General features: G+C 46.7%; 1 protein-coding gene and 1 long non-coding RNA gene across 2 annotated transcripts; one reads left to right on the plus strand and one right to left on the minus strand.

Moving 5' to 3' along the window:
* Positions 1 to 2,925: 2,925 nt before the first annotated feature.
* Positions 2,926 to 43,831, plus strand: HABP4 (hyaluronan binding protein 4). Its single transcript, XM_010358145.2, has 8 exons — positions 2,926 to 3,434; positions 8,613 to 8,775; positions 16,828 to 16,968; positions 17,201 to 17,269; positions 22,778 to 22,861; positions 37,150 to 37,321; positions 40,604 to 40,789; positions 42,501 to 43,831. Exons 1-8 carry the CDS (start codon positions 3,083 to 3,085, stop codon positions 42,555 to 42,557), a joined length of 1,224 nt encoding a protein of 407 aa, XP_010356447.2. The 5' UTR covers positions 2,926 to 3,082; the 3' UTR covers positions 42,558 to 43,831.
* An 11,549-nt stretch (positions 43,832 to 55,380) lies between these two features.
* On the minus strand, positions 55,381 to 68,892 carry LOC115894021. The gene is made up of 2 exons (XR_004054077.1): positions 68,220 to 68,892; positions 55,381 to 56,554 (listed from the first exon to the last, which is right to left on the minus strand). It is a non-coding gene; the product is annotated as an uncharacterized LOC115894021 (long non-coding RNA).
* Positions 68,893 to 71,211: the final 2,319 nt, after the last annotated feature.

Genomic DNA, 71,211 nt, shown 5'->3' on the forward strand with positions numbered 1-71,211 from the left:
TTCAAGGTAATTTACATCTTGTATACAGTTAAGTGTCACTGCATTTCCATTGGTGGTAACTCCAGATGCCCAGTGGGAAGACGACAGGCCCTTCTCTCACATGGTCATGATTCCTTGGTATTGTGGTTTGGTGAGCAGTTTAAAGATACCAAAGGGCCAGGCGCGGTGGCTCAAGCCTGTAATCCCAGCACTTTGGGAGGCCGAGACGGGCGGATCACGAGGTCAGGAGATCGAGACCATCCTGGCTAACACGGTGAAACCCCGTCTCTACTAAAAAATGCAAAAAACTAGCCGGCGAGGTGGCGGGCGCCTGTAGTCCCAGCTACTCTGGAGGCTGAGGCAGGAGAATGGCGTAAACCCGGGAGGCGGAGCTTGCAGTGAGCTGAGATCCGGCCACTGCACTCCAGCCTGGGCTACAGAGCGAGACTCCGTCTCAAAATAAATAAATAAATAAATAAATAAATAAATAAATAAATAAGATACCAAAGATAACTTTAGCTTGAAGCAGGGCTTCTCAAAGTGTGGTCTCTGGTGCATGGCGTGATTCTGGTTCATTGAGATAAATTTACGATTTTTACAAAAAAAATTACTATTTTTACTAAATTTTACACGAAATGTACTATTTTTACAATTTTAAAGTGTATAACTCAGTGACATTTACTAAATTTACAATTTTGTGCAACCACCTCCACTCTCTTGTTCCAGAACACTTCATCACCCCACAGGAAACTCCCAGGCCCATTAAGCAGTTACTTTCCAACACTCCCGACCCCCACGCCTGGCAACCACCAATCTGCTTTCTGTCTCTATAGAGTCTGGGCATTTCATATAAATGGAATCATACAACGTGTGGCCCTTATTGTCTGTCTTTCACTTAGCACTACGTTTTCAAGGTTCATCCATGTTGTAACAAGTATCAATACCTTTTTATGACCAAATAATACTTTTTTGTACCACATTTTATTTATCCATTCATCGGGTGACATATATTTTAGTTGTTTCTGCCTTTTGGCTATTGTGAGTAGTGCTGCTGTGAATATGCATATACACGTTTTGGTTTGAACACTTGCTGTTAATTCTTTTGGGTAGAAAGTATAGGCATTAATCTTTGCTTACTCAAAAGGAGGTGACCAAATATCTTAAATTCTTCAATCATTCAACAAATATTTACTGAAAACCTACTCTATAGCTGTCTATAACTCCGAGCACTGGGAATACATACTGCAATGAATAAGACAGGTATCATCCCTGTCCTCCTTGGGAATAACACAGAATTCAGTAAGTGAGTAAAATACAGACTTTGCCACGTTTAGGATTAGGAATTCCTTTTCTATTTGCTATTAAAGGAAAGTAAAAACTGGTCACAGAGCACCTGGCAAGATGCTCTAACTGGATGCTTTCGGATGAAACAAGCAAACACAACTAAGCGCAATCAATCTGTTAGCTTACATCATAAGCCTCAAGCGGGGAGGTTCCCAAGTGGGTCCAGTCGGCAGCGCAACATCATCAAGGATCTAGGGTTTCTCCATCCTGCTCTGCCATCCTCATGGCCACACTAAGGAACAGCCAACCCCAGGCATCATATCTTCTGACGGAACAAGGACCAGGGAACGGAAGTGGGGCAGATCTCTTCTCAATCCCTTCTTAGGTGCAAGAAAAACTTCCCCAGAATACTTCTCCTCAGACCTGTTCTGCCTGATTTGCCGCACAGCCTATTCCTAAGCCAATTATTGGCAAGGAATTGGAATCAGGTGCAATGAATTATGTACGATTAATCAAGTTGGAGGCTGGAAGGGGCCTGCTTCCCCTGCGGAATATGATGCCCGAACATAATACAGGCTCTGGAAAAATGTAAGAGGGAAAGAATGGCTGTAGGACAGGCAGCCAAGCGTAGCTCCACTGGTGCCTATGCAAGATTTCCTGGAGGAAGTCCAGTCCAGCGTTCTCTAAGCTCCAGGTCTCAACTGAATATCTCAAAACAAATATCCAAACCTCAACGTGTCCAAAACTGAATTCATGATTCTCGTTAAAGTAGTGTCTTCCAGTGGTGACTAATACTACCATTCAGATGCTGGAGCCAGGAAAATAAGAGTCACCATATCTTCTTCCTCATCACCACATCTAGCACATCACCAAGTCTTTGAACCCCTCTACTGTCTTCACCTCCACCGCCACCATCCTAATCCCACTCACTATCAACTCTTCCCTGGAGCTTTGCAACAGTCACGTTTGGCTTCCCAGCATCCATTTGTATTTCCCTCCAAACTATTAGTTCACAGTGCAGGGAGGGTGGCCTTTTCAAACCCAAATCCGCTCATGCTCAAAACTTGCTTCCCACGGCTCTTAGAGACCGCTTTGAGCTTGAACAGACTGTGCACATCCCACCTCAAGACTGCTGCACTTGCTGTTCCTCCTCCGACCCCTTGTCACCCCTCTCCCTCGGCTTAACTGTCACTTCCCAATTAGGTCAGGTCCCTTTGCTGCAGCCCGTGGAGAGCTCTGCGCCTGTCCTTCAGGGCACTTTTTCTCCATCTACAGACTCAGATCTGTGACAACACGGAGCTAGTAGTTCCTACAACATCATGCCTGGCACACGGTAAGTGCGCAATATGCAGCTGTTGCACGGCTAAATGTATACATAAGCTTCAAAGCAGAGTGGCCGATAGCAAATACAGACGCAGTCACGGGAGAAAGCACACACCGCCGAGACACCACCGCCACTCCGCGCCGCCCGGACCAGCCGGTAGCTCCGCCCCTGGGCCCCGCCCTCCCTGCTGAGCGGAGGGGGCGGGGCTCAGAGGTCGCGTGACGTGACAGCAGCTGGTCGGTGATTGGGTCTCCAGGCGCGCCGTCTCGGAAAGGGGGCGTACCCGCGCGCGCTGATTGGCTGTCTGGCGCGGTGGGGCGGACGGCGGCGGCGCCGCGGGGGCGGGCGGCCGGAGGGGCCGGACCGGGTAGGGCCCGGAGGGCGGCGGCGGCGGCGGCGGCGGCGGCGGAGCGGGCGGCATGGGTCCTCGCCGCCGGCTTGGCTGAGACGCGCTCGCGTGGGCTGCCCTCCCGGGCCCGCAGTGGTCGCGGCGGCATGAAGGGCGCCCTGGGGAGTCCCGTGGCCGCCGCCGGCGCCGCGATGCAGGAGAGTTTCGGCTGCGTGGTGGCCAACCGCTTCCATCAGCTGCTGGACGACGAGTCGGACCCGTTCGACATCCTGCGCGAGGCCGAGCGCCGGCGCCAGCAGCAGCTGCAGCGCAAGAGGCGCGACGAGGCGGCGGCGGCGGCGGCCGGGGCCGGTCCCCGCGGCGGCAGGAGCCCGGCCGGGGCCTCGGGCCACAGAGCCGGCGCGGGCGGCCGGAGGGAGTCGCAGAAGGAGCGCAAGAGCCTCCCGGCGCCCGTCGCTCAGCGGCCCGACAGCCCCGGGGGCGGCCTGCAGGCGCCGGGTACGCGGGGACAGCGGGGTAGCGGGCCACGGCTGGCCCTGCTGTAAGACGGGTCCCGGGGGCCGGCTCCAGGAGGGGGACCCGGGAGAGTTGAGGGTCCTGGTGGCCGCCGAAGGTAGGAGGAGAGGGGCAGGGGTCACACCCCTTCCAACCCTCGCCAGCCCGTGCGGGGCTCCGGGGGAAACGCTGGCTTGGGGCGGGGTGGGGCCCCCAACCCCGGCTCTGAGCCTCTACGGCAAGTTGGACGAAGTTGAGGGAGGTTGCGGGCGTGGCGTGTGGGGCGAACGCGGAGGTCGCTACTCCGGGACCCCCACATCCAGACCTGGCGGGGACCTTCTCCGTCCTCCAGCCCCACCTCTGCAGGATTGAGGTCGGAGCCACCCGAGAGCGCGGTGGGGAGGAGGAGGGCGCCCGGTCCCGGGGCTGGGGGCCTCTGTGATGCGGGAGGCCTGGGCGACCGCGGGGCGGCCTGTGACGTCGGGGCCCGGGCGCGGGTCCTCGGCGCTGGCCGGCCTGGCGCCTTCGCCCCTTCCCCGTCCGGTAGCTTCCAGCAGGCAGCGGGCATCGTATTTCAGTACTTCTTGTGGTGTTGATGGGATGTGCAGCTTATAAATAGCTCAAGGCTGCTTTAAGCAAAGCGTTTTTAACCTTTCCAGCAAGAATATTCGGAGTTCCCCACTCCCTGTTTAGCGAGAAAAACCAGTGCATAGCGTGGTGTCCTACTGCCTGCGGACGGGGAGGGTGCTTCATTCTCTCACCTGAACTGCGTCAGTGGCAGAGCCAGCAACACTCCACCTGTGTTTCCTCTGTTTTCTTGAAATGAGGCAGCGGTCCCAAGGTTTGCAGAGTGTTAGGAGTGAGACGTGTGGATTGACCATTCCTGCCAACGTTTGGCAGAGTGCAGCGTGGCTTGCTGGTTTGTTCCTTGCTTGATAAAGATTGTGCATCGCAGCCCAGAGGAAACGTCTCAGGTTCAAGTATTGGGGCTTTGATGCGCAGCTGGGTAGTGTTTACCTTTATTTGTGAAAAGTTAAATCCAGAGTCATTGTGAGAATCAATTCACTACAATAAAGATGTTGAAAATGATTTTAAAAAAATGTTATTGACTATCTCACGACCCTTTGATAGGCCAGTAAATTTCTGAGCCTGTCTAAACAGACTGGAGATACATTGTGCATTTTATATCCTGTTTTTTATATTTTTCTCTTAAACTTATTTACATGAATATAATAAAAGAATTGAGGAACGCTAAGCTTTTCTTCACCCTTTATTTTTTCACAAATGAAAATGCTGGGCGCGGTGGCTCACGCCTGTAATCCCAGCACTTTGGGAGGCCAAGATGGGCGGATCACGAGGTCAGGATCGAGACTGTCCTGGCTAACATGGTGAAACCCTGTTTCTACTAAAAATACAAAAAATTAGCCGGGCGAGGTGGCGGCGCCTGTAGTCCCAGCTGCTCGGGAGGCTGAGGCAGGAGAATGGCGTGAACCCGGGAGGCGGAGCTTGCAGTGAGCTGAGATCCGGCCACTGCACTCCAGCCTGGGCGACAGAGCGAGACTCCGTCTCAAAAAAAAAAAAAAAAATGAAAATACGTATTCTGTTCTTCAGAAAAACGTGAGACGAGTTAGTGCTGTTAATACATTGATTTTTAGCCTTTTAAAAATTGTCATGCATTTTTGTGTTAAAATTTTAAGCAATTCCAAAATGTATGAGGTTAAGTGAAAATCCTCTTATTTTTCCTACTGTTAACACTTTGCATTTATATACATAAATGCACAGAGCTATTTCTTTTCTTTCTAAACTTAAGTGATATAAACTGGGTTGCAACCTGTTTCCTGCGCTTAATATTGTCATGTAGTACACTCATAACTTTTTTTTCTGTCAGTTGTTCAGTCTAAGTGATCTGGCTTTTGAAATCAACTAAAGGTATTTAGTTGATTTTGTAGTTAGAATAGAAATTTTATCATTCAAGTTCTTTTTCAAGTATGTGTTATTTCAGGAGCAAACAGCTCATTAATTTCCATTTATGTAGTTACTGTACTAAATTTATCTATAATGGGTGTCAAAGAGCTATTCGCTCAAGGTTTTATAGCCCTAGTTGATATGAAGCACTGTAGTTTTCTAACATTCAAAATTTTTAATTTAGTTAGAATGTTGTAAGTGAATGCTTAGCATAGACAAAAATAAAACATGTTTGACATATCATAGAAATGTTAATCCTGAAACAATGTGGAAGTCACAAGCTTTTCCTATGGAAAAGGGTTGTGTTTTGTTTGTTTGTTTGTTTGTTTGTTTTGTTTTTTTGAGACAGAGTCTTGTTCTGTCACCCAGGCTGGAGTGCAGTGGCATGATCTTGGCTCACTGCAACCATCTCCTGGGTTCAAGCGATTCTCCTGCCTCAGCCTCCTGAGCAGCTGGGACTGCAGGCGTGGGCCACCATGCCCAGCTAATTTTTGTATATTTTTTACTAGAGGCAGGGGTTCACCATGTATCTCTTGACCTCATGATCTGCCTGCCTTGGCCTCCCAAAGTGCTGGGATTACAGATGTGAGCCACTGTGCCTGGCCTAATTTTTTGTATTTTTAGTAGAGATGGGGTTTCACCATGTTGTCCAGGCTGGTCTTAAACTCCTGACTTCAGGTGATCCGCCTGTCTCAGCCTCCCAAAGTGCAGGTGTGAGCCACGATGCCTGACCAAAAATGTAGATTTTTAATGTCTAACTATCTGTCTAGCAATATATATAAACCCTGGGTGAGCCTTGCTCAATAAGTTCATTCTTAAAGTCATGGGAGGCTGTTTCAGTTTTGGGTTTTCTAGCCTTTCAGAATTATGTTCTTTGAAACAGCTCAACTTTATTTTGTGGGAAATCTCACTGTCAATTTTATTGTATTCTGTTTCTTTACCTGGGCTTGGTTTAGATGGTGATGAATGCATGTGCCAGCCTTTTCTTGGCGAGGTTAGTGAAATGCAGTGCTTGCATTCTCCACTTGGAGCTGCTGATCCAGCACCGAAAAGCCCGATTCGTGGCAGTGTTGATCTTTTAGTACTAAATTGTGGGGAAAAAATTGGATGCTGATTATCTTTGTTTTGGGAGGGTTGGGAGGGAGAATGAGATGTTTGCCCAAAACTGATAATTATTCTAATTATCTTTGTTTTGGGGGGTTTGGGAGGGAAAAAGGAAATGTCTGCTTGATATTGATAATTATTCTAATAAGTAGCCCATTGTATTTAACAGTTTTCAGTTTATACTGTTCGAAAAGACTTTAATATGGTGTACAGTAAATGTCCTATTTTAAGTTTGATGAATTCCAAATTTAATTGACACAATTAAAAAGTAACTTGGAGAAAGGAGAAAGGTGGGATAAGCACCTATAAGTAGTTCTGTAGTTGAGTGGAGATAGTAAAAGATGTTTTTAAAACTATAGGTTGGAAATAGGAAATCTGAAACTGTGTTAACTCTTTTTACACTGACGTAAAAGTATGGAAAAGTTTTGGTACTGTTCACAAATTTTCTGATGACTGTTTTGTCATGATCTATTATAATTTTCAACTTGTTAGATAATTAACTTTCATAGTGGCTTTTTCTACTTTACGTTTTGAACGCCTTTTCCACTTCTGAACTCTTTTTTATTTTTATTTTTTTGAGATGGAGTCTTGCTGTGTCCCCCAGGCTGGAGTGCAGTGGCATGATCTGGGCTCACTGCAAGCTCCACCTCCCGAGTTCAGCCATTCTCCTGTCTCAGCCTCCTGAGTGGCTGGGACTACAGGCACCTGCCGCCACACCCAGCTAATTTTTTGTATTTTTAGTAGAGACGGGGTTTCACCACATTAGCCAGGATGGTCTCAATCTCCTGATCTGTAATCCCAACACTTTGGGAGGCTGAGGCGGGGAGATCACAAGCGCAGTGGCTCTTGCCTGTAATCCTGGCACTTTGGGAAGCCGAAGAGGACGGATCATCTGAGATCGGGAGTTAGAGACCAGCCTGACTAACATGGAGAAACCTCGTTTCTACTAAAAATACATTAGCTGGATGTGGTGGCGCATGCCTGTGATCCCAGCTAATCTCTACCCGGGAGGTTGCGGTGGGCCGAGATTGGGCCATTGCACTCCAACCTGGGCAACAAGAATGAAACTCAGTCTCAAAAAAAAAAAAAAAACCCACGAATAAAACCAGAGTCTCTGGTCCCAGCCCAGTGTCCAAGTGCTGGACTCTGAGTGGACAGAAAGAGATGCCCTCAGGTACTGACTGACTCTTGGGCAAGTTGCCAACTAGCAGTGTTTGGTTCATATTCAGTAAGTTATCATTGCAAGTCTATATATCTCATAGAACAGCAGGAAAATCTGTTTTCAAAGTAAAAATATAAGCACTATAAACTTTAAAAGCAAAAACCTTGGCCAGTTGTGGTGGCTCACGCCTGTAATCCCAGAGCTTCAGGAGGCTGAGGTGGGTGAACTGCTTGAAGCTGGGAGTTCGAGACCAGCCTGGCCAACATGGTGAAACCCTGTCCCTACTAAAAATGCAAAAATTAGCTGGGCATGGTGGTGCATGCCTATAATCCCAGCATCTTGGGAGGCTGAGGCACGAGAATTGCTTGAGCTCAGGAGGCGGAGGTTGCAGTGAGCCTAGATTGCACACTGCACTGCACTCCGGGCTGGGTGACAGAATGAGACTTATTTTAAGTATGTAAATAAATAAATAAATAAAATAGAAAATAAAAACAAAAACCTTAGTAGCCAGTGATAAGCCATAGTTGCCACGTAATGTGCAGTTGGCATTCTGAAAGCATAGTCTGAAATACAGGGTATTCTTTCGTTTTCTAGATGGGGCTTACACACTGTGTTTTTGTAAGACTGCTTTTGTCAACTGTAGCTTATTTAGTAAAATATACCCATGGCAGTCACAGTTATTGGGAGGCGCCTGCAATTACAGGCGAGCTTAGTTTGTCATATACTTTCTAGGATATAGGGAAAGCTTTAATAGTAATATTCTATTAAAAAGTCGTAGACTGTGGGCAGTTGTAGCATCAGCAACTTTTTTCTTTGGAGTTTTCTAAACTTCCTGAATTTTCCTATGACGTTGATTTCTAGAAAAATGAAATTTACAAGTACCTGTAAAGTTTAACACTGTGCTGTTGCAGATGTTGTGTTCCAGCTCTGCTTTGATTTTCTGTTGGTAGGTCAGAAGCGGACTCCTAGAAGAGGCGAGCAGCAAGGATGGAATGACAGCCGTGGGCCCGAGGGGATGCTCGAAAGAGCTGAGCGGAGACCCTACAGAGAGTACCGACCCTACGAGACCGAGAGGCAGGCCGACTTCACAGCTGAGAAGTTTCCAGATGAAAAGTACGTGCTGCAGTCCTCTGCAGGGCGGGTGGGGAACCAGAAAGGTTTTTAGAAAATGCTACTTTCTTTTTTTTTTTCTGAGACAGAGTTTTGCCCTTGTCACCTAGGCTGAAATGCAATGGCTCAATCTCGGCTCACTGCAACGTCCGCTCCCAGGTTCAAGCGATTCTCCTGCCTCAGCCTCCTGAGTAGCTGGGATTACAGACGCCCACCACCACACCTGGCGAATTTTGTATTTTTAGTGGAGACGGGGTTTCTCCGTATTGGTCAGGCTGGTCTTGAACTCCTAACCTCAGGTGATCCGCCCGCCTTGGCCTTCCAAAGTGCTGGGATTACAGGAGTGGGCCACTGTGCCTGGTCCAGAAAATGCTACTTTCTACTGGCTACTGCTTTTTGTGGTATCAGTCCTGGGCATGTTTTACTAATTTATGTGCAATTCATATTACCTTAGATGAGGAGAAGGATCTTCCTTTTTCCTTTACGCCTTGGTTCAGGAAATGATTATACAATTAAAAATGAATTGCTTATTGGTAACTGAAGAGCACTCTTAAAAAGAAATTACACAGGAGTGTGTTGAACTGGTAAAGTTTTGTTTTGAAGCTGTAGATCAGAGATCTAATTTTGGACTAGGGATAGAATCATGGTTTTTGATTTCGCATTACCGATTTCGACTGCTCAATGGATTGAAGTCAGTTCCTGGCTCCAGGTCAGGTCAGTAGGCTGCCGTGGTGAAATTTGAAGAAGACTCTGTTGGGATGTGTAATACCAATTTCTGGCGGGCACGGCTGCTCTCGGAAGTCCTCTAACATGGACGGAAGTCGTGGGCTGGTGGAGTGTTCCGTGGCTGCTGAGTGATGCGGCAGTGTGGTGGCCGCCGCACTCCACCTGAACACAGGGAGGGATTGTGTCTTATGCTTGGCACTAGCAGCGTGGGTACTTGCTGCTTAAAGCCTTTGTTTTAATCATTTAACCTGTTTATGTTAAACAGAAACAACTAGTGAATCACATTTCAAGGAAAATTAAACAGGCTAAGGAAGGGCTAGAATAGTGAGCAGTGAAATGGCAAGGGAGTCATTTGCTAGAATAGTGAGCAGTGAAATGGCAAGGGAGCCATTTGCTAGAATAGTGAGCAGTGAAATGGCAAGGGAGCCATTTGCTAGAATAGTGAGCAGTGAAATGGCAAGGGAGCCATTTGCTAGACTAGTGAGCAGTGAAATGGCAAGGGAGCCATTTGCTAGAATAGTGAGCAGTGAAATGGCAAGGGAGCCATTTGCTAGAATAGTGAGCAGTGAAATGGCAAGGGAGCCATTTGCTAGAATAGTGAGCAGTGAAATGGCAAGGGAGCCATTTGCTAGAATAGTGAGCAGTGAAATGGCAAGGGAGCCATTTGCTAGAATAGTGAGCAGTGAAATGGCAAGGGAGCCATTTGCTAGAATAGTGAGCAGTGAAATGGCAAGGGAGCCATTTGCTAGAATAGTGAGCAGTGAAATGGCAAGGGAGCCATTTGCTAGAATAGTGAGCAGTGAAATGGCAAGGGAGCCATTTGCTAGAATAGTGAGCAGTGAAATGGCAAGGGAGCCATTTGCTAGAATAGTGAGCAGTGAAATGGCAAGGGAGCCATTTGCTAGAATAGTGAGCAGTGAAATGGCAAGGGAGCCATTTGCTAGAATAGTGAGCAGTGAAATGGCAAGGGAGCCATTTGCTAGAATAGTGAGCAGTGAAATGGCAAGGGAGCCATTTTTCCAAACTCTTTCTGCTTCTTGACTGCTAATTCCATTCCATTTTGGATTCTGGCTACAAGTTTTAACCAAAAAGTGTGGCTTTGTAAAACTAGACTATAGGGCCTATTACAAACAAAACAAGCAATAGTCCAGCAGAGAGTAACTTAGCCTGGGTGGGCTGAGCAGGTGATGACTCACGCAGAACTGTTCATCTAGAAGTTACACATTCAAGACATTGAAATGGTCTATCTGCAACCATGTTGGAGGGAGAAATTTACAGAAAGGCTTAATTTTGCCCCTTTTTTGGTGATTATTCCAGATCTGCTGTGTAGTAAGCACAGTCTACTTGCTTCTGCAAAGCTTCCTGGAGCACAGCTGCTGATTTTTGGAAGCATTTGGGTATTTATTTTCCCCTCACTTTAGGGATTCTGTGGAAACAAAGAAATTATAGTTGACTGCACAAACCCATGTTTCCCCCCTTTTTTCGTAGCAAGACTATGTAGTCTTTAAAAAGGATAAGATAGATCTTTATATGTGACATGAAAAGATAACTATTAAGTGAAATAATACATATATGGAAGAGTAAGGTGGGATATGGAATTATGGAGGGTTTTTTTTATTTAAATAAGTTCAGAATTACAGAAGAGTTTTAAGAATTATACACAAAGAATTTCCATCTGCCCTTCAAGACTCCCCACACACTAACTTTTTACCACATTTGCTTTATCATCCATGCCCCACCGTACCACACAGCCTTTTCTTGTTATTTGAGAATACGGTGTAGGAATGTCCCCTTACTCCTAAATACTTTAAATGCATTTCCTAACAACATGATACAATTTTCAAACTCATTAAAATGAATACAATACTGTTATCTAATTGCCTAAATTACTAGTCTACAGACTTTACTCAGATTTCACCAATTGTCCCAGTGATGTCTTTTAACAAAAGAGAAAACATTTCTGGTTCAGGATCCACTCCAGGCAAATGCATTGTGTTTAGTCACCTTTAATTAGGAACAGCTCCTTAGCCTTCCTTTGTCTTTATGAATTTGGCATTTTGAAGAGTGTGGGCCAGTTATTCTATGACATGCCTCAGATTTTGAGTTCTTCTGATGTTTCCTCATGGAAGGAGGTTGCGCACTTTTGGCAGGAATGCTACAGAAGTAATGTGTTCTCAGTGCGTCACAGTACAGATACGTAGGGAATTTTCACTTTCGAGGAAATTTGAATCTTGATATCAGAAAACATTTTCTTAGTTTCTTAAATAATACTCTTAATAAATAAAACATAGAAAGTTTTATGTCTGACAAACTCACAAGCAAAAGAAGGAAAATAACATTTGAGCCAAGCATCTTGCTTTATACACCTGTGATTCACTGTCTTACAACAATCCTAGCAAGTAGACACGATGCTTATTTCACACGTGGGAAGCCTGGAGCCCATGGAGTTATGAATGAGGAGTCCGGTTTGGATACCAAGTTTCATTTTGAAAACATAAAAAGTGGCCAGGCGCGGTGGCTCACGCCTGTAATCCCAGCACTTTGGGAGGCCGAGACGAGCGGTTCATGAGGTCAGGAGATCGAGACCATCCTGGCTAACACGGTGAAACCCCGTCTCTACTAAAAAATACAAAAAACTAGCTGGGCGAAGTGGCAGGCGCCTGTAGTCCCAGCTACTCAGGAGCCTGAGGCAGGAGAAAGGCGTAAACCTGGGAGGTGGAGCTTTCAGTGAGCTGAGATCTGGCCACTGTACTCCAGCCTGGGTGACAGAGCCAGACTCTGTCTCGATAAAAAAAAAAAAAGAGAGAAAACATAAAAAGTTCTGGAGAAGAGTGGCGAAGATAGTTGCACAACAATGTGAAGGTACTTAATGCCACAGAACTGAACACTTAAAAATGATTAAAATGGTCAATGTTATGGTATGTATATTTTACCACAATTTGTTTAAAGCTTGTTAATAATGGGGGAAGGGTCAACATCTGAGGGATTTTTTTTTTCAGAACAGGAATTGATTTTAAATGACCAATAAACTACAGAAAGGAAGAGCCAAAATTCATCTAGACAGAGGCAGACTAATCTCCTAATAGTCTGTGTTCTAAGAGTTCAATTAAGTTCATTTGGAGCCTAAGGAAAAATTCCTACTGCATTAAAAACAGTAGTTTACTGCCAGAATATGTGCTCCACATGATATAGCAGATGTCGGGGGCGGAGACATGCCCGTTAATCCCAGCACCGTTTATGACGTTGCTTCCTTGGGAAGAAAACACGTGCTCTGCCTCAGTAGAACAGAAGTCCATGTCAGCTGGCTGTGACAAGACTACTGCACACATTGCTGAAACTGTGGGTCTGTTTCCTCATTGAAAAATGGAGAGGGCTGAATTTAGATAATCTTTCGAGATTGTGAAGATTATATAATTCCAATAAACGTGTAGGTATCAAAGAAACTCAAGGTGACACCCTTTTTCACTCTCAGATAAGCAGATATCAAATTGTAATTTAGCATATTCAAGCTTGGGGAAAGTGCTATAAGAGATGCTGTCGGTGATGCGGTGGCTCACGCCTGTAATCCCAGCACTTTGAGTAGGCTGAGGCAGGGAGATCACCTGAGGTCAGGAGTTCAAGACCAGCCTGGCCAACATAGTGAAACCCTGCCCCTCTTAAAAATTCAAAAATTAGTGGGGTGCGCCTGTAATCCCAGCTACTCGGGAGACTGAGGCAGGAGAATCGCTTGAACCCGGGAGGCAGAGGTTGCAGTGAGCTGAGATCACACCACTGCACTCTAGCCTGTGTGACATAGCGAGATTCTGTCTCAAAAAAAAAGAATTTATAGGTTGGGCACAGTGGCTCACACCTGGAATCCCAGCACTTTGGGAGACAGAGGCAGGCAGATCACCTGTGCTCAGGAATTCGATTCCAGCCTGGCCAACATGGTGAAACCATGTCTCTACTAAAAATGCAAAATTAACTGGGTGTGGTGGCACACGCCTATAATCCCAGCTAGTCTGGAGGCTGAGGCAGGAGAATTGCTTAAACCCAGGAAGTGGAGGTTGCAGTGAGCCAAGACTGCGCTACGTCACTCCAACCTGTGTAACAGGCGAGACTCTGTCTCTAAAAAAAAAAAAAAAAAAAAAATTTGCCAGGCATGGTGGCACACGACTGTGATCTCAACCACTGAGGAGGCCGAGGCTGCAGTGAGCCAAGATTGCACCACTTCACTCCAGCCTGGGAGACAGAACGAGACTCTGTCTCAAAAAAAAAAAAATTTACTGTTGGCTGGGCACAGTGGCTCATACCCATAATTCTAGCACTTTGGGAGGCCTAAGCAGGCGGATCTCTTGAACCCAGTAATTTTAGACCAGCCTGGGTGACATGGTGAAACCCGCATCTCTACAAAACGTACAAAAATTAGCCGAGTGTGGTGGCGCACGCCTGTAGTCTCAGCTGCTTGGGGACTGACATGGGAGGATTGTTTGAGCCCTGGAGGTCAAGGCTGCAGTGAGCAGTGATTGGGCCACTGTACTCCAGCTTGGACAACAGGGTGAGATACTGTCTTTAAAAAACAAAACAAAACAAAAATTGCTGTTACTTTTCTCTTGTTTGTTTTAGAACTGTACTTTAGATTTCTTTTTTTGAGGCAGGGTGTTGCTCTGTTTCCCAGGCTGGAGTGCAGTGGCAGGATCTCGGCTCACTGCACTCCTGGGCTCAAGTAATCCTCCCACCTCAGCCTCCTGAGTAGCTGAGATTACAGGCATGCTCCACCATGGCTGGCTAATTTTTATATTTTTTAGCAGAGATGGGGTTTTGCCGTGTTGCCCAAGTTGGTCTCGAACTCCTGGGCCCAAGTGATCCAACTGCGTTGGCCTCCCGAAGTGCTGGGATTACAGCCGTGAGCCACCACTCCCAGCCCGCTTTAGATTTTCTTTTCTTTCTTTTTTTTTTTTTTTTTAAGACAAGGTCTCGCTTTGTCGCCCGGGCTGGAGTGCAGTGGCGCCATCTCGGCTCACTGCAACCTCCGCCTCTCGGGTTCAAGTGATTCTCCTGCAGCCCCCCAACTAGCTGGGATTACAGGTGTCCGCCACCAAGCCTGGCTAATTTTTGTATTTTTTAGTAGAGTTGGGGTCTCACCATATTGGCCAGACTGGTCTCAAACTCCTGACCTCAAGTGATCTGCCCGTCTTTGGCCTCCCAAAGTGCTGGGATTGCAGGCGTGAGCCAACAGGTGTGAGCCACCGAGACCAGCCTGCTTTAAATATTTGCTATAGTTTAGAATCAAGAGTCAGGTTTTGCAAAGATTTCTATTTTTGGTTAGAGGAGGTGGGAGACAGAAAAGCCAACTTGGAGAATGTATTGAGGTTGGTGTTTCTTATAAGAGACTGGTATAACATTAATGATCGGTACTTCTGTATTTATTTTTTGAGTGAGGAAGATTGTGAGTTTTGTATTTTTTTACCCACTATTGTATAGCGGCTTCTTTTTTTTTTCCCCCCCGAGATGGAGTCTCACTCTGTCGCCCAGGCTGGAGTGCAGTGGCGCGATCTCGGCTCACTGCAAGCTCCACCTCCCAGGTTCACACCATTCTCCTGCCTCAGCCTCCCAAGGAGCTGAGACTACAGGCACCCGCCACCACGTGCGGCTAATTTTTTGTATTTTTAGTAGAGACGGGGTTTCACCGTGTTGGCCAGGATGGTCTCGATCTGCTGATCTCATGATCCGCCTGCCTCGGCCTTCCAAAGTGCTGGGATTATAGGCGTGAGCCACCGCACCTGGCCTCGCGGCTTCTTAATGTAACACTTTAGCCACAAAAGTAGATTGTAACATACCTCTAGTGCTGGTGTTTGAGCTACTAATGCCACTAGGTTTCTTGATGCCAGGACCTCTATTAAATAAGTAATTTCTTGTGATTTTAAATATTTTTAAAAGCCTTGCCAAATTAGAAAATATTTATCTTATTAAACTAGTGTTACAATGGTGAAAAAGAGCTTAGAGCTTAGTGAAGGAGAGACAAGTCCTCAGAAAGAGTGATGGTGACCAGCAACGGTGCAGGGAGGAGTGGGTGAGCAATCAGGTCCTGGCTCCAGGCTATGATGTGGCAGAGGAAGAAGAGGGAGGGGTGGCTTGGACTCTTGCTCATGTTGTGAGTTGGGGATCACAGGAGGAATAAGGGCTCCATGTTGGGCATGTATGTGCCTGACCTGGGGATGTCCAGGTGGAGATGTCTAGGAAGTAACTGGCTTCATGTCCTGCAATCAGATGAGAGACACAGGGCCAGTTAGCATTCGCATGGAGGCCAGGTGGATGTGGCATGAGCCAAGATCCTGCCACTGCGCTCCAGCCTGGGCAACAGAACACGGCCCTGCCTCAAAAAAAGAAATCTAAAGTAGGGTTCTCATGAAACAGACGAAAGAAAAGTGGAAGGCCAACAAGCATAAGGACAGATGGGTGTCCGTGTAGAGCACCGAGACAAATGGTTAGGCATGAGAGGCAGGCGGAGAACTTTTCTATTCTCTGAATCTTGAATTGGCTGCCTCTGAGAAGTAGAATTGCGTGGCTGAGGAAAAGTGGGAGTTTTGTACCATGTTTGGGTATTACCTATTCTAAAAATAATTTTCTAAGGGCAGGCAGAAAAAGAGAAGCCAGAAAAGTCAGGAAGATTAGTGGCCAGCAGTGTCATATGACACTGGGGTCAAATGACATGAAGACAAAAGTTGCTATTGGGCTTAACAAAGAGGTCTTCAGCTGCCCTTAGCCGTTTATCTGGAGTAATGAGGTGGAAGGCAGGTTAAGGTTTTCACAGTTCCAATACCGGCTGGTTGTGTGTTTAGGAGGGAGATTTGGGAAGGGGCATAATTTGAAGTTTAACCATTTTTCTTATACAAAACATTCCAAATTTAACTTAAAGATTTAGTATTATAACAGGAATGGACTTTAGAGTTTATTTGTCTAACATCCTTATTTTTTGAGTAAGGAAACTAGATCCAGAGAGAGAAAGGAATGCCCCACTCGGATTAGTACTAGGGCCTGTCTAGCACCTGCCTCTCATGGGCTGGCCCCACCACTTAGCCTACTCTGTGCCTCCGTTTCCTCATCTGTAGGCAATAATTGTATATTAAAGATTTGTCTGCGAGCATCCAATTACTATATGCAAAATGCTCAGAACAATGCCGGTATATAGTCTATAGTGTGTGCTCACTAAAGGTTCACTATTAACTTATGATTCGAGCCACCATTCTTTCCAGTATGTTATAACCATGATTTTCTTTTAGAATTTTTTTCCGGAGGAGACCTTAGACCTTTGATTTACCAGTTTTTATTATATCCATTTCTTCCTAGACCAGGTGATAGGTTTGATCGAGACAGACCGCTGAGAGGACGTGGAGGCCCGAGAGGGGGTATGCGCGGCAGAGGCAGAGGTGGCCCCGGGAACAGAGTTTTTGATGCTTTTGACCAGAGAGGAAAGCGAGAATTTGAAAGGTACAGTGGGAATGACAAAATGTAAGTTGCTTTGTAAATGCTATTTTTACTTGAAGATGTTGGCAGCACATGGTATGAATCTATTCTGTGTTAATATTTAGTTAACTTTCTAGTACTGTGCTGTTATTCCTGTGAGAAGCTGATCCTGGGATTTTCATGAACCACTCTTTCTGATGCGGAGACTGACCGGAGACTAGCTTCTGGTTTACGGGACTATTCTTTCTTTCCATAGAGCAGTCAGAACTGAAGACAACATGGGTGGATGTGGAGTTCGAACCTGGGGATCAGGCAAAGATACCAGGTACGGTGTAAGTGTGTGCCCTCTGAGAACCTGCAATTAAGTGGAAATCTCTGATCTTTGCTTTTCTTGAAAATGATGTCTTCCGTGTTGTGCTTTATACCAGTGTATACCCTAAGTAGAGACTGATTTTAGGCTTTTGTTTAGTGAGATAACTTTTTAAAACAGGTTTGCTATGTTGCAGTTAGATTTAAACTGCTTTTAAAATTCTGTAGCCAGGCCGGGCGCGGTGGCTCAAGTCTGTAATCCCAGCACTTTGGGAGGCCGAGATGGGTGGATCATGAGGTCAGGAGATCGAGACCATCCTGGCTAACACGGTGAAACCCCGTCTCTACTAAAAATACAAAAAACTAGCCAGGCGAGGTGGCGGACGCCTGTAGTCCCAGCTACTCGGGAGGCTGAGGCAGGAGAATGGCATGAACCCGGGAGGCAGAGCTTGCAGTGAGCTGAGATCCGGCCACTGCACTCCAGCCTGGGCGACAGAGCAAGACTCCATCTCAAAAAAAAAAAAAAAAAAAAAAAAATTCTGTAGCCAAACAAATTTGTGACAGATGACCATGTATTTGCTCAAACATATGGCACTGTACATTTGCACATGCCTCAAAATGCTTTTTGTTGGCTGCACACAGTGGCTCACGCCTGTAATCCCAGTACTTGGGGAGGCCAAGGCGGGTGGATCACTTGAGGTCGGGCGTTTGAGACCAGCCTGGCGAACATGGTGAAACCCCATTTCTACTAAAAATACAAAAACCAGCTGAGCATGGTGGTGGGTGCCTGTAGTCCCAGCTACCCAGGAGGCTGAGGCGGAAGAGTTGCTTGAACCTGGGAGGTGGAGGTTGCAGTGAGCCGAGATGGCACCAGCTGCTCTCCAGCCCGGGTGACAGAGCATCTGTCACTCAGCATCTCAAAAAAACAAAAAAAAGTTTTTTTGTTTTGTTTAATTTTATTACTTTTTAAAATAGAGACAGGATCTCACTATGTTCCCCACGCTGGTCTCGAACTCCTGGGCTCAGACAGTCCTCCTGCCTCAGCCTCCCAAAGCGCTAGGATTACAGGCGTGAGCCACTACATCCAGCCTGAAATGCTTTTTAAATTCCTGGATATTCTATGTGTTTTTACCTTTCAAAGTTCTTGTGGATCCTTGACACATCTTCATTTTATAAAATCATTTGTAGATTGAAGCTTAGTGACAGGTTTCACCTGAGGCTCAAGTTGGACATTTCTCTGAGGCTTCATGGTGCCTTAGATGTGCGCCAGTTCTGCTAGTTAGATACATGGTTCTGCTCTGTTTTATTTCACAGCTGGAGGGATGATGCCTTCCGGGTGTCTGCAGAAGAAGAGGTAGGGCATGCGGCAGGCGGTGCAGTGTGAGCAGTGCCACAGGGCAGGCTTCCCACTAGCGCAAAGGCTTGAGGGGATCCAGGCTTCCACTTTGAAGAATATAAGCTTTTTTTTTTTTGAGACGGAGTCTTGCTCTGTCACCCAGGCTGGAGTGCAATGGCGTGATCTCGGTTCACTGCAACCTCCACTGCCCAGGTTCAAGCGGTTCTCCTGCCTCAGCCTCCCAGGTAGCTGGGACTACAGGTGCCCGCCACCATGCCCGGCTAATTTTGTATTTTTAGTAAAGACTGGGTTTCGCAACATTGGTTAGGCTGGTCTCGAACTCCTGACCTCAGGTGATCTGCCCGCCTCGGCCTCCCAAAGTGCTGGGATTCCAGGCGTGAGCCGCCGCGCCTGGTCAGAATATAAGCTTTTTACATGAACTTATTTTTCTTAAATTGTTGTCCTTAAAGACAAATGTGTAAACTAATATCAAATGTAACAATGTTGGATTTACTATCATTGCTCATTTGTGTTCTCCTTGAAAAGAAGAGAAACTTGTTGAGTGTTTCTCTATCTGGGGTTCTGCAGGATCTTGATGACAGATCTTTTCATTTTGTTTTATTTTATTTTGATAATATATTTTAAAAAGTAATATAGGCACCTTCTTTCTTTTTCTTTTCTTTCTTTCTTTTTTTTTTTTTGAGACAGAATCTCACTCTGTCACCCAGGCTGGAGTGCAGTGGTGTGATCTCGGTTCACTGCAACTTCCACCTCCCGGGTTCAAGCAATTCTCCTGCCTTAGCTTCCCGAATAGCTGGGATTATAGGTGCCTGCCACTATGCCTGGTTACTTTTTGTATTTTTAGTAGAGATGCAGTTTCACCATGTTGGCCAGGCTGGTCTCAAACTCCTGACCTCAGGTGATCCACCTGCCTCAGCCTCCCAAAGTGCTCAGATTATAGGCGTGAGCTCCCATGCCCGGCTTGGGCACCTTCTTTCTTAATCATCTGATTTACCACCTTATTTAATACTACCACTTCATTTCAGTTTGCCTTTGAACTTAAAATCATTTTGGCTCTAAGTGGTTACTTATCCTGGAGCGCCAGCCTTGGCCTTGTAATGTTAAGAGGTGACCACCTGTGCCCCTGGCAGGCTGGCATGTCTCGTTGTTAAAATGACATGTGCCCCATGGCACTCATTTTGGATTGGTTTGTGAGTTAGAAAGTCAAAGCTCTTTTTTTTTTTCCCTCTTTCTCTAAGTCAGGGTCTGACTCTGTTGTCTATGCTGGAGTATGGTGGCTCAGTCTTGGCTTACCATAACCTTGAAACCCCAGGCTCAGTTGATTCTTCCACCTCAGCTTCCCGAGTAGCTAGGACTACAGGCACACGCCACCACACCCAGCATTTTTTTTTTTTTTTTTTGGAGACAGAGTCTCACTCTGTTGCCCAGGATGGAGTGCAGTGGCATGATCTTGGCTCACTGCAACCTCTCCCTCCCGGGTTCAAGTGATTCTCCTGCCTCAGCTTCCCTAGTAGCTGGGACTACAGGTGCTTGCAACCATGCCCAGCTAATTATTTTTTTTTTGTATTTTTGGTAGAGATGGGGTTTCACCGTGTTAGCCAGGATGGTCTTAATCTCCTGACCTCATGATCCGCCTGCCTCAGCCTCCCAAAGTGCTGGGATTACAGACATGAGCCACCGCGCCCGGCCTTTTTTGTATTTTCAGTAGAGATGCAGGTCTGCTGTGTTTCCCAGGCTGGTGTCAAACTTCTGGGCTCAAGCAGTTCACCTGCCTTGGCTCCCAAAGAGCTAAGACTACAGGCGTTAAGCCACCATACCCAGCTAGTCAAAACCCTTAGGTGGTTAGAATTTGTAATGGAAAGCTTTTCTTAGAATAAGACTAATTTCTTAATAAATAGAGATAAATTTTATTTATTTGTACATTTACTTCGTACATATCTTAATAAATGGAGTAAGAAATTTATTTCTTAATAAATCAGCTTGAGGTCATGAAAATGATGCAGTGCGAAGGAGTTATGTGCTGCTTTAGATTAGTGAGAAGAAAGTGGAGGTGAGCCTAACACAGTAAGTAATGGTTTGTGGCTGGCAAAGCCCAAGTGCCTCACCGTGTATTAAAGGTGTAAGGGCTTTGCAGTAGTTTAGTATTCCTATTTGAAGACACTGACAGCAATAACTGGGTTTAAGGACAAAATGCCTTCAAACTGGCATGACTGTGCCATTTCAGTAATAATGCTTTTCTTCAACAGTTTGACAGCGCTAAAATAGAATTTTTTCTATTTATCTGTGCTGAAATAGAATTTTTCCATCTGCAATAATTTAAAAAGTGTATCAGATATTATTGTTAAAATTGCAATAGACACCCATGAATGCAGTTTTCAATAATGCTGCCTTTCAACTTTTATTGTGAAGAACAAGACAGTTTTATTTGTTCTCAAAGCAACATTTGATGAAAATCTGTTGTCAGAGATTTGATTAAGTGTGAGGTCTGATTAAATTTGAACTAGGTAACAAAGCCTTGAAGTGTGTAACATCATTTTATGGAACATATGTGCACAAATAGGGATTTTCTGCACCAGTACAACTGAAGTCAAATATAGACATGGGCCTTGGGGTTATATCTTTCTTCTGATAAATCCAACATTGGTGATTTACCTTTTTTTTTTGAGACGGAGTCTCACTCTGTTGCCAGGCTGGAGTGCAGTGGCACAATCTCAGCTCCCTGCAACCTCCGCCTCCTGGGTTCAAATGATTTTCCTGCCTCAGCCTCCCAAGTAGCTGGGACTACAGGCACGTGCTACCACGCCCAGCTAAGTTTTGTATTTGTAGTAGAGACGGTGTTTCACCGTGTTGGCCAGGCTGGTCTCAATCCTCTGACCTTGTGATCTGCCCGCCTCGGCCTCCCAAAGTGCTGAGATTACAGGCGTGAGCCACCATGCCCGGCTGATTTACTTTCAACAAAATAGCAGAACCTGCCAAATTAATTGCGGCTAATTTTGAAACTTAATTTTCTTTCAGTTTTGATCATAGGGTTCTATAAGAGCTATAGGCACAATATTTTATATGCATTTATAAAATAATTTAGGTCAACATGGGGGGAGACATCTGTGATTTTTCTCTTCTGTAAAACCAGCTAATTGCTGAAGTTTAAGAAATACTCAGTTTTTTTGTGGTTCATGCCTGTAATCCTAGCACTTAGGGAGGTTGAGGCAGGTGGATCACTGGAGTCCAGGAGTTCAAGACCAGCCTGAGGAACAAAGTGAAATCCCATCTCTACAAAAAATACAAAAACTTAGCCGGATATGGTGGTGTGTGCCTATAGTCCCAGCTACTCCAGAGGCTGAGGTGGGAAGTTCCCTTGAGCCCGGGAGGTCGAGACTACAGTGAGCTGTGATGGTGCCACTGTACTCCCGCCACCATGCCTGGCTAATTTTTGTATTTTTAGTAGACATGGGGTTTCACCATGTTGGCCAGGCTGGTGTCAGACTCCTGGCCTTAAGTGACCCACCCTCCTTGGCCTCCCAACGTGCTAGGATCACAGGCGAGAGCCACCCTGCCGGCCTGGAACCTTCATTTTAAAAAATAAAAGTTAATTATTCACGTTTTGTTTTAAAAACAGTGAGTTTTTAAAAAATTGATTATAGTAGCTTGGAGTTGAGAATTTAATAATTACTTAAATTGAAAAAGTCTTTTTCTGTTATTGTAGTTCAATTTATGGTTACTTTTTTTAAAAAAAAACTTACTTTTAAAGCCCTCAATAGGCCAGGCACGGCAACTCACACCTGTAACCCCAGCACTTTGGGAAGTCGAGGTGGGTGGATCACTTGAGGTCAGGAGTTCAAAACCAGCCTGGCCAACATGGCAAAACCCTGTCTCTACCAAAAACACACAAAAAAATTAGATGGGTGTGGTGGTGGACACCTGTAATCGCAGCTACTCAGGAGGCTGAGGGAAGAGAATCTCTTGAACCTGGGAGGGAGGTTGCAGTGAGCCGAGATTGCACCACTGCACTCCAGCCTGGGTGACAGAATGAGACTCAGTCTCAAACAAACAAACAAACAAACAAAAAACCAAAACAAAACAGAAAACAATGTTTTCTCCATCTCAAACATGCAGAGGCATTGGTGTGAACGTATTTGTGTGACTAGAGAGGGTCTTTCTGTTTTTCAGTGACGTGGAGCCGACTGCACTGATGGAGGAACCCACGGTGGTGGAGGAGGCCCAGGGCGCCCCGGAAGAGGAGTCTCCAGCCAAGTAGGGCACTTCATTCATTCCCTATTGTGGTGTTGGTTCTCTTCTTAATGATTTCCTTCCTTTTTTTTGAGATGGAATCTCGCTCTGTTGCCCAGGCTGTAGTGCAGTGGCACGATCTTGGCTCACTGCAACCTCCACTTCCTGGGTTCAAGCGATTCTCCTGTCTCAGCCTCCTGAGTAGTTGACACTATAGGCGTGTGCCACCACACCCAGCTAATGTTTGCATTTTTAGTAGAGATGGGGTTTCACCATGTTGGCCAGGCTGGTCTCGAACTCCTGACCTCAAGTGATCCACCCTCTTCAGCCTCCCAAAGTGCTGGGATTCCAGGTGAGCCACCACACCTGGCCTTTCTTGATGATTTCTAAGAGCTCTTCACAGACCAGGAATCTCAACCCCTTATCCTATCACGGAGGGCTGACCTTAATGTATTAATGACTGGCGATCAAACTAATTAATAATTAGTTCAAATAACCTAATGAATATCAGTGATAATTGGTGAAAATTAGGCATTGTGTCCTCTGCCTACAAGCTCTTTTCCAGCAGCTTGTTAAACTCCTTGACTTGGAGTAGCCTGACTTGCATATGGACCTCTAGTGCCTCATCCCCTCTGCGCTCTCCCAGTCCACCCTCCCTCTCTCTTCATTATGTAGCTTAGATCCTGGCTCCGTCTCCAGCACCCTCCAAGTTCTGTTTTTCTGCCTTTTTTTTTTTTTTTTTTTGATACTGAGTTTCGCTCTTGTTGCCAGGCTGGCGCGATCTTGGCTCACTGCAACCTCCGCCTCCCGGGTTCAAGCAGTTCTTCTCCTCAGCCTCCTGAGTAGCTGGGATTACAGGCATGCGCCACCACGCCCAGCTAACTTTGTATTTTTAATAGAGATGGGGTTTCTCCATGTTGACCAGGCTGGTCTCGAACTCCCAACCTCTGGTGATCCGCCCGTCTCAGCCTCCCAAAGTGCTGGGATTACAGGCATGGGCCACTGTGCCTGGCCTCCAAGTTCTTAAATAACCATGCACCTTTAACTCTCTGGCCCTTTGCACTTTCTGCTGTAACTTGCTAGCAAAACCCCTCCTGGGTGACTCCACTATCTGCCTTCTCTCTGCCTGTTCCACAAGCTAAGCAATACAAGTCACATCGTGGCCCGGTTAGAACCCCGTAAATTCCCGGTCACCGATATTCTGAAACCAGGCCTTGGCGATCCCCGGTTCTTGGGTTCACTCTTTTTCTCCCACATTCTCTAATGACTGTTTTAATTTCTCCTCAAAACCCTGGCACTGCCTCCCACCGTACCCTTCCCCCATTGTCCTCTTCCATTTTTTGGATGCAGCGTTTCCTTCTATCTCACAGAGTGATTAGGAGCCATCCGGTGGGAACTTCCTCATCCTCCCACTCCCAAAGATACAAGACTGCTACACCTGCACACCTTCTGGGCTCCTTCCCTCATGGTAACCATCGGGGTGCCATCCCCCCCGACCTCTGCACGCTTCGGATCCTCTCTCCTGCTGACTTCATGAAAACTTCACACTGTCAGTCAGCTCCTTCCTTTTTTGGTATATTCATCTCCTTCCTCCCAACCCTAGTCTTCCAGTCAGCATTTAAACATGCTCAGTCTCTCCTGTGTAAGTGTCCTCTGGACCCCACGTTCTCCGTCAGCTGCCTCTTTCAGAGTTGTGTGTGGCCTTCTTCACTTCCTCCCTTCCGCTTTTTCCTCACTTTAGCCAGGCCTGGCTTCCTTCCTCGTTGCCCTTCTGAAACAGTCACCATGTCTCCGGATCTAATGGATGCTGCAGTCTGCGTCTTTCTTGACCTCTCAGAAGCATTTGACTTTATTGATTTCTTCATAAACGTGCTCTCCTGTTGGTTTCTGTGATCACTCTGCTCTTCTGGTTTTCCTTCTGCCTCTCAGCATCTCCTTTGCAGGCTCATCCTTGTCTTTCTGGTTTTTTAAAACGTTAAGTCTTTCAGGGCCCTGCCTTAGGCCTTCTCTTTCTATAGAGTTTCTTTATAGGATCTTAGGCACTTCTGTGGCTTAAATTGTCATTTACATGTTTACTCTGGAATATGTGTCTCTGGCTCCAACCTTCAATGTGGGCACCAGGCCTGTGGGTCCATCTTCCTGCTGGACGCTTCCCCTGGGACATTCCAGATGCTGCTGTGCCCAGCCTGACCGAGACTGGGCTGACTCCCCCCTACACCTCTGGTCCTCATTCGGTGTTTCCATCCAGCTGTACAAACCGGAAACCTACGAGTCATCCTTGGAACTTCTGTCTTCTTGACCCTCCTCTTTCCAAAACCCAGTTCTTCCCTCTGCTCTGGCAATTGTACCCCTAGAAACTGAGCATCACCACTCACCAGCATTGTCTAAGCCATTGTTATCTGGACCACCGCTGGAGCCCCTCACAGGGCTCCCTGTATCCTCACCTTCTACGCCAAAGTGGTGTTCACACTGCATTCGGATTGTCATGCCCTCACCCCTTGCGTAAGACGCCCTGATGTCTTCCTGTCCTTTTTCTGTCCCCTGTCCTGACCTGCAGAGTCCTGTGTGGTCTGGCCCCTGCAAAACCCTCAAGTTCAGATATTGCTGTGCCTTCTCTGGGTTCACCATGAGGTCTTTATTTCATGTTCTCAAACGTACTTTTATCCTGCCCCTGCCCTCACACTTGCCATACAGCTTTCACAACTGCTGTTTCTTTGTTTTCCCAAACCCCCTTTACTCTTTACCTATCTCTTACTCATCCTTCGGCTGCCAAAAGGCAGGGTGTCTAGTGGTTAAGAGCACAGATGTTGAACCGGTGTGATGAGTTGAAATCCCAGCTCTGCCACTTACTAGTTGGGCAAGTTATTTAATTTCTCTTTTTCAGTGGCTCAGTTTTCTTCATCTGTAAAATGGGAATATTAACGTCCCTACATTATAGGGTTTTTGTAAAGATTGTGTGTGCGTGTGTGTGTGTGTGTGTGTGTGTGTCTCCGTGTCCTAGAGTGATGCCTGGCATGTAGCTAGTGCTTTATTAATATCATCTGCTATTATTATTGTTACTCATTGCAAGAGTGAAGGGCCACAGTGATTGATGATTGTGAAAGCTGTTAATTTACGATGCAAAACAATTTCAATGTATTATTCAAAACAAATGTGTTTCATTAAAGAAATAGGATTAACAGTTAATATGAATATTTAGACAGTGAGCTAACTAAGGAACTCAATTAACAGTTTATATGAATGTTGAGAAAGTTAACTGGATACCTTCAGGAGAACATTATATCCTTTTTGAGCCAATAAACATTTATACAAATTCAGGTACTATAAGGCAGAATAATAGAGAGTAAATTATAGTATTGTTCTAATCTATAGAATTGATTGAGATACTCTAGCATTCATAATATTAGACAAAAATATTTAGTCACTCTGAAAGAAAATAAAGCTTGTTGACTTTCTGTCTGCAGTATCCCAGGAGAGCTAGCTGGAAAATCTTTGTCTCTCTTTTCTGCTGACTGCTGCGGGGAAAGTGAGCCTCTATTTGGGATTGCAAGTGCAATGCAGGTGTTGGGTGACCGTGCTGAGACATTCTTTTTTCTGCATTGCCTTGTCAAATTTTAACATTATTACTAAAATTTCTAATAATACAGTTATAATTTTTTGAGACTCTAAAAGTTGGGCTGGTATCTGAGGAGCACATTGAGTGATAGCGATGTTCTCTGGTCTCAGGCCTGTTTGAGTGTTGATTTTGCACTCTGGCTTCTGGCATTTAGCCTGAATGTACTACGTTCAGTGTACCTCTCAGTTCTAGAACGTCTTGGTAGATGAATCTGATGTACTCTCACTTATGTTCAAACACACAACCTAAAGTGTACTTCCATTTTCCTCAGATAGGACGTATGTTACTGATAATTATACGTGCAGTGCCCTTCCATCCTTCCGTCTTCTTCCTTTCATTACAGAAATACTAACTGTTCCTTGTCGCATGGTGTTCTAGTGTTCGACGATACCTGTGATGACTCCTTGTATTTTAAGAATAACTCTAACATTGACCAGGTGCGGTGGCTCACACCTGTAATCCCAGCACTTTGGGAGGCTGAGACGGGCGGATCATGAGGTCAGGAGATCGAGGCCATCCTGGCTAACATGGTGAAACCCCGTCTCTACTAAAAATAGAAAAAATTAGCTGGGGGTGGTGGTGGGCACCTGTAGTCCCAGCTACTCGGGAGGCTGAGGCAGGAGAATGGTGTGAACTCAGAAGGTGGAGCTTGCGGTGAGCCAAGATGGTGCCACTGCACTCCAGCCCGGGCTATAGAGTGAGACTCCGTCTCAAAAAAAGAAAAAGAAAAAAAGAAAAAGAGTAACTCTAACATTTTTAGAGCATTTGCTGTTTGCCAAGAACTGCTGTAAATGCTTCCATGTCTTAATGCATTCAGTTCTTTGCCACTCCATGAAGGAGGAGCTACTGTTATTCTGACACTGGGACAGAGGCTGAATACCTGTCACCTGGCTCACGTGCAGAGCCGGAATGTGAACCGGGCAGATGCACAGACATTCATGCTCCTCTAGCGAGCGGTAGGAACAGCAAAAAGTGCTGTTCAGAACACCTGCTGGTAACTCGGGAGAGGGGAAGGTAAGAGCTGCCGGGATCTCTGAGCATTTCCCGACTCAGGAATATGGAACATCAACTCCCATCCTTCCTGAAAAATACTTTGTTAAAAGAAACTGTGAGGAAGCAGTAATACAAACTGTCTGCAACAAATTATTATTATTATTATTTTTTTATTGAGACGGAGTCTCGCTCTGTCACCCAGGCTGGAGTGCAGTGGCCGGATCTCAGCTCACTGCAAGCTCCGCCTCCCGGGTTCACGCCATTCTCCTGCCTCAGTCTCCCGAGTAGCTGGGACTACAGGCGCCCGCCACCTCGCCCGGCTAGTTTTTTGTATTTTTAGTAGAGACGGGGTTTCACCATATTAGCCAGGATGGTCTCGATCTCCTGACCTCGTGATTCGCCCGTCTCGGCCTCCCAAAGTGCTGGGATTACAGGCTTGAGCCACTGCGCCCGGCCAACAAATTATTTTTTATTGTAATTGGTTTCCTAGAGTATTTGCTGAAACAATGAAGATTTTCTTACTTTTTAGGTTAAATTCACTTGTCCCAGTTAAATATCCAATTAGTAAAGCTTTATTTCTGGAGCCTGCTTTCTTTGATTCGCTGCACGCTTTCATCTATTCAGGTGAAAAGGTATTGCATGGATGGAAATGTGGACATCTGAATCGATGTTTCGATCTTTCCTCTGCGCCCATCATGACTGTTTTCCATGTAGGTGTATTTCTCTGCCCCCTTATTCCCCGCATCTCGGTGGAGCACAGAGGTTGAGTGTAGGCTTTGGAAACGCAATGACAGGATTGGAACTTGCCTCTTCTGTTTGTTTGCTCGCTATGTGGCCTCTCTCGCCTCGGTATTCTTATCTGTAAAATGGGATATTAATTATATCTAACTGTTGATGTCATGAAATAATTCATATAAAGCATTGTGAATAGCACTGGCACATGGTGAGCGTACAGTGTCAGCTAGTCTCATTCGTTTCTAGATAAAGGGAACGGTGGTTAAAGCAGTGTGATTTCTATAATTTCACATGTTGAGACACAAACATATAACTATCCAATGTGTATCTAGCATTAGTCACATTACTATAGATTTGACCACCTTATATCCATAAGTCACTGTCATAGAAAATTCCCTCCCAAAAGTTTTATATAATAAACCAAGGACTGTGAAGGTCTTTGAACTACTCAAAAATGGGGGCGTTAAAACAATAGCAGTTATGAGGCTCTTGGTTGTTAGAAATATACCTGCATGAGCCCTTCCTGGAATCGAAGGATGCGTCTCTTCCTGTGGAATATTGAGTCATTGCGGAAACTGCCAGTAAAACTGTACTCAGAACCAATCAAATGGGAAATGGGGTATGTGTCACAGGATTGTCACCGTGTGTGTTTGCTCATAACCTTTAGTGGGTAGGGAATCGGGTTAAGGAGCTTGTCCTTGGTAATATTATGCTGCTTTCGATGTGGCTTGTTGAAACTGCAGCTGATAAGCAGGGGGGGATATGGGGCATCCATGCCTGTATTCTTGAACGAGGTGCATTCCAGTCAACAGCTTCAGGCTGATACTGCTGAAGGAGGCTGTAACTTGTAACTAATCTGAATTTCACTAGATGCTTTATGTGTCTACACACAATTTCAAGCTTGCATTTAATATATAACTTGTACTTTTTTGATCTAGTTCTTTGTTTAGATATGATGTCCTTTAAGCAAAGTGTGTTAATAACAAGTACTTCTTTGGCCTTAATGTAAAATCTATTCTTTCTAGAATTGAATTTTCTGGAATTTATGAAGTTTATTAGGTCATCTTAAGTATGAAAGAATTACCAAATTTATAGCATTCAGTTCTGTTGATTTTTAAAATTATGTCAAAGTAGGTTAAAGAACATTATGATTCCTTAATATTTATTTTTAGCTCTGTATTAAAAATTTATGTTATGGAAAATTATACAAATTTAGTAGTATAAAGAACTTGTAAGTAAGTTGTTCAGCTTCAACTGTTACCAAATAATGGCCATCCCTGTTTCACGCATATTTCTGTCAACTTCTGCCTCCCCCAGGGTATCATATGCCACTCATAAATGTTTCACAGTGTTATACCTACTACTCTTTTTAAATAACATAACTGGACTACTATTACTCGATTAAAATTTTTTTAATATCCTTGATATCATTAATACCAAGACACTTCTTCAGTTTCCGATTGTCTCAAAACTTTTTTTAGAAAGATAATTCGTTTGAAACAATATTGAAATATACATGTCAATTGGTTAGTCTTTTGTCTGTTTTTAAAACAGCTTTGAGATATAGTTCACATCCAATAAATGGCACATATTTAGCATGTAGTTTTACAAGCTTTGATATATGTGTACACTTGTGAAAGTATCACAATGAGCAAAATCACGAGCACAGCCATCGCCCCACATTTCCTAGCGTTCTTTTGTAGGCCCTCTCTCTTGCCCCATTTCCCCCCGGCAACCAGTGATCTACTTTCTGTCACTACAGATTACTTTGCAGTTGCTGTAATTTTATATGAATGGAATCATGCAGCTCGTATTCTTTTTTGGTCTGTGTTCTTTCTCCGAGCATACTTATGTGTCATTGCGGAGTAGTAGTCTGTTATACAGGTAGACCACCATTTATCTGTTTACCTGGTGGTGATCATTCGGTGGTCTCCAGTTTTTGCTATAAAGCTGCATGAACTTTTTTTTTTTCTTTGAGACAGAGTCTCACTCTGTCACCCTGGCTGGAGTGCAGTGGTGCGATCTTGGCTCACTGCAAGCTCTGCCTCCCAGGTTCAAGTGATTCTCCTGCCTCAGCCTCCCGAGTAGCTGGGATTACAGGCGCCCGCCACTATACCTAGCTAATTTTTTGTATTTTTTGTAGAGACGGAGTTTCACCATGTTGGCCAGGCTGGTCTCGAACTCCCGACCTTGTGATTCGCCCTCCTTGGCCTCCCAAAGTGCTGGGATTACAGGTGTGAGCCACCGTGCCCGGCCTGAACATTTTAATATACAAGTGTTTATATGAATATACACTTCCATTTCTCCTGGGTACACACCTAGGAGTGGAATGGTTGGACCAAATGGTATGCGTATATTTCACTTTGTAAGAAGCTGCTGAACTCTTTTCCAAAAGGGTTGTACTGTTGTTACTTTCTCACCAACAGTAAGTGAGAGTTTACTTCTCCTACATCCTTGCCAGTACGTGGTATGGTCAGTTTTTACAACTTCCAGTCATTTTAATAGGTATATAGCTCATTATGGGTTTTTTTGGTCATCATTTGTTTTTTTCTTTTTTTTTTAGAGACAAGGTCTTGCTCTGTCACCCAGGCTAGAGTACAGTGGTGTGATCACAGCTCACTGTAACCTTGAATTCCTGGGCTCAAATGATCCTCCCACCTCAGCCTCCTGAGTGGCAAGCGCCACCATGCCCAGCTAATTTTTTACTTTTTTGTGGAGATGGGGTCTCGCTTTGGTACCCAGGCTAGTCTCCAACTCCTGGCCTCAAGTGCCGCCTCGGCCTCCTGGAGTGCTGAAATTACAGATGTGGGCCACCGTGTCTAGCCTCATTGTGGTTTTAATTTGCATTTCCCTAATGACTAACAATGTTGAACATTTTTTGCGTGGTATTTCCCATCTGTATTTCTTCTTCAGTAAACCTGCTTTGATAAAGAGCCACTGCCACCAGGTACTTGATTGTTTCCAGGGCATTTGGGTGGACAGAGCTGGGAAATAGACACACACACACATTAGAAGATAAAACATGAGTTCATTCAATATTTCCAATTCAAAGTTGCAATACGGGATTTTTTTTTTTTTTTTTTTTTTTGAGTTGGAGTCTCGCTCTGTCGCCCAGGCTGGAGTGCTGTGGCGCGATCTTGGCTCACTGCAAGCTCCGCCTCCCGGGTTCATGCTATTCTGCCTCAGCCTCCCGAGTATAGCTGGGACTACAGGCCCCTGCCACCACGACCGGCTAATTTTTTGTATTTTTTTTAGTAGAGATAGGGTTTCACCGTGTTAGCCAGGATGGTCTCAATCTCCTGACCTCGTGATCCGCCCACCTCGGCCTTCCAAAGTGCCGGGATTACAAGCGTGAGCCACCGCGCCCGGCCTGCAATACGGGATTTTTACCTAGACTACTTGTTTCTCCTTTTCTTACATACTGAAAATTCTAGTTCTGAGTAACATTGTGCTTTTAATCATTCGTTGCACATAAAACAGTCACAGCATTACCAACACTACCTTCAGTAACACAGTTACTGAAAAGCTATGTCGAGGAGGGAGATGAGTAACCAAATTTGTATTTCAAAATCATTTGAAATAGTTTCTCTTGATGGTTATATCACCAGTTTCATAAACATTTAGGTTACTTTGATTCATTTTACTTTCAAATTTTAGAGATTGAATTTTAATTTAAATCTGTTTTATAATTATGTAAAATATTTACATGTTTCCAAAGTTCAGTCTGAAAAACATGATTTCTTTTTTTTCTTTTTGAAATGGAGTTTCACTCTTGCTCAGGCTGGAGTGTAATGGTGCAATCTCAGTTCACTGCAACCTCTGCCTCCCGGGTTCAAGCGATTCTCCTGCCTCAGCTTCCTGAGTAGCTGGGATTACAGGTGTCTGCCACCATGCCCAGCTAATTTTTGCATTTTTAAGAGAAACGGAATTTCACCATGTTGGCCAGGCCTGTGTCGAATTCCTGACCTCAAGTAATCAACTGGCCTCAGCCTCCCAAAGTGCTGGGATTACAGACATGAGCCACCATGCCCAACCAAAATATGGTATTTTCAAATAGCTTTTATCCCTGTTTTTTTCCTGGCTTACATTCCAATTAAAAAAAAATGGCCCAGTGTGGTGGCTCATGCCTGTAATCCCAGCACTGTGGGAGGCCAAGGTGGGTGAATTGCTTGAGCTTAGTTTGAGACCAGCCTAGGCAACCGGTGAGACCCCTCCCCCACCCCATCTTTACAAAAAATACAAAAATTAGCCGGGTATGGTGGTGCATGCCTGTAGTAGTCCCAGCTACTCTGAGGGCTGAAGTGAGAGGATCCCTTGAGCCCAGGAGGTAGAGGTTGCAGTGAGCAGAGATCACGCCACCGCACTCCAGCCTGGGTGACAGAGTGAGACCCTGTCTCAAAAACAAACAACAAAAAGAACCTCTCTATCTCTGTCTGTGCTAAGCATATGTATTTGTGTGGTCTCCAGGGTACTGCACACCCCTCCTTGCTTGTCTCATTCACTCTGGAAGGTGCTCCATGGCCGTGTGTGGAGGCAGTCCTCATTCCTTTCTTAGCTGCTATGCTATAGTTTTTCACCAAGTTCTTCTGGATCGGTTTGGGTGGCTCCATTGATTTGCTGTTCCAGTGTCTTAGTATCTTTCAATATTTTTGCCAATATATCTTTGAGATCTCTGTTTTGATATTGGTATTTTTCCAGCATTTTATTCTGAAAATTTCAAAACACAGCAAAGTTTAAAGAATTTTATAGCGAACATCTATACTTACCACTACCTAAATGCTACCATTTATATCTTATGTATTCATTTTATGTTCAGTATTCATCATTAATCCACCATGTTTTTTCACATTTCATAATAAATTATAGACATCTATATACTTCCCCTAAATAGTTCAACATACATATCACTAAATAGAATTTAATATTTGTTTACAGTTTCTTCTGATATAAAATGTATATACTGTGAAATGTATAAATCTTTTTTTTTTTTTTTTTTTTTTTTTTTTTTTGAGACGGAGTCTCGCTCTGTCGCCCAGGCTGGAGTGCAGTGGCCAGATCTCAGCTCACTGCAAGCTCCGCCTCCCGGGTTCACGCCATTCTCCTGCCTCAGCCTCCCGGGTAGCTGGGACTACAGGCGCCCGCCAGGTCGCCCGGCTAGTTTTTTGTATTTTTAGTAGAGACGGGGTTTCACCATGTTAGCCAGGATGGTCTTGATCTCCTGACCTCGTGATCCGCCCGTCTCGGCCTCCCAAAGTGCTGGGATTACAGGCTTGAGCCACCGCGCCCGGCCGAAATGTATAAATCTTAAGTGTAATTCACTGTTTTGATAAATGCATGTACTTGTGGAATCCAAACTCCTGTCAATATACAGAACATTATATCAATCACGCCAGAAAGTCCCTTCATATCCCTTCATGTTACCTTTTCTTTGATGTTTTTCTACCATTGGCTTGGTATTGTAAAGTCACTGCAAATTTGTCTATTTTGGATGCACTGTGGTTAGGTTTCTCTACTGACTTTGCTTATATTTTTCATAACATTGATCTGTGTATTTCTATAATAGAACCTTAAATTACATCAGCTCTTCAGTGAAGATACTGATTTGATTCTCTCCCCACTCTCCACCTACTGTTTTTTTTTGTTTGTTTATTTTTGGAGACAGAGTCTCGTTCTGTCATCCAGGCTGGAGTACAGTGGCACCATCTCGGCTCACTGCAACCTCCGCCTCCCGGGTTCAAGTGATTCTCCTGCCTCAGCCTCCTGAGTAGCTGGGATTACAGGCGTGCACCACCACACCCAGCTAACTTTTGTATTTTTAGTAGAGATGGGGTTTCTACATGTTAGGCTGGTCTCGAACACCTGACCTTGTGATCCACCCGCCTTGGCCTCCCAAAGTGTTGGGATTACAGGCGTGAGCCACCGCGCCTGGCCTGTTTTTTTCCTTTAAACATCTTCAAGATATAATTCTCGTACTATAGCACTCAAATCTCTAAGTATATAGGCCAGGTGCGGTTGTTCACACCTGTAATCCCAACACTTTGGGAGGCAGAGGCAGGAGGATCACTTGAGGCCAGGAATTCAACACCAGCCTGGACTACATGGCGAGACCCTGTCTCTACAAAATTGTAAAAATTAGCTGGGCCTGATGGCTTATGCCTGTAGTCCCATCTACTCTCAGGAAGCTGAGGTGGGAGGATCCTTGGACTCAGGAGGTTGAAAGTACGGTGAGCCATCATCATGCCACTGCACTCCAGCCTGGCCAACAGAGTGAAACCCTGTCTCAGACAAATAAATGAATAAACGAATGAATGCATGGATGAATGGTTTGGGGTATGTTACATTATTAATTTTTTAAATTGCAGTAAAAATAAATAACATAAAAATTGCCATTTTTACCATTTTAATATATACAATTTAGTGGAAAATATACAGTTTAGTGGCCTCAGTAACATTCACAGTGTGTGTAACCATCACCACCATCCATCTCTGGAACTTTTTTTTTTTTTTTTTTTTGAGACAGAGTCTCGCTCTGTCGCCCAGGCTGGAGTGCAGTGGTGCGATCTCGGCTCACTGCAGCCCCCGTCTCCCAGGTTCAAGCGATTCTCCTGCCTCAGCCTCCTGAGTAGCTGAGACTACAGGCACCTGGCACCACACCCGGCTAACTTTTTTGGTATTTTTTAATAGAGACAGGGTTTCACCATATTGGCCAGGCTGGTCTCGAACTCCTGACCTCGTGATCCACCCGCCTCGGCCTCCCAAGTGCTGGGATTACAGGCGTGAGTCACCGCGCCCGGCCTAGAACTTTTTCATCACAAACAGAAACTCTGTATCCATTCAGCACTAACTCCCCATTTCCCCTCAGCATGTAGTAACCTCTGTTTTACTTGTGCTTATGAATGTGCCTATTCTAGGTGCCTCATCTAAGTGGAATCGTTCAATGTTCCTTTTGTGCCTGGCTTATTTTAACTATTAGCATCGGGTTTTCAGTTTCATCCATGTTGTAGCATGTGCCAGTCTTCACTTCCTTTTTTTTTGTGTGTGTGTGTATTTTTTGGTGATTTTCAAATCTACAATTTAATCCTTTTAAAGTGGCATTTAGTACATTCAGAGTGTTATGCAACCATCACCATGATCTGGCTCCAGAACGCGGTCATCATCCCCAAAGGAAACCTTGTGCCCATTCAGCCTCACCCCCTGTCCTCCCTCCCTGCAGCCCTGGCCACCACTCATCTGCTTCCTGTCTGTGAACCTGGCTCCTCTGCATAGTTCATGTAAATGGAATCATACACAGAAGTCTTTTCTGCCTGGTTTATTTCACTTGCATCATTTTCTTAAGGTTTGTTCATGTTGTGATGTGTATTAATACTTTGTTTCTTTTTATTGCCAGATAATATTCCAAAAAGTCTGCCAGATTTGGTTTATCCACTCATTAGTTAATAGACATCTCGGTTGTGTTCACTTTTTGGCTCTTATGAATAGCGCTGCGGCAAACACTTGGGTTTAAGTTTGCATGTGGATGTATGTTTTCATTTCTCTTGGGTATAAAACCCAGGAGTGAAATTTCTGGGTCAGAGGCTAACTCAGCTTAGATTTTTGAGGAACCACCAGACTGCTTTCCAAAGTGGCTACACCATTTCACCTTCCCACTGGCAGTGTGGGTTCCGGTTTCTCCATGTCCTCCCCAACGCCTGTCAAATGTCTTTGATTCTAACCCTCCCACTGGGTGTGGAATGATGCAGCTCTGTGGTTCTGACTTGTCTTTCTCTAATAGCTAATGAGGTGCAACATCTTACTGCCTATTTGTATATCTTCTCTGGAAAAATGTTTATTCGGATCCTTGCCTTTTTTGAGGGGAGGGTGTTCATTTGTCTCAATCAAAGACGACTTGTATCTAGAATTCATAAAGCATTCTTTTTTTTTTTTTTTTTATAAGAGACAGTGCCTCACCGTGTTGCCTAGGCTGGAACACAGCGGCCATTCACACATGTGATCATAGCTCACTGCAGCCTGGAACACCTGGCCTCAAGCAGTCCTCCTACCTCAGCCCCCTCAGTAGCTAGGACTATCGGCATGAGCCACCACGCCTGGCTCTTCATAAAGGATTCTTTATATATTCTAGTTACAAGTCCCTTTTGAGATATATTATTTGTAAATATTTTCTCCCATTTTGTGGACTGTCTTTTTACTTTCTTGATGGTGTCCTTTGTCGTACAAAAGTGTCTGCTGATGTTTGACATACGTACTTCTGTTGCTTGTGCTTTTGGTGTCATGTGGAAGAAACCACTGCCCAATCCCGGGTTAGGAAGGTTCTGCCTAGGTTTTCTGCTAAGAGTTTTCTATTTTAGCTCTTGTATTTATGGTGTGAGGTAGGTCTAACTTCTTTCTTTTGGTGTGGATATCCAGTTGTCCCAGCACCATTTGTTGAAAATACTTTTCATTCTCCATTGAATTGTCTTTGGCACCACGGTTGGAAAAAAAATCAATTGACCATAAATGTGAGGGTTTATTTCTGGACTCTGAATTATTTTCTCTCAATCTATATTTCTGTCTTTTGTTTTCTTTTTAAAATTCATTAAAGAGGATATTTACAAAAGTATGCATTTATGAGCCACTGCTTTAAAACTTCTGTTTCTGTTTCCTGTATTTTATTTCAGCTCGTTTTCCGTAATTACCTTGTTTTGTCTGTCATGGAGTGCTGAAGTGTAACGTTAATGTCATCAGGATGGTGATGTTCCCATTTTTCAAAGATTGCTTTGAACACAGGAAGTATTTTCTGTTGGCAGTGATGACATAAATGTTGAAAATGAAATATGGAAGCTTGTGAGTCAGAGATTTTCTTACCTTACTTGCATTTGAAATGCAGTACCACAAAAATATGTAGAATAAATGGTTATAACTTTTTCTTTAATAAAGTAGACATTTTCATACCATTAAAAGTTATTCTTTATGATTATACATCTCTTTATAGAATTCCTGAGTTGGAGGTAGAAGAAGAAACCCAAGTTCAAGAGATGACTTTAGATGAGTGGAAAAATCTTCAAGAACAGACCAGACCAAAGCCTGAGTTTAACATCCGGAAACCAGAATCCTCTGTTCCTTCCAAAGCAGTGGTGATTCACAAGTCAAAATATAGAGATGATGTAAGCATTACGTTTCGTATGTAGAGGTCATCTTTACTTTTACCTTACTGGAAGTGAAATGGACCTTTCCACTTCTATCTTGAAAATGGAACATTAGTAATTGGCGCTTTTGTTTCTAATCAGAGATGATCTATGCCTAATTTTCCTGTATCTTTATTGTTCATTAAGAAAAGGAATTGAAACTTGATGTATTGAGAGCAGCACAGAGCAGTCAGAGGAACAGTGTATCCTCTACTCCTCCCGGGGCTGTGCTGGGACTGTACACATACTGTGTGTTCATTGTATTTCATTTTTCTCAAGCGAGAGTTACAGATTGTGTCTTGTACAGTTCAAAGTTGTTCAGAGGATAACTACACTCTGTTTTCCCTGATTAGTTTACTTTACTTTCAACTCTGATTTTTGATGAGAGCATTTCACTCTGAGTAGTTGATGACGTTTTAAACTGTGGTTGAGGTTCTATGCTCTTCTGACGACTGTCCCATGTTGGTTCAGCAGCTTTGCGCCCCTTGCCTAACTGCAGAGGTGGCGGGAAATGAGTCCCCGAACTGCCTGGCTGCTTGGTCAGGCTACAGCAGCGTGTGCTGCGGGGGTTGCAGGGAGCCCCTCCGTGTTGTGAGGCCTTATTGCTCAAAGCGTCCATCCGGCTCTTCTCAGAAGCTTCAGTTTTGCAGGGAGAGGTGTCGGGGAAACATCCAGCAGCCTGTGTTGATAGGGATGCCACTGGGTCATTGAGTCCCCTACTTAAGTTACTGAACTGAAGGCAAGGTCCACTGAAGCATTCTCATTATGGGGTTTGAATCTGTATCATTCCGTGACAGCTTGATCCAGTCGCTGTGTCGAGGTGGGAGTGAGTGTTCTTCCTCTCTGTGGGGTATTAGTCGTTGATTCTCATGTGCAATCTCAGGAATGCTATCCTGTTGTAGAGTTGTCATTGACACTTTGGTTAGTTTCATTTTCTGAGTGAATACCTTGATTAGGGGGTCATTTAAGATACAGGGCTCTTGGGAGGCCAAGGCGGGTGGATCACCTGAGGTTAGGAGTTTGAGACCCTCCTGGCCAACATGGTGAAACCCCGTCTCTACTTAAAATACAAAAACTAGCCGGGCGCGGTGGCGGCGCCTGTAATCCCAGCACTTTGGGAGGCCGAGAGGGGCGGATCACGAGGTCAGCAGATCGAGACCATCCTGGCTAACACAGTGACACCCCGTCTCTACTAAAAAAATACAAAAAACTAGCCGGGAGAGGTGGCTACAGGTGGCGCCTGTAGTCCCAGCTACTCGGGAGGCTGAGGCAGGAGAATGGCGGGAACCCGCCAGGCGGAGCTTGCAGTGAGCTGAGATCCGGCCACTGCACTCCAGCCTGGGCGACAGAGCGAGACTCCGTCTCAAAAAAAAAAAAAAAAAGATACAGGATTCTCTCCCATCCTCTTGTTTTGGTCAGTCCAAGCTGTAGGAGGCCTTACTAGTAAGTTTTGTAGACATAGGTGGCCAGAGCTTTATTTCCTTGGCAATCCCTGGGAGGCGTTTTCTGATTCCATTAGCTGGCTGGGTTGGTTCTTTACCTGTCCACTTCCTTTGTTCTTCTTTGTTCCAGGCATTGTAAGTAAAATTTTCTCGAAAACAAATGTGCTGCCAGGATTGAAATGCGCAGCTGACATGTTAGGTAAAAATAGAAGCTGCTGTTCCTTAATCCACAGCAGATTCGCCCTCCCTGGCGCCAGAGGTCTCCCAGGATATGTGAAGCAAGTGGGTTAGCTGAGTCATCGAGCTTGGCCTCAGTGAAGCACACATCTTGGTCCTTGTTCATCTTAAAGGACTGAAGCTTTTAGCTAGGAATTGTTCTTAAAGCAACACAAGCCTGATCTTGGGTTCACCGGTTTACTTTGTTCTGGACACCTGAAGAGACAAAAGCACTAGAATACCCAGCAACGCTCACACCTAGTAACAGCCCCGTGTAAGGCACTGGGCAGCTAAAGCACTTTGGCCAGGGCCAGCTGGAGCCGCGAGTGGAGCCCAAGCCTTTGTATGTCCTTAGACTGTGTCCACTCCCTGCTCCACTCTCCCGCGGCCCTTTCTGCCCCTTCCTGCAGTGGGAGGCGGCTCAAAGCAGGGCCCCAGGGAGACCTTACCAGGGCTTCCCTGCTGAGTGCCAAAGAGGCGAGAGTTGGTTATTTTGCCTGTTACTATTTTTTGTGTGTTTATCTTTTTACAGAGTGCCAGTGCTCCTGGATTGTTTTTCTTCACCTTTTTAGCACTAAGCATCCAACTACCTAAAGCCTCTGCTATATTTTAACCTGAGACCTTAAAGGGGACACAAATGTTAAGCGTGAAGGCTGCCATGAGCATATGGCCTAAAGGTGTGGATGTGCTTGTGGAAACTTGGTTCCATTTCCTGGTTGTAGTCATGTTTAATGTTGTGGCACTTTGGAGATTCACATCTGAGATCGTTGACGTATTTTCTGTTCTGCAGGTTTTTATTTTACTTAAAGTGGGTTTGTGTGTGTGTGCGTGTGTGTGTGTGTGTGTGTTACCATTATTATGAGTTGAAGCCAAATCAAATTTGGATCAGATTTAATTTATTTATTTAATATAGTTGTCACAAGATAGAGAATTTTAATGAAAGCAGTTCTTAAAAAGCAGCTTTGTGCAACACTTTGTGCAGTGTTGGTAGAACACTCAGGTAACCATACTCTGTTGTTTTTATAACATTTCTCTATATTTTGAGTGAGAATTGTTTATTATAAATCATGTGATTTCTAGCACGTGGTACTTAGAGTCAGCACCCATGCTGAAAGGAATTTCTCTGTTAAATTCTATTCTGGGAAGGAGATATTTCCTTATTTATCAAAGCATTTGTGAACAGATAAGACAGAAAATAAGCAAAAATGAAAACTTTTTTGTCTCAGCAAAATACACTTAGATATAAAACATGTATATTGTTTGCTATTATTAGTCATGCCGAATCTTACATCTTAACCTGCTCAGGTGATAGAAATTTGGTCCCACTTGAAATCATAAGTTCAAAGATGTTTGGATTAAGATTGTAATTGCAAGAATGTGGGATTGCAAAACATACGGAACTCACTGTCTTGGAATTGGAACAGCAGTGCTGTCTTCCTTTGTCCAGCTCTGCAGCCCAGGGCCAGAGACACATCCAGAGAGTGGCTCTGTCTAGCCCCTGACGGTGTTTTAGCTCCTGTGCAGCACATTGCAGCCACTAAGCCAAATGAGTGTGGGGATGGCTATGGGCTTGTGCATGTTGGATGCTGTAACTGTGTTTCAGATGGTAAAAGATGACTATGAGGACGATTCCCATGTTTTCCGGAAACCCGCCAATGACATCACATCCCAGCTGGAGATTAATTTTGGCAACCTCCCTCGTCCCGGGCGTGGAGCCAGAGGAGGCACGCGGGGAGGCCGGGGAAGGATCAGGAGGGCAGAGAACTATGGACCCAGAGCAGAAGTGGTGGTAGGTGTCTGTATTATAAATCCCGAATGGTTTGCTGAAGGAAGTAAATAAGGACGGTGTCCCGGGCCCAGGATGGTCTATTTCAGAGGGTCATTGGTTTCTGCAGTGACTTTTCCTGTAGCTAGCGTGGGCCTGATGTTGGGGCATTTGGACGGTGTTGGAGCATCACGGACATCTTGGCCAGGGACCATTCTGTAGCCCTGGCTTCCAGGGTCTGCTGTGAAGGCACTCCCAGGATCCGAGAAAAACTCACTCTCATCTGCATTAGACAAGATCCCCAGGCTTGGGATTGAACTGGAGCACCTGACATTTTGCTCCCTGTGGCCTGATTGTATACCTTGGGCTCAAGTGATGCTGTCAGAGCGAACAGAATCCTTCCTAAGATCTCAAGCCCTTTGTGAGGGGACCTTCCTCAACCCTCCCCAGCTCACCGGCCTCATACCGTCCTCAGCCAAGGCTGCCTGCTTCTAGCGCTCGACACAGCATGCTCCTTACCCCTGGCCTCTGCCTGCGGCCTCCATCCATCCTTCCAACCTCCCGTCCTCACAGGTTTCTTTGATCACATCTCCTAGACTGGTCAAGGTCTCGGAGCAAAGGAGTTTCTTTTCATTGAAGCCTGATCTCCGTGTGTGACTTATTCCCACTGGTGTGGCTGGTAGTCGGCGGCTGCTTTTGCTCATTATCAGTTTATGCAGTGCCATGCAGTGCCTGGCATGTAGTAGGTGCTTCCTAATGTGGTATGGACACTTACTCATTGGAAGTCAGCTCTGAGGCCCTGTGGCACACACCCCTTCTCTGTGGCTGGTCTTGGCAGTGCTCCTCTTGCTGCCAGTTCCTCGCTCTAGGGAGCAGCCCCTGGAAGCTGTATCTGTGGTTTGGTTTTGCTTAAGCAGGAGCAAAAACACAATTTTTTTGGGGGGGTGGGGGTAGGGGTATATTTGGGGCCAGGCTGGAAATAGGCTCTGTTCTGAGATAGGAAACACATCCCCCTTTCCTATAGCGGAGCTCTGGCCACTGCAGCACTCCGGGGCGTGTGCTGGGACACCGCTGAGACCCAGCGCTTCCTGCCTCTTCACTGGCATCTGTCCCCACCCCCACAAGCTGTGTCCCCCCCCCCCAAGAAGAGCCCTCAGGGCCACCCCTGCCCCCATCAGGCCACACTGTTTCCCAGTCCAGGTCCTTGTTCCCTTTGCTTATCCATTGAGGTTCCTCCCAGGGAGAACCTTCTCTTCCCACAAAACCTTGCCTGACCTCGGTGTCCACTTTGCCATCAAATTGCACTGGACGGCCCTCCTGTGGCCCCTCCCTCCCAGGACGTTAGTGAAGCTCCTGACTCGATGGTCAGTTTCTCCAGCGCCATGAGCTCCCTGAGGATAGGCACTGTCTGTGCTCCTCCTCCTCCCTCCAGTACCTGGCACGCAGTAACCGTTCTGTTGACTCGACGAAGGACGTGCCCATGCAGAGCCCCCCAGTAAGAGCTTGCAGGACATAGGAAGGGAGGCCGCTCCTTTTTCGAGGAGACCGGAGGCCTGTGTGGGAGGGAGCTGTGCTTTCCTGGGTTAGCAGTGACCTGTCCCTCTCCCCTTCCCACTGTGGATCCTGCCTCTAATGCAGGCCCCTCAGCGTTGGTGCCAGGCCCTTGTTATCCCATTGGGATACTGGGAATGGATGAAGGGGCAGTGGATTTCAAAGTATGTCTTTTCTTCTTTAGATGCAAGATGTCGCCCCCAACCCGGATGACCCCGAAGACTTCCCTGCGCTGTCTTGAAAGAGCCTGTGTCCCGGCACCGCGGAGCCGTGTTGCACACCCGTGGAGGCTTTTCCGGCTGGGCCAAGAGAATCGGACTCTGAGAACAATAGATGTTGCTTTTCCCATGTTGTGTGAATTTGTCGCACTTTTTCGGGCTGGGCTGTTAGAGGGGCTTCTCCAGAGGCTTGAGAGCAGGCCCTTTCCCAAGAAGGTGAAGAATGGTGACTGTGTTTTTACTGAAGGAATTTCAAATGAAGTTCAGTAATAATGTGTAAACTGTGTACATAAGAGATAGTATAGACTCCTCCGCGGGAGTGTGGAGGGAAAGGAGGTTGTCAAATAGACTCCACGGAGACTCTTAGGAAGCAGGAGATTCCCGGAGGCTGTGCCTTTAGCATAAGAGGAAACGCACAGAACTGGAACTGTTCATGGAAAGCAGTCACAGCTGAGTTTTCAGAGACCAAGAAATTAAAATACAATTGTACTTACTGTTTACTTGTAAATGTTATCTACTCTCCTGGAATATTTTCCTTTCTGGTTTTCACTTAACCAGTCATTTAAAAATCGCTATCGTGTAGCCACTGGCCACCACTCTGTGACACAGAATCGGAGAAAGTGTTGATTTTTAATTGTGATTTAAACTACCTCCTGGTTTCTGTGTGTGTGCACACACACAGCTAGTGTTTGGGTGGTTTTTAGGAAGAATATTGAGTATATGACTTTAAAAACCATCTTATTTAACCTGCCAGTCAAATGGAAAGGGACCATGGCAAAAGCAAATACTGCAGCCTTTTCTTCTGCAGAGCTAGTGTCAGTTTGGCAGCTGTGTACAAAGGCCTCCGCCTTTGGCTTGGGCAAAAGTTGTAAATAACTAGTATTTATTAAGCACTTATGAGCAGTTTTTCTCACTCAGTCCTGGCCCCAGTTCTAGAGTTCCTCTTTATGGCTTTTGGTGAAAGTTTGGGGTTGGGGGTGCACCTCAGAGGTTCAGTAATTCACCTGGAGTCCCCCGCTGAACAGAGCTGGACCCAGAGCCACACGCCCAAAAGCACACACTGTGCTGGGGAGGACGTGGGCCTAGGAGGGCCTGCAGGTCCAGGCAGCTGTAGAGCTGCTAGAAGCTGGGGTGTTGCTCTCCCTGCTTTCCCTGTTGTCACACAGTTCGTATGCTCGCTTGAGATGGAATCTGAACCTCGGTCCCGGGATCTGTGCTTTTTCCCACCTTGCCACACTGTCTCAGGTGGCTTTGAACTGGAAGCCACGTGCAAATAAAGGTTGGTATTCGCTCTTGACTTTGTGTAGAGAAAACAGTCCTTTGGTTACTCTCAGGCCACACCAGTCAGTCAGGATTTTGTTGAATAATCAAAGCTGAATCCATACACGTTAGGGTCAGTTAAGGATGTCTGCTTTGGGTGAGAGCCTACTTTTGGTCTCTTATTAAATTATTATCTGAGTACTAAGGTTTATCAACTGAGTGTTTTCTTCCTTTTCATGGAAAAGGCAATGGATGCAAGCGCCCTGATTTCCAGAATCTGAACCTAGCTGGTACAACATCGGGGCTGCGTCATGACTCAGTGGCTTTGAAGCTGTCACACTGTCATTTTGCCTAACCGTGGCTTTGACGATTAGCCAGAGATCCATTTGAAGAAACTTTCCTTCAGTGTTGTGAATACTACTTGAAAAGCCCATAGCAGTTGGTTTAATGTTGCAGTTGCGAAAACACTGACAGCTCCTATCCCATAAAGCTGTTGAGTCATGTGGTTGAAGACAGTTTTGGGGAATCCGGTGCATGTTCTGAACCTGTAATGGGCAGTGTTTGCTTACCAGGGCTAGCTCTTGCCGACTTGGTCTTGTGCCTGGATGTAGGAGTTTTGTTTGCGCTCTTTCTGGATTGTGCCAGGTTGTACATAGCCCTACGTGCCCCAGAGAAGCCAGGGAAGACAGAAGCGAAGGGCAGGGGGGTGTCACCAGCATGCCGTAGGGACAGCCAGATACAGAGGTGGCAGGACCTTTTGGACCACAGTGCCCCGGGCAGACTCCTCCGTCAGAGGAGCTTGTGACGTGGGCATGGACATGTCCTGGGGCAGCGCACCCAGGGCACCACGTTTCTGGCGACTTAGACTCAAGCAGATTAACCCCATGAAGGACGCCCATGAGGATTGTCGTCCCCAAGTCTTCTGAAAAGTGGAAGTCAAGCAAGTTTGAGTTGGTTAGCCAGGCCCAGGCCGGACTGGATCATGTCTGAACCAGGAGGTGACTGCTGGGCCTCAGGGGTGTCTGAGTTGTGCCGCTAGGGCAGCTCCTGAAGACTTAGCTCAGGGGGAGGTCCTGGAGCTGCTGCGCACAGCCTGGCACCAGGCGGGGAAAGCCGCCCCGCAGTAACTGGGCTGAGGGACCAGATCTTCTGGAGATGGGGGTGCTTGGCTGGGGCGCGGTGGCTCATGCCTGTAATCCCAGCACTTTGGGAGGCCAAGGCAGGCAGATCACTTGAGGTCAGGAGTTCAAGACCAGGCTGGCCAACATGGGGAAACCCTGTCTCTACTAAAAATACAGAAATTAGCCGGGCATGGTGGCAGGCACCTGTAATCCCAGCTCCTCAGGAAGCTGAGGCAGGAGAATTGCTTGAACCCAGGAGACGGAGGTTGCAGTGAACCGAGATCGTGCCACTGCACTCCAGTGTGGGCAACAAGAGTGAGACTCTTTGTCTTTGGAAGAAAAAATAAAAAGGGAGGTGCTGCCCAAGAGGGATCAGTACTCGACTTGGGATGAAAGCCTAAGCTGCCTGTCAGACAAGTCTGGGAAGAGGCAGGTTGGACACAGTGCTGCCGGCTGGAAATGCCTCCGAAGTCAGATGTGGATGCTTTGAACAAGAGCCCTCTAGCCTAATGTTGCTCATGAGCCTTTGGCATTTTCATTCCACGCAAGGTGGGCCCCTCTGAGCCAGCCATCCTCCTTCCCTGTGCTGGTCGGACTTCAGACCATCTCCTTCTGTTATCAGCAAGTCCGCGCCATTCCAGCGCACACGCGCTTCACGGGAAAGACATTGCCATCCTCTGAAACTGCTGCGCGGTGCTGGCAGGTGCTTTGGGGCAGCTGGGCCTGTCTCCGAAGCTGAGAAAGGCAACACGGGAGCTGCCTGTGCCTGCCCTGTTCTCAGCAGCAGTGGGCCTGCCTGCCCTCTCCACACTGCGGCCTCCGCTGTAGATGCGGAAGATAGATTTGCTCATTTCCTTTGGCTGCTGCTGTCTCCTCTCCGCCTTCTGCAAGGATCATGGCCCATGTGAACAGCCTTCCCTGAACCCTCCCGACACTCATGGCTGCTTCGGACAACCTGGGGTGGGCTGAGGGCAGGGGAGGCTTTGGCCTGGCTGTGTCCCACAGGGGCCTGTGCTGTGGAGGATGAGGAGGTGTGGAAAAGGGAATGAGGAAGGAAAAACGCAGGAATATGTTAAAACCTTTTTATTATCAAATAGGATACAGATAAAAGTCCAAAACTAGACTGGGCATGGTGGCCCACGCCTAGAATACTTTGGGAGGCTGAGGTGGGAGGATTGCTTGAGGCCACGAGTTCAAGACCAGCCTGAGCAACACAGTAAGACCGTGTATCTACCATGAATTTTAAAATTAGGTGGGTGGCACACACCTGTAGTCATAGCTACTCTGGGAAGGGGCCGAGAAGTTGAGGCAGGAGGATGGCTTGAGCCCAGGAGTTTGAGGTTACAGTGAGCTATGATCATGCCACTGCACTCCAGCCTGGGTGACAGAGAAAAACCTCATCTCTTCAAGTGCAGAACTGCCTTGTAACTGCATTTTCCTCCAAAGCCTGGTCACGTGGACCATGCTGATCACCACCTCATTCCACCACCTCATCGCTGTCCCCAGTCACGCCCCACTACGACCCCAGGTGCTCCCCTCCACACCAGTGCTGCCTTTTCAAAGAAAAGTCTTCCGAAGGATGCCCCTCCACCCACCCGCTTTCCCCCGGCACCTATGGCAAAGCCTGGTTACCGAACCCACCTGCTTTCCCCCGGCACCTATGGCAAAGCCTGGTTACCGAACCCACCTGCTTTCCCCCGGCACCTATGGCAAAGCCTGGTTACCGAACCCACCTGCTTTCCCCTGGCACCTATGGCAAAGCCTGGTTACCGAACCCACCCGCTTTCCCCCGGCACCTATGGCAAAGCCTGGTTACCGAACCCACCTGCTTTCCCCCGGCACCTATGGCAAAGCCTGGTTACCGAACCCACCTGCTTTCCCCTGGCACCTATGGCAAAGCCTGGTTACCGAACCCACCTGCTTTCCCCTGGCACCTATGGCAAAGCCTGGTTACCGAACCCACCTGCTTTCCCCCGGCACCTATGGCAAAGCCTGGTTACCGAACCCACCTGCTTTCCCCTGGCACCTATGGCAAAGCCTGGTGACCAAAGGAGCAGAGCATTTGCTTGAGAGCCTGGGAGTCCTGTCTTGTCATGCCTTGTCATTTTACAGTCAGGGAAGGACGCTGTCTTCCTTGTTGCCTGGCTACTATTTAGGGCAGGCAGAAGCTGAAACCAGATTCAGTCCCTGAGCCCCACATCCTTTCTACACACTCCTGAAATTTCCAGTGAAAGGACTAGTCCCTTGGGCAAAGCTGTTAGGAGACGGGACAGGAAAAGGGACGCCTGTACCTCAGCAGGGGATGAAAGGAGACATGGAGTGTTTGCCGTGTGCCTCTGTGCTCAGTCACTCCGAGCCATGTGGAGATGGCCATGGTGCCTAGCAGGGTACTGCACACCACAGCAGTGCAGAGGGGCCCCCCTCAGGTATTCTCCATGCAAACGGGATGGGACTAAAACTTGGCTCCCTAGGCCTAAAGGGCCTAGCGGCTCCTGCCTGCTTTGCCCAGTCCAGCTTTTCTGCACATCTCCTGGTTGCTCCTGGAAAGCCTCTGCCTGGGCCACAAAGTTTCCTTGGACTCCAGATGACAAGAATTTCTCTAACCAGATTGCAAATGTTCTCACACCCCTCCCAGCTACACCTTGGGCCAATCAGGCCTCTGTGGGGAGAAGCAGGGAACCACTGCCATCTGAGCACCGTTTCTTTATTCCTTTCCTTCCCTTCCTTTTCTTTCTTTTTTTTTCCTTGAGATGGAGTCTTGCTCTGTTGCCCAGGCTGGAGTGCAGTGGCATGATCTCAGCTCACTGCAAGCTCCGCCTCCTGGGTTCATGCCATTCTCCTGCCTCAGTCTCCCGAGTAGCTGGGACTACAGGTGCCCGTCACCTCGCCCGGCTAGTTTTTTGTATTTTTTTTTTTTTAGTAGAGACGGGGTTTCACTGTGTTAGCCAGGATGGTCTCGATCTCCTGACCTCGTGATCTGCCCGTCTCGGCCTCCCAAAGTGCTAGGATTACAGGCTTGAGCCACTGCGCCCGGCCCCTTCCTTCCTTTTCTTTCTTTCTCTTTCCCTTCCTCCCTCCCGGGTTCACGTCATTCTCTTGCCTCAGCCTCCCAAGTAGCTGGGACTACAGGCGCCCGCCACCACAGCCGGCTAATTGTATTTTTAGTAGAGACGGGGTTTCACCGTGTTGGCCAGAATGGTCTCAATCTCCTGACCTCATGTTCCACCTGCCTCAGCCTCCCAAAGTGCTGGGATTACAGGCGTGAGCTACTGCACCTGGCCTGAGCAGTGTTTCTTTACAAAACTGTGCCCAATCCCAGAGGGCTGAATTACATAACTTTGGGAGCTCAAAGCCATTTGTAAGGTAAGGAGCGCCTGTCGTGTGGCATCAACTTGTACGTAAACCCCATGGGGCTGCTGAGAGTCTCAAATGCTCTCAGATGCTAAGGTAGGGTCAGACATTTCTCCTCAAGAACCACCACCCTGCAAAGGGACTGACGGCACCTCCAGCAAGGCTGCCCTATCTGGGCACCCATGTTGTGTGCTGCCCACCCCCCAGGAGCTGACTCACATTGACTTCAGTGTGCCTGGCACTCGAGTTGTGCGATGAACAACCTGCACAACTGTCCTGGCGGCCCACATGGATACCTGCCACTGGTCTTGCGGCAGAGCCACAGTGAGGAAAACAAAAGTATCCGAGGCAAGTTCTAAGTGAACTGACCACAACTCGCATGTTTTGCTGGTGAGAGGATGGAGGTGGAGCCAGTGGTGACGCTGGGGAAGTTTTCAGGAAGAGGAAGGTGGAGAGAAAGCAGGAGAAATGGGAACACCATGTGGCCTATGAGGGACATGCTTGGGGAAGTGGGTCGCTGTGACCAAGGCAGAAGATGCCCTGGGAATTTTTACTGAGGCTCCCTGGCAGGCCCAGGCAGGGTGAGGCTGCGGGGGTGTTGCTGATTGATGAATAGACCCTGCCTTCACTGCACACCTCCGGGGGCGCCCTCCACACAGCATCTGTACAAACAGCACACCTGGGGTGTGTGGCGACAGCCAACAAGCCAGTAAGTTGACCCGTCGATGCAGCCTTCAAAAATTTGGTGCGAACTTTTCTGGGGAGATGGAGGGGTCTCAGCTTCCATCAGATCATCTCACAGGGGCTCCTAGCCTAAGAAAGTGTCAGCAGCACTGCCCTGCTGCGCCTGGAACGGGCCTGCTACCAAACCAGGGCGGGTGTCAGCCTGGCCATTCCCAACTCAGTCACGCTCAGGCACACCTACAGCAAGGCCCTGGGCTGACGGCTCAATACCCAGCGGAAGAACAAGGCAGACACACCTGCTGAGAGGCCTCAATTGCACCTGGAGAGAACTTGCGGTGGGCAACGGGCGCGTCCAGGAGAGACCTTCCCCGCAGGTCTAGTCCCTGTGGATCCCCAGCCAGATGAGAAGCCGGTCTAGAAAGGTGACAGCCTGGGACAGCCAACCATCGCTGGAAAAGGGAGGAGATGGACAGGGCTGTACTTACCACCGCCACAGGGCCTGTCTCAGGGCTTGAGTGTGTGTGGACGGCAAAGCCTCGTTTCCTCGGCCGCTAACGCTCAACCGCAAGGCAAACTTGGGTTGGGGCCCAGAACGGCCGCGAGCCGCCACCCTCCAGCCTGGCCAGTGAGTGCTGGGTGGACACTCAGCGGCTGCTTGGGGACATGCCAACCGCGGGCCTGCCAGGGCGCCCCGTGCGTCTCGCTCCGGCTGGGCCCCGGCTGGCCCCGCACTCCAGGCGCAGGCACGGGGGGGACCCGCTGGCTCCACCGCCCAGGCCACCCCGAAGTCCCCGCTGGAGGAGGCGCGGCCGACCCGCTCCCGGGGACCCGTCTCGCGCCTCCCTCCGAGACGCCCCTTCCTCCAGCCCCTTCCTCCGCCCTCCGGCCCCAGAGAGCAGCGTGGCGGCTCCTCTGTCCTGCGTGCGCCCCGGACAAGCCGCCCTGGAAGCGAGTGAGCCGGTCCCGGCTGCGCAGCAGCAGCCCCGGAGTCCCGCGCCCGGGAGAACCGCCCCGCCTGAAAAGGCACCTTGTTTAATCCGGAGACACACCCAGGCCCGGGAGGAGCCACCGTCCCCCCCGAGTCCACGACTCCCAAAGCCCACGGCCGCCTCCCACGCACGCCGAGGCCTCTCCCCCATGACAAGCAGGCTTGGGCCCGCGGGGCCTCCTTCGGTGTAGACAGAGCACGCGTCGTCCGGCAGCCGCAAAGCCAGGCAGACTTGCTGCCGGTCAGGCGGGGCTCGAGGCGGGAGGCCCCCACTCCCACTCGGGCCAGGGCCCCCCGAGGTGCTGGGGAGGAACCCGGAAGGCTTTGCTCAGGGGATCCACGTCTCCCCCAGTGAACGGATAGCGACGGCGAGGCGAGGGCGTAAGGGCAGGCTGTGCCACCCGCTTGGAAGACAAAATGCCCAACGTCAATGTGCAAAAGCGAAAGCCAGGGCGACATGCAGCAGGACAGTGGGCGCGGCCCACGCGCTGAGGCCAGCGTCCTGCTCTTCCCCGAGCAGCTCACCGGCGTCCCAGCAGCTGCCAACCGGAGAGGAGCGGGCAGCGGCGACTGTGCATTTCCACACTTCTCCTGGACAACATTGTTGTTATCAGGCACCATATACATAGCTCTTAGCGTGTGCCAGACACTTGTTCTCAGCCATGAAAACATTAACTACTCATTTCATCCTCACACAACCCCGTAAGAGGGATGTCGCCATCCCCACTTCAGAGAAAGAACGGGCTTAGGGAGCCTAAATCACTCTGCCCAGATCGAAGTGGCAGCGCTCAGGTTTGCAAACAGCCTGGGCCCAGAATGCGTGCTCTCAACAATTCTACCCAAGCTGCTTTTTCACAGTGTACAGCAAAAGCTTTAACATCTTACACATTTTTGACCCAGAAATCCCCTTTGTAAGAATTTATCGTAAGGAAATAGTCAGCACCGCCCAGGAAGAATTTCTGTAGAACACGGATGCGGTGCCCTCCTGGCCGACAACCGGGAATGCGTGACAGCTAGTCAGGGCACACTACAGAGGAGCTCCAGGTCGTGTTCGTGGAGAATTCCTCCCTAGATGCTCCTTTCCAATGCGCCCACAGCTGCACTTAGACACAGGGAGGAGGGAGACAGCAGAGTGGATGTCACACTCCCCCAGCTAAGGCACAGCCATGTACTTCTGTTAAATCAAACGCTAGGCGCTCGCTAGTCCAAATGAAGCACTGAACAAAGTGAGGCTCGGCCAGTAGATCAAGGGTCCCCAAGGCTGCAGAAGTGGCGGAGCTGGGGCAAGATACGCCCAATGGGACTTGCTCTTTCCACAGCAACTTGCATTTCAGTCCATTGAGAGGCGGCGGGCAGGGGCCCTTGAATCTCCTCTCCCATGGCCCAGGTTTGCCTCTGAACAACGATTCTCGAGACTTACCTTCTATGCGTGGGTCCCCACTTCAAGGCAAAATAGTTTACGTGACCTCTTTTTAAATGTTTACACCATTACCCGTGCATAAAATGCTGCTGCAGGTACCAAAAATATCAGAAACTGAGGGACCGTAATCTATCATTCTTTCCCCAGTTATCTAGAGAAAATGACCTAAAATATATGACAAAGTAGTGAATTTAAAGATATGCCCCGATACTGTTCTAAGAAATTTCCATGTGTTATTTTAACTCTCATACTAACTGCAGAGGTAGGAATTCTTTTCATTTCCATTTCACTTCAGCAATGGAAGCAGAGGAGATCGTACATCCCACACATGCTGGCTGGGCCCTGGTCAGAGTGGTTCTAGATGACAGGGAAGGAGGTAAGTCTCTTAAGGACTAGGGGTCCCCGCAGCCTGCTGCCTCCCCCTGACAGGCCTGGAAGACAAAGCCCCCTGGGAGGAACAGACATGGCTCGTGGTTTCATCTCAAGCACTGCCTCCAAGCCAGCCCCTTGGCAGCACTCAGGGACTTCACAGAGCAGCGTGGTGGCGCCAGCTGCCTGGCTCTAGCGGCCTCAGGGGACGCCATGGAGGGGCAGGGAGAGGCCACAGCTCCCACAGAGCCAGGGTCTGCAAACACACAGTCTGGAGGGTCATGTGTGGTGGGGAGTCGGGAGAGGGGTGAGAAGGCCGGTCTCTGGTTTTTTACTTTGGACACTTGTATCCCAGTGTGAATTCAAGCACAGCTCCTTGGAGAACTGGATAGAACTCAACAGAACACAGGGTCTTGAGTCTCAGCAATAAGTTGTGTATGAGGTATGGACAATGGGCCCTTGGGGTCCTGCCTGGCACCAGAGGCAGGGCAGGTAGAGGGCACGGGGGCTGGCGTCTGGGGTTGGACCGCAAGCTGGGGAGGGTGCTGGGGCCGGTGCTGCCTGCCCTTGGCAGGCAAAATGCCCTGCAGGATCCCAAGGGCCTGACTGACTTGAGTCTTATCCTCAGAGGTCTCCAGAAAGTCAAAGCTTTGTGTTGTGTGAGCTGGTGCTGGGGTGTGAGGAATGGAGGAGCGCCTCCAGTTCACCACTTTACCCTACAGAAGGGGGCTGGACTAACTTCCAGATTCAAACGCTAAAGCCCTAACCCAGCCCCTTGAGATGTGGCTCTATGTGGACACGGGGCCTTTAACGAGGTGGTGAAGTTACAACGAGGCCATCGGTGGGCCCCAATCCAATCTGACTGGTGTCCTCTTGAAAGGGGAGTGGAGGGGAAGAGGCACCAGGGCCCCGCAGGCACCAAAGAGATGCCCCGCAAGGTGGCAGTGCCTGCAAGCCCAGGAGAGAGGCCGTTGGAGAAACCAAGCCCGCCCACAGCTTGGTCGTGGACATGCAGCCTCCAGAACCGTGAGGAAACGAACTTCTATGTCAGCCATCCAGTCTGGGGTATTCCATTATGGCCATCCTAGAAGACTTACACAGACGCCGGGTTACCTCTGCTTTATGTTCTAACCCACTGCCTACCAGAATTCAAAATGCCTGGTAAGTAACACAGTAAACAAAAAGGCTGTTGGGTTAATACTTTTAATCACATGATTGTAATTATACAATTTCCACTATTCGATATTTTTTATAAAACCAGTTACAACTCACAAGATTTTCCAATGTGACAATATGTATCAAACTACACACATATGCAAAGTTTACAGGCCATTAGGAAGCTTTATCTTAAAATACCTTCAGGAAAATAAACATTCATTCAACCAGTTTCTCTTGGCTTTAAAAAACAGATTAGAATATACACTGTAAAAAAAAAGTCAAGACAATGATTGATCAATACTGATCATTTACATTTTAAAAACTTTTAATACTCTGTACATGAGTGCAGGTTAGATAAAAGTCTGCAAATTATTACTATAAAACTGCAGTACTATCATCGGATGAACATGTCTGCTGACAGTTCTACCAGTAATTAAGGAGGTAATTTCCTACACAGTATAGGTGAATTTCCAGTCTTTAACACATCTGGAGTCATCTCCGCTCAGTGACGTGGAGAAATACCCTGATGTGGGGAAATGGAGGGCAGCAGCTCGCCTCTCCAGGGCAGTTTCAGCGGGAGAGAACATTTCAGGAACAATAAAATAGGTTTTAAAAGTTGCTTTTGATGAGCACTGCTTTCCAAAATGCAATACTGATTCTTTTTTGAATGTGGAAAGAGAAGCCATGTTAAGAACAGACATCCAATGAGTGCACTGCCTCTGTGGCTCGGACGGTGCCGGGAAAAGGGAAGACCTCAGGACAGCCCTCGGGCCACGCACAAGCCCAGGCCATCGGCCGGTGTGACAACGCTTGGGAACTCCTCTAACACTCGCCTGGGCCCAAGAGAGAGGTAGCAATCACCCTGTGAGAGGGCTGGAGGGGAGGGAGGAAGGAGGTAGGGACAGGCTAGGGGCATCAAGCTCAGAACAGGTGAATTGTGGAGGCCAGCAGAGCCCTGCCGCGCGCCGCCGGGAAGCACTGGCCACGCCGGCCACTCAGCTCTCACGAGGCGCCGCTCCCCACCAAGTTCTATAACAAGCCAAGTCCGTCCGCACTTCTAGGAACCCAGTTTTGCAGATGCTCTTCCTCCGGACCGTCCCTGACTCTTGATAATTTTGAGTCCCCAGAAAGCTTCAAGGGCACCTAAAAATATGCGCTGCTAATTTTAATTCCATTGCAAACCGTCCCGGTGTACTTTCAGGGCTATTTAAGGCTCTAAAGTTAAGGGAATCTCTCCATCAGACAGACACAGTTTCATGTTCCATAGCAACAAGGTCTTCTGTAACAAGGACTCTAAGTCAGAATCCCAGAAGATTCTGGGTGTTTGTGGTTTCAGTTGGGGATGAGGGGAAGCATCCACTCTCCTTCATAGCAGGAAGAACTTTCCATCCCTCAGACCCACACTTCCTGGATTCTAGAGACGGTCCCCATAAGGTAACACTGTTGCTCTGCACACCATCCCAAGTCATTTGGTTATTACAAGGAATGCTTCTTCACCAAATCACAGGTTTTCTATGACTAATTTCAGTGAACCAGTTAAATAGAAGGATTTTTAGAAAGAGCCACAGTGATAGCAATTATAGGTGGAAACTTGAGCAGGCAACATGAAGAGGCAGTTTATAAAATGAAGAAGGACTGTGGTCCCGCTGACACCCTTCCTTTTCTTGGACGAAACACCAGGAGGCTTGTTCACCGTGAGGGAGACCGTACTCACAAGAGCTGTGGCGCCTACATTTACTTGTTCTGACGGGACGAAAAGCCAGACTAAGAAGCGCGATTTTCACAACTACCTGGATTATTATTTATGGAGCGGATGGCCTTAAAAAGGGTAAGGGGAAGAAGAGGTGCCCTGAGAATTCAATGCTTTATGCATGGCACAGTTTGAATATTTACATTGTCTCAGCTCAAAACAGCAAAAGGAATGTACCTCCTCCCACCCACATCTTATTGAAGAGTGGTCTTCCCACAGCCAAGGGGGTCTTTGTGCCTATTCATTTCCAGGGACAGAAAACCACTGTTTTTCTGTGATCCAGTCCCCAGTGTTGAAAAGCTGGCCTGACCCCACCCCATAGTGCCTGGCGGGGAAAGAGTCGCTTGTTTGGCTGAGAACACGGCATCTTCCATCTCTCCTGATGCCGGTTACTTTCACACTTTCTTCCAAGAAAGTGCACCAAAATGGAGGCACTGCCTTTCAATTCCTTCCTGCATTGAAGACTTTAACTTGTTTCTTCCAACTGCTTTAATTTCTTGAAGTTTTGTGAAAAAGGCAGCTTCTTAAAATGGAGTTGCCTACTAGATCTGGCGCACGCCTTGTGGCTTAGGAGGGCGTTTGCTTCTTACTGCCTGTCAACATCTCGGCCCTCCATGCTCCCAGCACAGGCAAAAATGGGTTAACAATCATTAAACCACCCACTTCTTGTGGAAGGAACCGAGGTGAGTACTAAATATTCTTTTATTTTGGCCCCCCCCGCCTTTTTTTTTATTTTTATTTTTTAAGCAGCAAATCAATTCTGTTTCTGTAACTGCTTCATGGCACAGACTCTGCTGTGTTCCAGTAGGGTAGGGGGAGAAGGCACTCTGCAGAGTTACTAGTTGTGTTCCCTAACCAAAGGCAACAGTGAGATCCACAAGCAGATCATTGTCACTGAGATCGCAGGCTGCGTCAATGGCCTTAGACTGATCTCATAAGGAGAAAAAAAAAAAAAAAAAATCCAATGTTACAGAGAAGGACTCTAAAAAGCGGTTAACTTTTTTTTAAGCCGACATTATTTGGGATTGCTGTTTCCAAGGGGAATAACTGACTGTGTTTCTTCCATGCAAGGAAGGAAATATGATTTTAATTTGTATGACTGGCACCAAACAATGGGCAGCCTCCCAGTTCTTCAGTCCCTAAAGGACAGAAAAAGGGATGACTTGCAACATCTTCCAATTCTGAAGTCAGTTTCTCCTCCTGAGTCTTCTAAAGCTACCATTATATTATCTTGCAAGTTTTAGGTTACCAAGGTAACCATCTGGTCTTACAACATGCAACAGTATTTAAATGTGGTTTTCACAGATTCTTGTTAATAAAGCACTCTTTGGTGGAAGACAAGCAGCTTGGGTACTTAACAGAGTTAACATTACAACAGTACAAATAGGTGAAGATGATTAAGCCAAATAGTATCAAATTACAGAAAGTACCATCTCAGTAATTAATGCCTTTTGTATCTTTACAAATTTTGACACAGGGTCACAAGGTGAACAGAAAATAAATACATAAAAAACCTCCATCAGATCCTCAATTCTTCTGAAGGCCAGCAACTACAATGATTGCCATCACAGAGACACACGTGCACCTCAGAGCAGCCAGCTCCCTGGGAACCAGAGGGCTGGGTATTTACACCTGAGACTAAATTTACAACAGCATTTTTGTCGTTCAGCTTGAGAGCTGGGCCCTTCTCTGAGTCCTTCGCTTGCACCCAAACTCAAAGTTCATTATCGAAACTCCAGCGGACACTTTCTCCATTGATCGACTTCTTAGGTGGAAAGCAACTAAGGCTTTTGCAATTTTGTTTTGTTTTCAAATTGTGCTAATTTCTGCTGCAGTTTTCAGTTCCTAGAGTCTTCCTTCAGCTCTGGTCACAGGTTTTTACTTAACGCAAGACTGTTTTAGTCCTTGAAATGGAGAGACTACAGGGGGAAAAAAAAGGATTTTTACCATGACGTTTACACAGCGTCCACAGGCAGTTATCAAAGACAAGGAGGGCAACATAATAAAAGTGCTGACATGAAAAAGTATGCGCTTGCTGTGAGTTTCTAATGACAAATACTTTGGAGAAGACAACACAATGTCAACCACAAAGGAAAGACAAACAGGAGAAAGGCAGGGCAGAAAAAGGTTCAGTTCTGCAAAAAATAGAAATTTAAAAAACCAATACAAGTAAATAAAAATCATAAAAGACGGACAGGCAGAGGCAGCAGGGCCAGGAAAGTACCATGATGCCGCCAGGGGCACGTGCTGCAAAGCACTCGTTCTCCTTCCTTCCCTCTGAGGAACCAGGCTGGGGGAGGAGCAGGCAGAATGAAAAGATAGAGAACTGTTACTGGGTTATTTCAAAAGCCAGAATTTGGTCACAGAAAAAGCTCTGGCACCTAAGCGGTTTCCAGCGCCGCCAAGCACAGGAGACACCCCACGGACTACCTGCCTCCGCACTCCATGATTCTCCTCCTGCCTCTCTTTCTCCTTCCCCAGTTTATGACGCTACACTTCCAGGTCAGTAACAACTCTCAGAAAACAAAACCAAAAGAAGAGTCAGAAAAACCACTCCCAATCTGGAGGCCCCCGCCTGACGCTGCTGCTGCGTTCTTCAAGGAGGAGCGTTTGAATCGATCGTTTCATTTGCAGAGATCCCAACAGGGCACTGAGCCAAAAGATCCAGGTCAGCTGGTGAGACAAGTGGGAAAATATCTGGAATTTCAAAGGATCACTAATATTTCAAAAGACTGGAGAGAAACAGCATTTTACCAAGAAACACTTAGGGACAACCTTCTGGGACTCCTCTCCTGATGGACTTTGGAGACAATGGCAGTAGCCAAAAGTCAACGCCCAGAAGCAATGGAACAGGCACCCAGATCTGAGGCTCTGAGGGTCAAGAGGCAGTGGCAAGTGTGACACCGGCAAAGCCACCCGAGAACACTGAAGAAGTCAGAGGTCCTAGATGCAGCTGCTCCCAACTGAAGGGCTCCTGAAAACATTCGTGGTTTTAGAGGCTAAGGAAAGAGGCCGGGCGCGGTGCCTCACATCTGCAATCCCAGGACTTTGAGAGGCCGAGGCAGGTGGATCACCTGAGGTTAGGAGTTCAAGACCAGCCTGGCCAACATGGTGAAACCTCATCTCTACTAAAAATACAGAAAAAGTTTTTTAGCCACGCGTGGTGGTGCACGCCTGTATTCCCAGCTATGCAGGAGGCTGAGGCAGGAGAATCGCTTGAACCTGGGAGGTGGAGGTTGTAGTGAGCTAAGATCGCACCATGGCACTCCAGCCTGGGTGACAGAGTGAGACTCTGTCTCATTTAAAAAAAAAAAAAAGGCCGGGCGCGGTGGCTCAAGCCTGTAATCCCAGCACTTTGGGAGGCCGAGACGGGCGGATCACGAGGTCAGGAGATCGAGACCATCCTGGCAAACACGGTGAAACCCCGTCTCTACTAAAAAAATACAAAAAACTAGCCGGGCGACGTGGGGGCGCCTGTAGTCCCAGCTACTCGGGAGGCTGAGGCGGGAGAATGGCGTAAACCCGGGAGGCAAGCTTGCAGTGAGCTGAGATCCGGCCACTGCACTCCAGCCTGGGCGACAAAGCGAGACTCTGTCTCAAAAAAAAAAAAAAAAAAAAAAAAAGAGGCTAAGGAAAGAAGCTGAGCATTTCTCTCCCCAACCCCAGCAACATGAAGAATTAGGTACAGAGCACCCCAAAGTCCGGACCTTAGGTTTGGTTTGGCAGCTGCAGCAGAAAGTAATGGCTCCCAGTGATGCAACTCAAGAGTTAAAGTAACTTGTACATGACGATTTCTTAGAAAATGAATGAGGTTATCATTTTAAAAAAAGAGCCTGCCCAAAAGAAACTGCAGAAGCTAACAAACACACACTGGCGGAAGGGCTGCAGAAGACATGAGTGAATGCGAGCAAATGAGGCGGCTGCAGGCTCACTCGGAGCACGATGAAATTTCCAAGACTGTTCTAAGACAGCTCTTCAGAGAGGTCATGTGAGAACACTGAAAACAGGCCAATCCAACGGAGCCAATTACTCACTGGATTTATTAATTCTTAAAAGAGAAAGGTTAGCATGGATTTATAGCTCTAACAGGAAGTGGGAAGTGGAGAAGCTCCCTCGCCTCCCTCTCCAGACTCGGGGAAGGGAATGAGAAGGTGCCACAGAGAGCCCTGGCAGGACCGAGGGCCACACAGGCTGCCTGGCGGCCGTCCCAGACCTGTGGTCACATGAAATTCAGGTTTGATGGGGCACAGCTTCAAGTGGACACACGAGGGGACAGGCATCTTCTGTGAGAAACTGCGGCACCTTTCCCCAAAGACAAACAGTGAAGACATCACTCCTATTTTTTCAGCTGCTGCAAGTAATTGCTCTTTTGACGTTTTTGAAAAAGTTCCCCAAAGCTGAAGAGCCTCTCAGTAAACCCAAAAATCAAAAGCGCCAATTAAGTGCAAAGCGAGTTTGGGTGGAGTCTTCCTCCTGGATGCCAAGGAACATGAAAATGGAAGGTCAAGTTCCTATGCGCCACAGAGATGATGACGAACCAGTAGGAACTGGCAACCCTGGTGCCTTGCAGGTAGCGATGAAAGGACCCCAAAGGGTGCTCCATTTTTTTTTTTCTACTGCTGTTTAAAGATTTCACTCAATACTTTAAATTTATTCAAATTTAGCTCATACTATTGTGCCCAGAATCAGACCATGCACCAACATACGAACTCCCTCATTACCCTCCAACCAGAAAAGAATACGATGCAGTAGGATATTATGAACAATATTCAGTAGGATAAAAGCTCCAGGCTACAGCTTGGCTGACTCCAATTCTTAAAATCTATACATAATTTATTTGCTTTTCTTTTGTAAGCTGCAGGTGGATAACAGGTAAGGTGATGTGAACACAGGCCGAAGCCCCAAAAGAGGCACAAAGAAAGAACCCGCTTAGAGGAAGGTGAGCCCCAGCTAATCCTCACTGTTAGGCTCCTTTTTCTCTCCACATCATCTCTGAAAGTCCATGCTGGAATTTAAAGGAAGTCTTTTTGGTTTTCAGAACTATCCAAAATTCCTGGAAACTGCTTTGGGCCATTTCAACATTCAGTCCAGATCACTGGCTCTGAAATCTCCCTTAGGACCCTCACATCATCCCTTCCAGGGGCCTCAGGCGCGCGTGCTGCAACCAGGGACCACTTCTCCAGAGAGGCAGGAGTTCAGGTCACCAGAGTGACATGGAAACGCAACAAGACCTAGACAGAAAAACAGAGGCAAGGCCAGCCCTTCTTCCCTCAAAGGAAGACGGTATGACCTGGCAAACACCGGCCAGGCTCCCGGACTCTACTCCTCTGTAACCTAAAAAGCATAATCTAAAACAGCAAACAGCAGAATTAAATGTGCAAGACACACTGGGCTATAATAAAAACCTGAGCGGCCAGGCGTGGTGGCTCATGCCTGTAATCCCAGTACTTTGGGAGGCTGAGGCAGGTGGATCATTTGAGATCAGGAGTTTGAGATAAGCCTGGCCAAAATGGTGAAACCCCATCTCTACTAAAAATACAAAAATTAGCCAGGTGTGGTGGCACATGCCACCCACAAGTAGTAATCCTAGCTACTTGGGAGGATGAGGCAGGAGAATGGTTTGAACCCGGAAGGCGAAGGTTGCAGTGAGCCGAGATAACACTATTGCACCCCAGCCTGGGCAATTCCATGTCAAAAAGAAAAAAAAAAAAAAAAAGCCTGAGTACTCATGCACTCATACCTAAAAAGGATATGCCCCTTCAAGACATGTCAAAAATAACTAATTAACTGTCATCAACGATAGGCTTTTTATTTGATTTTTTTTTTTTTTTTTTTTTTTGAGACGGAGTCTTGCTCTGTCACCCAGGCTGGGGTGCAGTGGCGTCATCTTGGCTCACTGCCTCCGAAGTTCAAGTGATTCTCTAGCCTCAGCCTCCCGAGTAGCTGGGATTACAGGTACCCGCCACTGCACCCAGCTAATTTTTGTATTTTTAGTAGAGACAAGGTTTCACCATCTTGGCCAGGCTGGTCTTGAACTTCTGACCTCATGATCTACCTGCCTCGGCCTCCCAAAGTGCTGGGATTACAGGCATGAGCCACTGCACCTGGCCTGAATTAATAGTTTGGCTCACCTAAAAGTGTCAGTTAAAACACTCCCATTTCCCTTCATTTATTGTAGAAAAATTGGAACATAAGATGATAAAAAAGAAAAAAAAATCCCAACTGTCCCCCCAACCAGAACTTTTATTAGTATCACAGCATATTTTTCCTTTGTCTTATTTCTATACATATAGACACTTACTCATCTATAAATATAGATGTATTGTAGGTATATAAATATTTATACATCTCTATATTTCTATACATAGTATACTTACACTTACAAAATTAGAGTCATACTTCAGAATTGTTTTTTTTTTTTGAGACAGTCTTGCTCTGTCACCCAGGCTAGAGTGCAGTGGCGCGATCTCGGCTCACTGCAACCTCCACCTCCCATGTTTAAACAATTCTCCTGCCTCAGCCTCCCGAGTAGCTGGGACCACAGGTGCCCACCACCACATCCGGCTAATTTTTGTTTTTTAGTAGAGATGAGGTTTCACCATGTTGGCCAGGCTGGTCTCGAACTCCTGACCTCAAGTGATCCACCCACCTTGGCTTCCCAAAGTGCTGGGATTACAGGCGTGAGCCACTGCACCCAGCTCATACTTCAGAATTGTTATGCATGGCTCTTTTCACTCATTGCTTCGTGTACTAAACTGTATGACTCCCAATTCATTTGGCATAATGTAACAATCTTGAGCCCATTTCCTGTTTCTCACTGTTAGAAATAACACTCCGGGCCGGGCGCGGTGGCTCAAGCCTGTAATCCCAGCACTTTGGGAGGCCGAGACGGGCGGATCACAAGGTCAGGAGATCGAGACCATCCTGGCGAACACGGTGAAACCCCATCTCTACTAAAAAAACACAAAAAACTAGCCAGGCGAGGTGGCGGGTGCCTGTAGTCCCAGCTACTCGGGAGGCTGAGGCAGGAGAATGGCGTAAACCCGGGAGGCGGAGCTTGCAGTGAGCTGAGATCCGGCCACTGCACTCCAGCCTGGGCGACAGAGCGAGACTCCGTCTCAAAAAAAAAAAAAAAAAAAACAGAAATAACACTCTGCCATTGTTCCAATGTACCTAAATCTTTGACCTTTGGTCAGTATTTCTCTAATATTCTTCTCAAGAGTAAAGAAATAGGAATATTTGGTACATTTCTAATGAAAAATTTTAAATCCTGGAATCATGCATCAGTGATTGACAGTCCTCAAATCCTCATGCCAGGGCACTGCTGCGTCCTCATGTGAGTGTAAGTGTGCAGTAAGGTTGTACAAAACAAACAGTGAAGAGGAAACACGGCAGAGCTGAACGAGTCTTCCAAATGCAAAGCACACAGAGCTCCCAGCTGTGCCAAGGGTCTCTCGGGAGACTGGCTGCTTTGCACTGGGGACTAATTTCACACTGATAAGGCCCCGAGGCCCAAAGCCTCAGAGACACAGGGCAGGGAAGCTGAAGAGAAGCGGGGCGCGCGTGCAGGACATTTTCAAGGCTGGTTCTGATTATCTTCAGGTCGCTCATGTCTATTAGAAGAGATCGTTTTTACCAGGAGAACAGAAACAGGACTGCATGGGCTGCCAATGCCAGGCAAAGATGAAAAGATGCCCCTTCTACTCCTGAGCCATCTATCCCCACTTCCACTCCTGGGCTATCTATTCTCTCTTCAAAAATGGGATCTGTTATCAGAAAACTTTAAAAATGACATGTCTACTTCATGAGAAATGTCCAAAGACAACAGAGTCACTGACGTGGTCATAGGACACCTTGGTTTTGCGAAATTTTGCCTCCACTTACTGAAGACAGTGCTGACAGTGAAAGAACGAGTGCCTCGCGTGTGGGCTGTGGCCAAGAGGACAAAGAGTCACTAGGCAGAGAAGGATCCTCAAACTCTCTGGAGTTATCTCATGTCCACCATCACACTCACTTGCAGCTAATCGTCCAGCAATGATGCTGTGTCTGATATACACCTAGAAAGATGTCCTCCAAGTCCTGACAGCCAGCTTTGGAAATTCTTAATTTAAAAACTTTCCCATATCATGACCCAGAGACCATATTTCCAGTGTTGAGAATTACTTCTGAAATACAAAACAAAAGCCTACATTAAAATGGTCCAGATTTTCTTAGATAATGAACAAGTAACACACAGACTCTACTTTCTCCTAATTTCATGTCAATCGCCAGAGGTAGGGTCCAAATATTAAACTGGAAAGCCAATGCTTGCAACTTTTCAGAAGAGTAGGATTCTTTTCTCACCTTTTAACACTGCTTTTCCTTGAAGCAGATCTGGTGGTTCTTTTAGTAATGCCTGCACTGCCAGAAATGTTAGGTTCAGATGTTTTACAGCTCTGAACACTGGATTGAAGAATTACTCTGAAAATAGTTGGAAAAAAATAAGATTACATTCACTGAAACCATTTGCAAATACTTGACAGAGGAAAGTATTTTTGCACTTTAGTGCAAATTATCTTGAGAATTGAGAGGATTCTCCATCAACACATTTACCAAAAAAGGTGAAACACATTTTTACATCAAGGCCTTTTAAAATGAAGCATCTCATTTCTCTTTGAAGGTTACACAAAGATAACCGGAGGGCTTTGCTTCTGGAAGGCGAATGACTTGGCATTTTAAGCAATTCCCACACCAAAGAAATTCACCAGCCAAACAAATCTTTCTGCCCAACAAAAGTAAAAGTAGCTTCTCAGACTTTCAGTCATGAAACAAGACACCATTAAGAAGCCCAAATTCTAAAGAATAGGAACATAAATTCAGGAAATAACTATACAATATTTACTCTTCAAAGCTGTAAGTATGGGTAATAATCCACTAAATCAATACTAATTTTATGTAACATTTCAAAATTTTAGAAAGTGTTTAAGCAAAATATGAGTTTCGTCTGGATTATAACACTTACTAAATCTCCAAGTGCCACTAAAATGAAAGTGAAAACACTTAAATTTTGTAAAGCTTGCCGTAATTAAACTCTAAAAAGCTTGAGAAACTGGTGCCTATGAGAGTAGGCTGCCCAGGAGGAAGTACACGATGAATCAGAAAAGAGCGCCCTGAGATAAAGGCCGCACGGAATGTCCTTTTAGAGGCAGATGGTCCTTTGACTTTTTTTTTTTAAATTGTCACAGGGAAAATTGCAGAAGACATCAAAAGATTTTATATGCAATTCTTTTCTTTTCTTTTTTTTTGAGACAAGTCTTGCTCTGTTGTCCAGGCTGGAGTGCAGTGGTGTAATCTCAGCTCACTGCAACCTCCGCCTCCCAGGTTCAAACAATCCTCCTGCCTCAGCCTCCTGAATAGCTGGGACCATGAGCGCCCACAACCTCACCTGGCTAATTTTTGTATTTTTAGTAAAGATGAGGTTTTGCCATGTTGGCCAAGCTGGTCTCGAACTCCTGACCTCAGGTGATCCGCCCACCTCAGCCTCCCAAAGTGCTGGGATTACAGGTGTGAGCTACCACGCCAGGCCTATATGCAACTTTTTCTTCAAGAGATAATCAGTGACAAACTAAACACATATACACACATTTATAGATACCAACTTTTAATTTTCTGAAAGAGAAAACACTGACTTAACAAGCTTTCTTCTCTCCTATTCAAACATAAAGGTGAGAAAGCCAGTAACAACTTATGAGAACCCAGCTCAAAAGAGTAAAAAGAAACCATTACAATGAGTGAGCATCCCACCTCACAGGCCTCAGCTACCACCATGCTGGCTAATATACCAAAGACAGGGCCTTAAAATATGCTAAGATCAATACATTTCTACAACCTTAGCATCACCCAAACCAAAGCATATCCAACACTTAGTGAAATGCTAAACGTCTCATCACTGAAAAAGCAACAAGAGGCTGGGCGTGGTGGCTCACACCTGTAATCCCAGCACTTTGAGAGGCCAAGGCAGGTGGATCACAAGGTCAGGAGTTCAAGACCAGCCTGGTCAAGACGGTGAAACCCCATCTCTACTAAAAATACAAAAATTAGCCAGGTGTGGTGGCAGGTGCCTATAATCCCAGCTACTCAGGTGGCTGAGGCAGGAGAACTGCTTGACCGCGGGTGGCAGAGGTTGCAGTGAGCCAAGATCACACCACTGCACTCCAGCCTAGGCCAAAGAACGAGACTCCATCTCAAAAAAAAAAAAAAAAAAAAAAAAAAGAGTGTATATGAAGACTTAATTGTAGCATTAAAGGCAACTATTACCCTGGCTTGTGAATTCTACTTCTAAAAACAAAGGACTATTTTTAAATTCTTTTTTTTCTTTTTTTTTTAAGAGACAGGGTCTCACTCTGTTGCCCAGGCTGGAGTGCAGTGACACAATCATAGCTCACTGCAGCCTCAAATCCTGGGCTCAACTGATCCTCCCACCTCAGCCTCCAGAGTAGCTGGGACTACAGGTACATGTCGCCACACCCAGCTAACTTTTTTTTTTCATTTTATAGAGATGAGGGTCTCGCTATGTTGCCCATGCTGGTCTCAAAATCCTGGCCTCTGTGATTCTCTTGTCGACCTTCCTGTTGTTTCCAGCCCCTGCCCTCCCTATTTTTCTGTTTATATAAAGTGAAGGAAAAATATTTATTCATCTCTGCTAAGAATTTGAATATAGAATTTTGCATAAAACAAAACAAATCACTGCTGCTTCACTGCTACTTCTGAAGCCCAGGCCGGCACTGGCACTGCACAGCTCTCATCGTCCCCCTGGGCCGCTGCCTTACGCATGGGGAAAACGAGACTCCTGTTGGCTCTTTTTTGAAATACAACACCGACTTCTCAAATTATTTGAGGCCATGGTTGGCCAAAAGCACAGACAACAATCACACTGCAAAATAATTAATCTGAGGAAAACACAAGAGCTGACACGCTGCCTGCTTAGGAAATCTGAATCCTGATTTCTCAAATTAAGACTGAAGTGTTGAAATGGCATTCAAAACAAGACACTACGGCTCAATCGTGCAGTCATTCTTAGGCTGCTGGAAAACATCTTTTAAAAAGTATTTATTTCTCTATAAAATTAGTGTACAGTGAACTAATATAATAATAATATTAAATAGCTAGTAATTTCTGTGGAACTTTAAAACCAAGAGAATGATAGAACTTGAGTGTGCTAATCATACCAGGGAAGATTCCAGTTATTTGCACTGACAACACGGTATTTATCCTAACTGCAGGTTATGCACTGATGAAGTCAGGGTGGGGGTAGAACTCCACTGAGCTATCACCAGTGACAGCGCACACCACCTGACAGGCACCAGAGGGGGACGCGTTGCCTCTGCCACAGAGCACCCGGGCACTCGCTGCCTTCTGCCTCCCAACCCAGGCCAGGCATGGCTTTGCAGAGCAGCGTGCAGCAAATGTATTTTCTTCCTTCCCATCTCCCCTGACAAAATCCTCTGTCCTACCTACCTCTTGCCTATACTGTAGTTCACCTTCTCTGCAGCATCCTTGGAGCCTCGGTACTCTGAGACTTCAGATACAGTGAAATCTGCAACCCAAGGAACACGGCAAAGCCAAAAACTAAAAAGCCAGGTCTGGAACATAAATGTCCAGTTCCAAGAAAACAATCCATCAGGACAACTATGCACTGTGTATACTGGCTATCCACTCCAGACGCTACAAGAGCATGCACAAAGGTGACCCTGCGGCCCTGCAGCCTTCAGAGAAGCCTTTCCCGCTATCTCCGGGTCTGACTCAGAAGCCTGAAGTGTTGTTATGGCCTAATTCTCCATGCACGCCGCATAACAGGAGCTTTTCACTGGAAACCACTGATCAAACGATGCCATGCCACCTGCGTCCGCTGCCAGCAGAGGTGGCACTCAGGAGTCACCAACTGACAAATAAAACCCTTTGGAAAGAAAGTCATGGGGTGCTACAAAGATGATACTGATTAATACCACTGTAACTGTCACAAGTTTTTTGCTTCTGAAAATTCCAAATAATGAGTCAGGCTAAACTGAATACTCTGCTTGGGTCTAGAAACCATGGCAAACGTCATTAACAACAATAACAGAAGGTATAGTTTACATGGAATACTGAAAGAAAAGAGCCTGATAGAGACCATTTTTAAACTTACCCTGGGAATGATCATTCAACCACAAAGTGACTAAGTATTATTAGCAACTGTTCCACCCATTCGGAACATCTCTGCCACTTGCAACAGTTTGAGAAGAATAAATCTATGTAGTGCATGATGCTCTTGAGTCAGAATATGTGGCAATCAAAGTTGACTAAGAGAAGTAAAGGAGAAAACACCCAAAAGGTTAATCTAGCTCAGAAATACAGCAGGTCTGAATGCACGACAATAAGCTTTCATTTGTAAGATATTCAAGAAAATGCCATCAATAGGAGCAAGTTAAGCAGGTTTTGCCTAATTCTGAAGAGTGAAATCAGCTTGATTTTTAAATCCTTCTCAGCTATGTGAAAATACTCAATGAAACCACAAACTACCAGAGTTGGTTGCAATGGAATTTTTCTTTGGAAGAGATCTTGCAGGGAACTTTTGCATTCTTTCATAACTTCCAAGTCCAAGAGGAGAAAAGAAGAAATTCTTAAATATGAGTTAAGGAAAAAGCTTCAGAGAAGGAAGAATGCAGCTCAGACACAGGAGGGTGGCGGTGGACCCCGTGACACAGGACACACCCGCCTTCTGGCGGTCTTCAACATGTTGTTCCACAAGTGGGCCTCTTGCACATTCTTCTGCAGAAATAAAGCCTCTTCGCTGTTAAGGTCTTCATTTCAAAGATAAAAGATCTCAAAAGAATACAAATTTGCTGCTATCAGCCTAATAAAGGCATTCTGGCTATGTCTGGGCAAGGGGAAAGCGGGAGCAATGACCATCATATGGAAATGCACCGACTTCAACAGGCAGCCTCAGCTCCGACCTCCTACTTTCATTTAGTATCAAGTGCTACACACTGTACTTACTGTATTCCCTAAAGGGGAGGAGGAGAATGAGACACAGCAGGACGTTCTGCACACTAGAGAGAAGACTTATGAGAGCGCTGCTGTACAACGGCAGATTTCGAGGCTACAAAGTCACATATTTAATGAAAGTAGATCAGTGGGAAAAATGCTTCTTTGCTAGATTGGGAAGGACATACTCAAGACACAGAAAAAACTAGAGGAAAATTGTATAGCCAACCGACAAAAATAAAACCACCCCAATTATCCCAAGCTAACTAACTACTTTTGATAGGGAAGAAAACCTGTTTCAGTGTCTTCATTTATCAAGTGCTATTTTGAAATATCTGTTAAGGATAAGCATAACTTTAAAACAAGATACGTTACTTTTAATATCCTCTCTGTGGGAGGAACAGAGAAGCCCACCTTCCCTCCCCACCACCATCCCATTAATTGAAAAGATTCAGAAAAAGAACCTTTGAAAATAGGCAAACCAACAAAGCTAAGAGCTGACAAGCAGAAAAACATGCATTGTGGGAACCACAGTAGGCACCAGAAGTAAGCAACGGCAGAGAAACAGAACGGGACACTTACAGCAGCTATCTGTCAGGGGGTCCTGATGGCTACTGTGTTCTGAAACCATCGAGACAGAATAGCAGGATGGGAAGAATGTAGTCACAAACAATCCACCAGATGACAACACTACACAGTGCAGAGGTCAGCACAGCTAGGGGACATCTGGAAAGGGGTGAAGGGGAAAGAACAGATGTTCAAATTGGGAAGCCAAAATAAATTACGCAATCATCAATCAATCAGTCAGTCAAGCCATATGTGAATTTTAGACACCCTAAAAGCCCAAAACAGCAACAGGGATACAAAGGGGCGGTCCACAAGGATGGAGTTTTGCCATTTTATGTTGGAGAACAAAATGCTGTGTTTAAACAGGTTTGATACTTGGGGACTCAGTCACTAGTTAGATAACTACCCCATGGTAATTTAACTTCATGATACTGAAATCAGTCATAGATAAATGATTGAGGGTCTTCAAAAAGCACAAGATGTGCACACACGGAAAACTAAACCAAACCATAATGGGCAAAGGAGGCAAAACCAGATAACCAAAACCAAACAAACAAAACCACAAAACCCCAGACTAGTTAACAAAATCACAGGAGGCACAACTAAAAACGAACGTAACACAGCAGAACTGATCTCATTTCAATGGAATCACTAACTCCTGAGTCATCCAGGAAGCTAAGGGAATGGCACATTTTTAGAATACGGTTCACATTTAACCAAGGGCAACACAAAAGGAGCAAAATTTCACGGAAGTATGCATACTATAGATTTTTCTTAGTTGTTTTCCGCACTCACTTTCTTCATACTAGTTGGCTTTTAGCTTGGGGTTTCTTTTTATTTTTTAATTATTATAATTTTTTGAGATGGAATCTTGCTCTGTCACCCAGCCTGGAGTACAATAGCGTGAGCTTGGCTTACTGCAAACTCCGCCTCCCAGGTTCAAGCAATTCTCCCACTGCAGCCCCCTGAGTAGCTGGGATTAGAGGTGTACACCACCACGCCCAGCTAAGTATTGTATTTTTAGTATGGGGTTTCAACACGTTGGCCAGGCTGGTCTCAAACTCCTGACCTCAGGTGATCCACCTGCCTCGGCATCCCAAAATGCTGGGATTACAGGCATGAGCCACTGCACCTGGCCTCTTTTTCATTTTTAAGAAACGAGTCGGCTGGGCGCAGTGGCTCATGTCTGTAAGCCCAGCACTTTGGGAGGCCAAGGCAGGCAGATTACCCGAGGTCAGGAGTTCGAGACCAGCTTGTCCAACATGGTGAAACCCCTGCTCTACTAAAAAAATATAAAAATTAGCCAGGTGTGGTGGCATACGCTTGTAATCCCAGCTACTTGGGAGGCTGGGGCAGGAGAATTGCTTGAGCTCGGGAGGCGAAGATTGCAGTGAGCCGAGATAATGCCACTGCACTCCAGCCTGGACAACAGAGCAAGACTCTGTCTCAAGAAAAGAAAGAAAGGACGGAAGGAAGGAAGGAAGGAAGGAAGGGAGGGAGGGAGGGAGGGAGGGAGGGAGGGAGGGAGGGAGGGGAGGGAGGGAGGGAAGGAAGGAAGGAAGGAAAGGAAGAAGGAAGGAAGGAAGGAGAAGGTACTGCTCCCCAGGCTGAGTCAGCAGCAGCATTATCATAGTTCACTGTAATCTCCAACTCCTTGGTGCAAACAATCCTCCAACATCAGCCTCCTGAGTAGCAGCTGAGACTACCTGTTCATCCCACCAGGCCCAGTTACTTTTTTTGTTGTTGTTGTTTAATTTTTTTGTAGAAACAGAGTCTCACTATGTTGGCCAGGCTGGTCTCCAACTCCTGGGCTCAAGTGATCCTCCTGCCCTTGAACTCCCAAAGTGCTGGGATTACAGGCATGAGCCACTGTGTCCAGCCTCAGCTTGGTTTTCTTTCTTTTTTTTTTGAGACAGAGTCTCGCTCTGTCGCCCAGGCTGGCGTGCAGTGGCCGGATCTCAGCTCACTGCAAGCTCCGCCTCCCAGGTTCCCGCCATTCTCCTGCCTCAGCCTCCCGAGTAGCTGGGACTACAGGCGCCCGCCACCTCGCCCGGCTAGTTTTTTGTATTTTTTAGTAGAGACGGGGTTTCACCGTGTTAGCCAGGATGGTCTCGATCTCCTGACCTCGTGATCCGCCCGTCTCGGCCTCCCAAAGTGCTGGGATTACAGGCGTGAGCCACGGCTCCCAGCCAGCTTGGTGTTTCTTAATCCGTTGATCTGGGTTCTAGCGGCAAGGAAGGAAACCGCCTCCCATTTAGAAGGGCAGAAGCTCCTTCCAATGACTGCACTTCCACATGGTTATCCGGATACATCTGTGACCAAAGACTAGAGCCTCTACTGAGCATGTGCTGCGTGCGGAGTACTGCTGATCAATTTTGGAAGTGACTGATTTGACTTATCATGTCATTTTTATTGTTGACCTCATCACTGTCATCATTAAAAATTCCATGTCGGGCCAGGCACAGTGGCTCACGCCTGTAATCCCAACACTTTGGGAAGCTGAGGCGGAGCAGATCATGAGGTCAGGAGTTCGAGACCAGCCTGGCCAACACGGTGAAACCCCATCTCTACTAAAAATACAAAAATTAGCGAGACGTGATGACGGGTGCCTGTAATCCCAGCTACTTGGGAGGCTGAGGCAGGAGAATCACTTGAACCCGGAAGGCGGAGTTTGCACTGAGCCAAGATTATGCCACTGCACTTCGGCCCGGGTAACAAAGCAAGACTCTGTCTCGGAAAAAAAAAAATGTACACGCCAGGCATCCTATATTGTGGAAAGGGATTAGACTAAAGGGTGAACTCGAAGTACAAACTAACCTCACCCCACAAGTTATACCTACACCATCTTATGTAATCTTCCCACAAAAAAAAAACAAGCCTACTAATATATGTTAAGATCACAGGGGTGAATATTTAAACGGAATGAATAAATGACCTGGGAGCACTAGAAAACTCTCTACCCATCCCAGGCTTCACTTTCAGTTCCTTAAAGGCAGAACGGCCTGAA

The sequence above is a fragment of the Rhinopithecus roxellana genome, chromosome 16 (assembly GCF_007565055.1).
Source record: "Rhinopithecus roxellana isolate Shanxi Qingling chromosome 16, ASM756505v1, whole genome shotgun sequence".
NCBI classification, from domain to species: Eukaryota; Metazoa; Chordata; class Mammalia; order Primates; family Cercopithecidae; genus Rhinopithecus; species Rhinopithecus roxellana.

What these genes read in the sequence shown, in the direction of transcription:
- HABP4 (XM_010358145.2), top strand. Translation starts at nt 3,083, where the DNA reads ATGAAGGGCGCCCTGGGGAGTCCCGTGGCCGCCGCCGGCGCCGCGATG. An exon ending in GAGAAGTTTCCAGATGAAAA is followed by an intron (nt 8,776 to 16,827) that starts GTACGTGCTGCA and finishes ATTTCTTCCTAG; the next exon opens with ACCAGGTGATAGGTTTGATC. An exon ending in GGAAAGCGAGAATTTGAAAG is followed by an intron (nt 16,969 to 17,200) that starts GTACAGTGGGAA and finishes TTCTTTCCATAG; the next exon opens with AGCAGTCAGAACTGAAGACA.